We start from the raw sequence: 72,089 nt of genomic DNA on the forward strand, positions 1-72,089 counted from the left end.
ACTTGACAACCTGGCCTAGACATTGAACCGCCGACTGACATAGGTCCCGCCCTGACAACCTGGCCTAGGCGCCGACCTGGCCGCCTGACACAAGCGCCAGCCTGATGACCTCGAGGAGTTTACCACCGTACCCCGGTTCTGACGGGATGTGACGAGTCTTACCGTTTGGAGGCTTTTCACCAACCTAACCCGCGAGGACTCCAGTATATAAAGACCTCACCACCCAAAGGGGGGGAGGATGGAAAAAATGGAGGTAATCCCTGCTCTCTAGCTCTCTCGCTCTCTCGTTTCTCCAATATCATCTTCAAAACTCTCTACAATCAGAGTGCTAACTTAAGCGACAGAGAGTCCTCGTCGGAAAATACCCCCGGGTCCTTTGATTCAGTTCTCGCAGGTCCCTCAGCTCCCACTGCCTACAAAAGAAAGAAGATCACCTCATGCAGAGGGCAGTCGGGTTGCGCTGCACCAGGTCCACCATTCTCTAAGTTACAAGCCGCCTAGTAGGGAGCTCGCCACCAGGGAGTTCGCCACTAGACAGTTCTCCACCAGGGAGTTCGCCACCAAGTAGTTCTCTACCAAGGAGCTCGCTACCAGGCAGTTCGCCACCAGGGAGCTCACTTCCAGGCAGTTCGTCACCAGGCAGTTCGCCACCAGGTAGTTCGCCACCAGGGAGCTCGCCACCAGGCAGTTTTCCACCAGGGAGTTCGCCACCAAGTAGCTCATCACCAAGGCACGTCACCATCGGGTTAAATAACGAGGTACTTAGCCAAAAAAATTTATACATCACAAAAAATGGTAGGTGACCAGAAACGGTTACATCACAAGTGCTAAAATATGCATATATAATGAGCATTGAAGGTATAAATGAACAAATGCATTATGCTTTTTCAAAGTTTTTTATCCATTTAAAACAAAGTAAACATCTCCTCAATCTGAATTCCCTCTCAAAGGTTTTGATCATTGATCATAATTGATAAGCGTTACAAAGTTGTTAAACATGAGGCTACCATATCTATTTTTGTATTTATTTTTTATTATCTTTTTTGGAATACCTTTTTTTGAAAGGTTAAATGTTTTAAAATACCCATGTGCTTTAGTTAATTGACTAACTCTATTTTTATTGTTTACATATTGTATTAAAATACCTCTAAGTTTTTTGATAATTGACATCATCATTAAGTACTAACAGGAAAAAATAAAAAACAAAACATCGAATTTATATCTTATCACATTTTCAAAATAACAACTGTAAAAAATTTCAAGAAAATTAAGTAGCCCATAAAGGTAGCCGGAGATCGGAAAATGAAGTAAAGGGAAATAAGATTGCAGATGACAATCAGAAAAACCGTTCGGTGGTCACTATTCAGGTCAACAACGGAGACGGTTGTAAGTTGTAACAAGCGGCAATATCTATTCATCTGTTTCATCCACTCCTGTACGAATGATCGACTGTGATCCCAAACGTTATATTATATGGAGATGAAAGATTTGTACCCACCTATCCCAAATCCATAATCAAGTGGGGACACAGAATGTGAAGAATCTGAAGCTGCGTGGACCTGATTGGGGGGCCACCTACCTACCAGAAAATGAGAAAAGAAAAGTGAGGATACGGGAGGTTGAAAATTGGAAGAGAACATGGGCCGTTTGGGGGTAGTGGAGATATGCCATTTCCAATAAATGAATTTGAGTTTAGGTGATGTTTGGCATCAATGCCATTTTCTTAAGAAATAAAATGGTGTCATATAAGAGAAAACGGTGTTTCAGAAAAGACCCTCTTGTTGGGTAACATTTTTTTTTTCAGAAAAAAAAAAACGTTGCCTCAGATTATACCTTGGAAATTGGGAAAGTATGGCTTAGAACAACATTAATTTAAAGTTTTATGAGAAAGCAACGAATTAATACCAATGGTGCAATAATGTGGCATCAATGTGACATCATTTTGAACACTAATGCTGAAAATGGTTCTAAAGCACTGGTACTAAACAAAACCAATGCTATTTTCTTAAAAAACAACCTATATAATAGCACTGGTTCTTAACAAAAAGTAAGCACCACTTTCTGTGAAAATGATGCGATATAGCCAAACACCTACTTAATCGACATAAAGAGTATCATAGTTCTTATATTATGCTATTCTAAATTTTGTCATTTGTGGATGGAAGTGTAATCTCAAAACCTCTCATTCTTACTGAGGTGCAAAATTGTTCTTATATATTTTCTATATCTGAATTCTAAATCAAGGTCTGAGAGTTTTTCTCTATGATAGATGTGCATCCTACTAGGTTCAATTCATTTGCAAGAATTTGAAACAAGCTATAAAATGTGAACGGCTATGGCAGAGTTGGATGGGCTCCAATAAGCAGTATCTTGGTTTACTAGATAACCTCAAAATGGAGGGGGTCAGGATGATTCTGACTCTGACATATCCATATCCACATAAGCATTCCAACCATGCAATAATTGCTGTAGTTGTGGGGTGTTTGTTCTTTATATCATTTGATAGTATGCATAGTCTTATTCTTGGTATCGTGACTCTCGGTGGAATTCCTAGGAGACGTGTTAACTCGTCACTCTTCTTTCATGATTTCGTATGATCATCAAAGATGAGGTTTTGAAAACTGAATGAACCGTTTAGGGGACCGATTTTTAGGTCAAATGGTTTGACTGCTCATATCGAATAAATGGTTTGTTTTGACAAAAAAATAAAAAATGGTAAAAAATCATTGGATGATCTGAATGATTTGATCACCCGAATCAGCAGTTTGCTGAGCAAATTAATGGTTTTGGGCCAAAAGACGATTCTAACGATAAAACGGAACTGGTCAGGTGATCGATTCTCAACTTTTCCGGTCCAACTGTCTGGTCCAGTTTTGAAAACATTGATCAAAGAACAAGCTTGAATAATCATCATTGTCCGTGGAACCCATTTCGCTTTGGCACCTTGCTTAAATCGAACAAAGTACAATCCAAAAAGTCATTCAACTGTTTGGATATACTCTAAGAGCCTTATCACTGTCTCAAATACAAGGAAGATGATCATCAAAATTAAAAAAAAAATGGTATTTATAAATTTCTGAAAAACATATTAGTTATGTTCACATGTGATAGAAAGTTAACAGTATGGGAGGTTTTAGACAATTGTCGGAAACAATAGGGGTGCTTTAAGGCGGTGCTTGACATCGACGCCATTGCTCTAGAAAACAGTGACACATCAACACCACGTTGGTAAAATATGTGTTCTAGAAAACAATAATATGTTTGAAATCATTTCTCTAAACCATACGTTGGAAATCAAGAATGTATGGTTTGGGGAAACGCCGAATTTGACGTTTTCTCAATTTAAAACTTGTTATTGACAACGAGGACATGATGTGGTAGTGAGGTGAACTTGTTATAATGGGTACCGATGCTGAAAATATATATGGAACACTGGTACCAAACAAAAAGTGTTGATATTGGCCTAGGAAATGTTCTACTTGGCAGCAAAGTTTCCAAACAAATATGCAACATCGATGCCAAACATATATAAGACAATATGTAAACATTAAAGATAAAATTAATCAATCAATTAATTAAACTATAAGGATAGTTTAAGAAATTTGACCTTTTTGAAATACATCACATGCATTTTCTATGGGTAGAAATATGATTTGTACTAGAAAAAATAAATAAAAAAATGTTTAAATATGCTATGTGTACCAAATGTTAATAGATAAGGTATGTATTTTGTTCCACTGGCGTTTATTGAGGGGGGTTTATCTGAAAAACACTACTTTAAACGTTTTTTTTTTTATTTGGTTGGGCGTTTTGTGGATGTTTCAAGTAACAACCATAAAGCTACTTTCCACCGTCTACATTAATAAACGTTTTTGCAGTTTGGGTGTTTGGTGTGGCATTTCAAGAAACATTTGTATGAATGTTATAGTGTTGGTATATGCTCTTGATATTTGAGTGCCATGAGTCAATCTAACGGTCCAAACCAAAGTGGCAACTGAATTGGGCTAGATCCGATTCCCTAAATAACCGAAGATTCAAGCCTTCGACAAAGATGACAGCCATGTCCTTATCCAAAGCTGCACCATACACCGGAGTCTCCCGTGAATTAATTGACCAATCCATATGTACAAACCACTCGTTGTCGTGCCCATGCTGTCCTTCCCTTCGCAAATTGACCGCAATTGAGAAATTCGCCGGTGGAGACGAACACCGAACAAGTTGATCGTGAGTCGTCCCATTGGTCCAGCGATAGAACAGGAGTGGAGATTTGGTTTCTTGTTTGCATGACCTTATCAAAATTGTTCATGATTTTATGATTGACGCAATCTAATTCACCATCTTAACTCCTGGAGTAAGTGACAAACAAAAAAATATGGTTTGGGAATAAGACTCGATCCTTAGATTCTAGGGGTTTTCATAGTTTAGTCCACCCCTACGGTGGAACTGAGATTTTTAGGTGGCTTGAATCTTGTCCGTAGATTGATGCTAAATTTACAGGTAGGATGCGATTTATAAAGAAAAACTAATAGACTAGAAAAAAGATGCAATTCAGATTTTTGAAATGGATTGCAGTTCACTTATCCCCAGATTCTAGAAGAAGGCAATCCCTAGGTTGAATCTTGAATTGAATTGCTCTAGAACAAAGAGAGAGACTATAAATGAGAGGAGATAAGAATAGGGTAGAAGGCAGCATAGCAAAGGGAGAAGCCATCGAAGAGGAAGAAAGCAAAACAGATCTAAAAATAGGTTGCCGGCTTCAAATGACGACATTCTCTCTATGAGGGCAGACTTATTGGCGTCCACAACAAGGTTTTGCGAAGGAGCTCTCTTTGCTAGGGTGACGACAATGTTGTTAGGTTTAGTGATTTAGGTAGCATTTTTCTTTTAGAACGGTGACCCGCAATGCACCGGATCATAATCACGCCACACCAGCTGAGCAGCCACTTCCCGATGGCTCCATTCACATGAATCAAAGCGTCTTTGTTTTTCTTTGTGTTTATTTGATAAACACTATATCCAAGCAGTAATCTTGTAAGCAATAAATAGCAATAAGCAGAAATGTTACTGATATGGCAGCGGTTATTGAAAAAACACCTATAAAATCAAACACAGCCCTTAGGGCGAAGTTAGGATTTTTTTTTTTTTTTTTTTTTTTTCCGATAAACATGAATGTGGGGCCAAAAGCTAATAAATACGGATAGGCCAGAAGTTAACAAATATGGATAGGGTGCCACCCCTGTCTCCCCCTCTCACAAAATTATGAGAGGATGTTGGGGCCTGTAGAGGGCGTATGGCTGTACACTTTTTAGTTTGCACTATAGGTTTGTATCTAAGGCTGCATTAGGTTGTGGTGCAATATTATTTGTAGTTTGTACTATGGCAATTTACAAATGCATGGTAATGCAAATAAATAATGTAAATGCTGGGTTAATTTTGTTTTACTTTATTTTGTTTTAGGTCTTATTTTACTTCATTTATATTGAAATCAAACAAAATAAGGTAAAATTTAAAACACTAATGATAAAATTTGCACTCATGTCATTTGCACTATCATAGTTTTGTGTTAGTGCAAACAAATTTGTATTTCAACCAAGTTCAGCTTAAAGGGAAAACAAGTGTCTAATGGCCACTACAATTTTTGTTTGAAAAACGCATTGAAAGTTTTGGAAATTTGGTTTGTTAGATGAGTTCCGACGTATTGACCACAACACATTGCTGGCCACATGAACATATCTGCAAACCGAGTCTCCTGTATTTTATATTGCCATTCATGAAAGATGCCACTGATGTGCAGTTATTCTGATGTGGCCAGTATGTGTTGTTGGATAGAAGCACAATTTTGATATACATATTCTAAACACCTTTACGAGGTGGGCCTCACCGGATAGCCCATAAACATGTTTGGTTGATAAGCATGGAAAGTAAAAAATGGCTGTTTTACAATAAAAAAATGTAAGGTTTTTAAAACCAACCTGGACAACGAACTAGTCAGGGGTCTGATTCTTGGGTCAAATAGTCGGTCCGTTCTGATAAAAAAATTTTAAAAATAAAAAATAGTTAAAACTGTTTAATGGTTCAAATGGTTCAACCGCCTGGATCAGTGGTTTGTTGACCAAATCAATATTTTTTGACAAAAATCCAATTTTAGGAAAAAACAAATGACTGATTCCTGGTTTTTTCTGGTCCGACCATCCGTTCCAATCGGATTTTGAAAATCATGCAAAAATGTGGTCTTCTGCTTAAGTTTTTTAGTGGCTTATCCAAAGCAGCCATATGAAATAGCTCAATATGAACAGAAAATAGCAATAAATAAGCAATGTTAGGTGAAAATCTGGATCTGGAATGTCTAAATATGCTATTGTTCAACTAAAGTAAAATAAAAGGCTTTTTAGGTGAAACTTGTTTTAGTAGTTCCTTCAAAAGTGGATCAATGGAAGTAGCTAAATTAAAGCTCAACACACCCAAAGTGGATCAATTGGTGAACTGTCACTCAGATAAGAAATCAGGTCGATCTTGATTTGGAGAGTGTTTGATATTGTAGTCTTATAATGTATTGTGCGTTTGAATCCAATGGTCCAATTGTGGCTTCTTGCTTTGCAATTTTTTGGGTAGTTGTGTTCTTTTTTTTTTTCACACACCACAGGTCCACACTAATAATCCCGTTTTTCAAAGTTGGTAGTTGCAAGAATCAAATCAGTGTCTATACAGGACTGAACTGGCTATCATACCGACTCACCCCGCACTTGTACTTATATTCTTTGGTTTATACAATGGGGTGGCCCCCATTCCCCAAACCCTTGCCTACCCAGGCACCAACCCTAGTGGCAGTGGGAATGGAATTGATCTTGAGTCTGCCGAAGATCTCATCCGTTAAGCAACAATCACTTTGCAAGTTGGACACACACATGAAAAAGCTTACAAGCTATATATTTGGTAAAATACCCATTCATAAAAAAAATATAGGTTAAATTGCAGAAGCCTGTCTTGAAAAAAATGCTGAAGCCTCCGTGAAATACATTTGTTGCAGTCATACATGGAGAACATCTCATCGTCTCTACAAGGGAGATGTTCTCAATTCACGGGGTAGTGTATTGTAGGAGATCCCGACTCGTGAGGTTGGTGGTAAATTCAAAGCTAAAAACCCTCGCAAACGGGCTCTTAGTAGCTTCCTAGCTCAGTCAAGCACTTGAGCCTTAGTACTGACTACACCTCTTGGGTTTTAAACATTGATCGAAACCGGACATTTCCGGTCAGAAACGAGTTGCGATTTTTGTGTCCTTGAATGTGTCTGCGTCACTGTTTTTAGTCTCACGCGCTTTCTTCCTTACGATCGTTGCGCCTTTCACTGTTGCTGTCCGCTGAGCAGAGACTAGAGGAATTTCTTCAGGGTTTTGCGCCTTTGGTACTTCGATATCGATGGTATTTCTAGAGCTCTAGGGGCATTTGCCAAAAAGGGGTAAAGAAATGGTCGGAACTCGCTTGAAAACCGTCCTGGTAAGCTGAATTACCGTACTGTATTTCTTTTCTTTTCTTTTTTTCCTTTCTGATTTTGATTGTCCCAATTAAGAAATTTGACCTGACTAATGAAAAACGACCGACATTTCGGTTGAAAAGTTTCATGGCAAATCATGTTAAAGTTGCCCTTTTGTTCATTTTCAAGAGTTGTACTTTTGGGAATGGGAGATGGTCACATGGAGGGATTGGAGTTATGGTGAATGGAAATAACAGAGAATCAAGTATATACGATCTTGTGTTGCAGTGGGAACAGTGAAGTAGTGTTCATGCAATGGAGATGCCCACAGTGCCAGTTTCTTGCACAATGCTAGGATATAAGCTTTTTATATAGTATATATATTACAGTGTATGGACACCTATACTATATATGAAACACAAACACACCCACCTTAGTAACCAAGAGCTCATCTTGATGACATGTCTTGATTAGTAGTCCAAATACATAAGCATCTTGTCTCATTGACATGTCTTGATTATTCCTTGATGTTGTAAGTTATTCCTGATGAGATAGTAAATGTACATGTCTCCTCGGGCATCCCTTTCAGTTACAATTAGATGATTCTTCAATTAGGGAATGGATTCATTTGGTCCACTGAATTTATTGACATTTAATAATCATCCCCAGAACAAAAGAAAAAAAGAAAAAAAAAAAAGGAATTGTTAAAGGCAAACTTCATCTACTTTGTTCAGTCTATTATCATTCTTACTGAAATGATAAATTGATTTGAAAAAAGGAAGAACTTCTGTTTTGTTGGTTGTTTTGTACCACTTAAAATTGGAATGCTGATTCTTTTCCCTTTCTTTGTGTTTTCAGTCTATTTGGAGATTTAGCACCGAAGAATATCCAACACAGTGATCATTCTCTGAATTGGTAATTTTGCATTATTTTTAGTTTTGTAGATTCTTGAAATGCCATCCTATCTTTTCATCAGCATAATGCAATAATAATGCGAAATATTGAAATCTTTTGCCAGGCATTATGGATGGGATATATTATTCTGGTCATAGAGAAGCAAGAAAGTAGGATGAGATGATGTTCCATGCTTGTAAATTTTCATGTGAGAGACAGGACAATGGAAAGGGAGGTAAATTCCATGTGATGTTTGATTTTTCCCCCCGTATTGTCAACCTTCTAACTGTTTTTGTTTCCCTTTGCAGAACATATTTTCATTCAAGACCTCAAAAAGGGCACCATTTGTTCTGCGTATGGTTCTTTTTTTCTTTGTAATGGCGTTTGGAGTGTACATTTGCTATGTAAGCCTGAGACAGATAAAGCCAAACAATACCCCTCTGGTTGTAGGGAAGGCTGGGGCACATTGTGATATACATAGCATCCCACCTGAGGAAACCCCCTTTTTGCATTTTCCACAACCCAGAACTTATAGCAGGTTGTACAATGTCATTACTGTTTATGACTTTTTTGCCTTATTTGCAAGGTTTAATTCATGAGTGACTTTTGACAGGGCGGAATGTGCATGTACCCCTGTCCGATTCTTTGTTATTTTATCCATGCAGAGATCTGGAAGCGGGTGGTTTGAGACCTTGCTGAACAGTCACCCAAACATTAGTTCTAATGGGGAAATCTTCTCTTCAAAACAAAGGAGAAGTAATATTTTGTCCATCCTAACAACATTGGATACCGTCTATAACTTAGAATGGAATAGTAGTGCCGCTAAAAATGAATGTGTGGCTGCAGTTGGGTTCAAGTGGATGCTGAACCAGGTTTATTTTAATTTTCTATTATTTATTATCTTTCCCGTGTCTTTTCATGTACAATGTCTACTTTTATTTTCATGATATATACTATAAAGTTGCATTAATTATGAGAAAAGTGATACTGATTAAGCTTATGCCCTGTGATTATGGGGTGATGCAGAATATAATTTACTTTTAGTCTCTCTATGTTTTTGTTGCCCCAATTGGGTATTGGAGATTGCAAGAGCAAAGAACCTGTCCCTACTCCAAGGCCTCATGTTGATGCATTCACTAAACCTTGAGCATGTGGTGGAGGATGTCTCGTTGGTGGTGATTAGATGGATCAATGCTTTAGGGCCTTCAACCATTGACCATGGTAGGACCAGCTCAGATGGAGGTGGAAAGGGACTCTTAGTCTTATGTGGTTATAAGCTGCTCTAGAGATGAGGTGGAAGGCTCTTGGAATTTGTATATCAGAAAGGCTTCAGCTTTGATATCCTTGCTAAACATCTCATTTAGATGGATTTGGAAATCAGCAAAACTGGCTGATAATCTAGCATGAGATGGTGTTGGATGATTTAGGATGTATTGGGGGAACCACTCTCCAAGGTTAGCTGTTTATGGTACTTTTGTTGTATAAGCATGTAGCTATAATTTTGTTGTGTGTGTCCTACTGGATGGGGTTGTATTGGGTATGCCATATTCAAATGGATCCTAGTGATTTATACTTCCTTTCTTCTATTGCCATTGTCAAAGAACATATTTGATTTAGCTATAAACTATTACAAGTGGCTTTACAAGGAGGAATGGAGAAGACTGACTCTAAAAAGGGTAAGTTTTGGGAGGTTGGACACACAAGGAAAAGAGATGAGTTAGAGAACCCATTTAAGGAGAGGGGTGGTGGATGACTAATGAGATTGATGGGGGCAAATCCTAAGTTATGATGATTTCACTTTGTTATTTTACAAGAAGTGTTGGGACAAGCTGAAGCAAGACACGATGAACGGGATGGAAGAATTTCATAGGTGTACAATGTTGGAGAGAAGCTTAATCGTGATTTTCTTTACTCTAACTCCGAAAATTGAGGGGGTAGTGGAGTTGAAAGATTATAGGCCAATAAACTTGATCAGTAGTTTCTACAAAATACTAGGGAAAATATTCACATGTAAGTTGAAGGAGGTGCTGGCTGCTTTTATTTTTAACCCTTAGAATGCATTTATGCTAGGGAGAGAGATATTGAATGGAGTCCTAGTTGCAAATGAACTAATTGACTTTAGGTGCAGAGGGGGAAGGCTTGACATTTTATGCAAGATGGACGTGGACTTTTTTCGTGATTGTCATTGTCATTAGGTCTAATATGTATATCAAAGTGTAGAGCAACCAAAAGTTGTGCAATCAATGCCAATGGACTCTTAGGAGGTAGATCCACATTGTAGTCCATCTTCTTCACAACTAGGTATTGTTCCCTTACCTTTACGCTATCATTAATGGCCTTGATGTTCTTATTGCCCATTGTGAGGGTGTTAGATCTTCCACCATTAGGCACCCTATTGCTCGTTATGCCTCTCTTAATTCTTAGTTCCTTCATATCGTGCTTGCATTTTTGTTGTGTCTAGTGTTTCTATCCCTAAATCTCTTATAGAGGCCATAGAATCTTTGAATGGATTAAAGCTATGCTAGAAGAGATTAATGTCCTATATAAGAACAACATGTGGGAACTAGTTGATCTTCTTGAAGGGAAGGAGCCTATTGGGTATAAGTGTGTCTTCATAGTAAAGCACAAAGCGGATGGGTCTATTGGGAGATTTAAGGCTAAACTCTATAGCTAAATGCTTCATAAATATGTATGGTGTTGATTATACATAAACTTTTACACCTGTTGCAAAGATGAACTCCATACTGGTTTTATTGTCCTTGGCAAGCAATTTAGGATGACATCTTCATCAACTTGATGTGGAGAATGCCCTCTTGAATGGGGACTTGGAAGAAGTATATATGATTCAACCTTTAGGTTTTCATGAGAAGGGAAGTGGAGGGAAGGTTTGCCTATTGTCTTAGGAATTCTTTGTATGGGTTGAAGTAGTCACCAAGAGCTTGGTTTGGCTAGTTCAACAATGCTCTTCAACAAATGGGGTTTAAACAGTGCCAATTAGACCATACAATGTTTGTGAAGAGGGAAGGCAAGAAACTTGTATGTGGATAATACTGTTTTCACGAGTGACTAGGAGGCTGAGATATATAAGTTGAAACAGTTACTTGCTCATAGTTTGAGGTAAAAGATCTAGGTCCCTTCAAATATTTCCTTGGGATTAAGGTTGCTAGGCCCAAGAAAGGCTTCTTCATTTCCTAATGAAAGCATATCTTGGATCTCTTATAGGATGCAGGTAAACTTGGGTGCACACCAACTTACACTCCTATTAAACCTAATCACAAGCTAGGAGATGGTGTAGGAGATACAATTGTGAATGAAAGACAGTTCCAAAGACTTGTTGGGCTGTTGTTGTACCTCTTTATGACTTGGCCAGATATTGCATATGTTATTGGTGTCCTCAGTTAGCATGTGCATGCTTTAACACTTCATATGTTTTACTGATAAAAAAACTTCATATGTTTTAGCTGCTAAAAGGGTCTTGAGGTATTTAAAAAAGCACCCTGGAAGAGGCATATTGTATGCTAACAATGGGTGCTAGAAGGTTGAAACCTATATAGATGTAGTTTAGGTATACTCCCTAGATGATAGGAGGTCAACATTTGGGTATTGCACTTCTGTGGGAGGAAATTTAGTAACATGGAAAAGTAAGAAGCAATAAGTGGTGGCTCATTCAAGTGCAGAAGCTGAGTACTGTGTAATGGCACATGGGATGATTGAAACGCTATGGGTGAAGAACACTCTCCTTGAGTTGGGGCTTCCTATGACCAACCCAATGGCCTTATACCTAGATTCTAGAATCTGGGTAGGCTCTCCAGACGGTCTCTTTTCTTGCTCTTCTTTCTTCAGAGCATTTGCTTCCCCCAACCCCCTAGGTGGGGATTTCCTTGTGAATGAAATTTGGTGCAAGCCTATTTCCCAGAGGATTCAAGCCTTTTGTTGGGAAATATTCCTTGGTAAGGTAAACACTTGTGATATGCTGCAAAGAAGAAGGCCATACATTCGCCTTTCTCCTCATGTGTGCTGTGTAAGGAAAGTGGTGAGACCCTATCTCATTTAATGATATCATGTTCTTTTGTGCTTTGAATTTGGGAATTCTTTTGTACTCTCTTTGGCTGTAGGTGGGCTCCCCCTCAAGATGTGGCAAGACTCTTCAACCGTGACTTCTTGAGACAACAAAAGAAAAGAGGGGCGGTAATGTGGAAAGCAACAAAAGCAACAATTTGTTGGATAGTATGGGAGGAGAGGAATAACAGGATTTTCTTGGAAAGAAGCAAAATAGTAGAGGAAGTGATTGACAGCATTAAGGTGAAAGTAGCTCATTGGGTAAAATCCTTGGATAGCTTTCAAGTCTTCTCAGTCACAGACATTCTAAGAACCTGGTCTGAAATAGCACAGTCGTCGAGAGTAAGGGAGAAAGTAAGGCTGGAGCGGAAGCCACCAGAAGGCAATAAAGTGAAGCTGAATTTTGATGGGAGCTCCTTTGGAAATCTGAGCCTTCTAGGAATAGGAGTATTCAGAAATTCTGAAAGGAGGATATTGGGTATGTTCTCAGGACTGATTGGCACAAAAAACTCACTGAAGGCTGAACTTTTGGCATTACTACAAGGTTCAAAGCTAGCCAAACAGTAAGGATACAAACATGTTGAGGTGGAAGGGGACTCAAAAGTAGTAATTTCCTGGGCAGCAAACAACAGCCATACCCCGTGGACGTTTAAACATGTGATTAGGGAACAGGAGAAAATTGCAAAGGAGGTCGAGGCTGAATTTAAATGGGTCTGAAGGAGTGCAAATGGGCTAGCTGATTGTTTAGCAAAACAGGGGCATTGAGATTTGAGACAACAATTATTTTGGGCTGCACTGTAATGAGGGATTAAAGGGATCAACAGTCCCATCACCAAGTTGTATAAGCTGTTTACAATCTGAAATTTAAATAAAATACATGTTTATTGATAAAAAAAGCTGCCATTGCCATTGGTATCATGCAATAGTCACAACCTTGTTCCTCATGCTAAAACAAAGCATATTGAATTAGACGAGCACTTTATCAAAGAGAAGTTGGAGATGGGTGAAATTTGTACTCTTTACATTACTTTCACAAACTAGTTAGCTTACATAGTGACATCTTCACAAAAAGGAGTTTCTGTTCATCATGTTGAGCTTTGTAACAAGTTGGGAATGATTGATATTGTGTAACCCAACTTGAGGGGGTCTTTTGTAGAGTCCTTTATACTATCGATATACTGTTTTTATGCTGTTTTATGTTTGGTTTAGTGTTTGGGGGTAGCTCTATCTTTTCCCCTTTTATCAGGGCTTCCCTAATATAAATAATATGAGGGGTTGCTGCCCACTTGCCTTTTTTGGTGAACAACCCCAACGACCCCAAAATTTCTTAATATAAGAGCTAATGTCTTTCTCAAAATATTCCTTATTTTGATGCGGGTATCAAACTGGATGAGTACAAATCGAATTGCTTTACAAGCTTTAGTACTTCAATATGAGAACGCATAAGGTAAATTTAGGTATAATGGGAAAAATCATCAATAAACAAAATAAAGTATTTATAGCCACCCATGCAAGTAGGGATGATGATTACAGCCCGACCCAACTTGGAAATTTCAGGCTTGGGCCTTGGTTTTGTGTTCAAGCTCGACCTAGCCTGATACTTGAAGCCTGGCCCAAGCCCGGGTTGGACCACATATATGTAAAGATATGTATTTTTTATATAATGTATACACATGTATATATGTTATCTTATGTTATGTTATATATTTTCTACATAAATATTATAGTATGACACTTATGATATATTATATATAACATTTTATATTATATAATGTATAAAGTAAATTTATATGCATATTATATGCCATTTAATATGAAATATTATATATATGTAATATTTTATATATAGATGACATAGGCTTCGCTCAGCTTGGACCTAGGCTTATGTTTCAAGCTTGGAACTCGGGAGTCCATATCATAAGTGCAAAGCCTAGCTCGGCCTATGATCACCCCTCCATGCAAGGTAAATAGTAAGGCCCCCACACATCAGAGTGAACAATATTAAAGGGAAAAGTAGATCTTTTATTACTTGTGGGGTAAGAGTTTCTACAATGCTTTGAGAAATCATAAAACTCACAAGTAAAAAGAAATATGACCTAGGCAATAGTGACATAACATGACACAACTAATTGACTCGAACACATTTCATCCAAAGGTTGCTCTTTGAGGTGGTACTTGGCTTTGCTCAAGCATGCCTAGCAGGTGTATCTTATTCGCTTCGTGGCCATTCTCAATCAACTTTTGAGATTTCATGTCTTGAAAAACATAATAAGTATGCCAAAATGTTACGTTATGTGAAGGACAAAAGACAAGGTAAGGGAGTCTGAGGTCCTGATGTCTCCCTTGCCTAAGATAGGAGCAAATGAGCCATCGTAGCAAATTTGATGGCTGACTCACTTGCTAAACAGGGGGTCTCTTGGGATTTTTTTTTTTTTTTAAATTTTGGGCTACCTTGTAGTTATGTTCATCTCCTCGGGCTGCCTGTAACTCTTAATTTTCTAGATTAATAAAATGTTTATTCATTCATCAAAAAACAAGGGAAATTTTGTTTTGGCCAGATGGGAGTTGGTAGGGAGTAAATAAATGGGATATACTAAAAGCACTAGAATCTATTATCTAGGGGGCCCTATGATTACCTGAGATGGAAGCATGGTTTGCGGTGGAATGAATATATGAGTGTGCATAAGCAGAAGAAGAGCCGTTGCTTGGAGGAGTAAGAGCTGTAGCAGTAGACTCTAAGTGAATGATGATTTGGCCATATCTCTCACACTTTGCTCTAGTGGCTGCAAGCTGTTCCCTACATACTTCTCACCACTAGGCCCCTTTTCATTCTCTAAAGAGGTGGCTACATTAGCATTACTGCCTCTCCTACTCCTGTTCTTTTTGCCATTATTACTGTTCTTGAACCTTGCAGGTAAAAGCTTTGGATGCAACTTCCAATAGGTGTCCTTTGTGTGTTGGGATTTCTTATAATATTCACATACAACATCCTTCTTCTCATTAGTAACATTTGGCTTCATCTTGATATTGTCAAAGCAGTCAATTGGACCTTTTACAATCTGAACTTGTCTTCTGCTTTCTTCACTACTAATCAAAGCATATGCTTGAGATAGGGTCACCTCGTCTTTTGCTAGAATCTTAGTGTTGGTTGACATAAGGCTGCATGGAACTAACCATCCTATAACTTTGTAGTTTTCTTGCATCCACTTCTCATAAGTAGGGTCATGCTTCTTGGGTTTTTTCTTACTAACAATGATGTACCCCTATTTTCCTCTATTGCAGACATGAATTCTCACTAACTGAGACCTAGCCAAAAGTTGGTATCGTCTAGTTTCACAATAGTCATTGCATCTAATAATGTCTCTATAGAGTACAAACCCTCCTTGACCAAACCCAGAGTCTGTAGGTTGCTTTGTCTCCATCTCCATTTCTGTCTCCATTTTTGCCTCTGCCTCCGTTTTCCATCTCCATCTCCATCTCTGTCTCTGCCTCCACCTCCGTCTCCGTCTCCGTCTCCATCTGCGTCCTTGGCTGTCGTCATCCACGAAATCTTGCCATACATAACCTGTCTTGTATTTCCTGTCAATTGATTTGTCGATAACAGTAAGCGCCATTACAACTATCTGCACTGTAGAAATCATTCTTAGAAATGAACAGGCTGGTCTAATGCTCTGATTGTCTCCCACGATCACCCAAGCCCCAATGGTCCACTTGAGGTGGGTTCCTTCCCAAATCTCAAACAAAAAGTAGAGCAAAATCCCACCTACCAAAAGAAACCATCATCAATCTCAGAAAGAAAACTTGGAAAAGTTGTAGAATGTTCATTAGATCCCCTTTTAACCGTCAGATTTCTATTTTTTGTTTGAAAAGTTAAAATTCTCTATTCTCTGCTCTGGTTGGTGTTAGAACTTTGGAGGCTTAGATACACAAGCAATACGCCGCAATCCGTCTATCTCCGCCAGCTCTCTGACAGGTGGGTTGTAGCTATAAAGAAGCTACATGAACAACATGTCGCAACCACCGAAGCAGGTCAAGTCGTTTTAACGAATTATTCTGCGATTTTGCTTCCAGAAATGTGCAGTGACAAGCTCCCTGCTGAATTTCAAAACTTCACTGGAGAGAGAGAGCTACTGAAAACACCCCGGCACTGGAAAAGGTTTCAACGATAAATCAATACTGGTATCGGAAAGGGTATTACTGTCATTTTCTCAAAATATTACAGTCATGTAGCATGTGAGCACATTGTGATGGAACCCTAACGGCAGAGGAGTAATTAGTCAATTGTCAGAAAACTTGGGGGTACTTTAAGACAATATATAAACAGTAAGGGTAAATTATCAAATAAAAATACAGTAAGGGTAGAGTTAGTCAATTAGCTAAACCATAAGGGCAGTTTAAGAAAATTTTCCCTAAAATAAATGAAAACAAGAATATGGTACTACTAACCATAAAACACCAACCTGAAGTGAAAACAACTCCTCTATCACCTCAGTCTAGGGTTTCACAAAACCCTCAGCCTGGGAGAAGAAGAGAAATTGTGGCAGCTTGTTCCAGGAACTCCAGAATCCTCACCAACTTGAATCGATCTCAAAATTGATCAAAAAGCTTCCTTTCAAGCCCCAAACACCAACCTGAATCAGTCTCTAGAACCCTAGTTCGCTTTCTCCAGTTAGCTAGGGTTTTTAGGAAAATCTACAAGAGCCTGTCTTGGGCCTCAATCTGAATGTGTATTCCTCCTCCAATTAGGCTACATAAACCAACAGTCAATCATCAATCAATTCTCCATACACGCTGTGCATGGGCCTAAGAAGAAAGTGAGACATGCTCTGATACCAAGTTGAAAACCAAACCAGCAATAAATCTGATCCTGAATTAAAGAAAATGAGAAAAGAGAGAGAAAAGGGAAGAAGCTCCGAAGAAAGAAGAAAAGGAAGAGAAGAGAGCTATTCATTCTCTCTCAGTGCCCCAATTGTGTTTTATTAGAACCAATCATAACTTTAGGTGCAATTACAAGAGTGCTGGCATAGGGCAGCTGGTTCAATGACATAAAGAATAGACAGTGACACGCCAATAAAAAGGAGGCCCGTTAACCCAAAAATAAAGACTGATAAGGGAACAAATAAGGAGGAAAGGCCATTTGACTCACTATCTCTACAATCTCCTCTAACAGTAAATTGTTGGATTGTGTTTTTTGCTGTTTGAAAAGCATGTCTTGCAGTATGTGTCCCAGTCTCTATGCTTTTTGACAATTGTATCACTGAAGTTGATCTTGTAGAGTAAATTGAGGCTATATATTTGTATTATACTCAAATGTAGATGCTCTACAGTTTAATTTTGATCAAACACTAATTGTATAAATTGATGCCGTGTCTTATATTGATTTCATTGGATAAATGCATAAAATGTTCTATCTCTATGATATTCCTTCTGTCTAAATTATGGATTATATCTTTTTAGGCTGTTATGGATTATCACCAGCAAATTGCCAACTATTTCAAGTGGAAGGGGGTTTCTGTGATAATTCTATTCCGGAAAAATCTTTTGCGAAGACTTATCTCTGTACTGGCAAATGTTTTTGACAAAGATGCAAAGCAGCTGAATGGCACACACAAGTCTCATGTGCATACGAAGGAAGAGGTCTCTCTCTCTCTCATTCTAGTTTTTCTGATAATAAAACAATAATTTTATTAAACTAAAAAATGGTAATGTACATGAGATGGGAGTGTTGAGAAAACACTCAACTACAGTGTGAAACAAATGTCTCAGAGACATACATCGCAGATGCACATGCATATAAGTCTTGTTTAGTCCAATGCTGATCACTGAAGAATACTCTAGAGCTATCCTTGATGTCCAGATGAGTCATCATCCAATCCAACAAAAGTGATCTTCTATCAGCATTCAGAATTAATGTGCCTCTCTCTCTCTCTCTCTCTCTCTCTCTCTCTCCCCCTCCCTCCCTCACGATATGCACGTACGCATTTATCTTGGTCTGGACTGCATTACTTCCATGTGGTCCATGTTCAGAGAATTCTGCACCACCATTGGATGATTCACATTCAAAAGTTCTGCGGAAATCAGCCACATTAAATGATTGTAAACCATCAGATATGCACATTATTTTTTGGTGAATTAATAGAGCCGTCATCCACCTGACTGTCCATGTGAACCCCAGTCAAAAGTATAATTGTGTTATCTGTAAACTCTGATTGTTGCTTTGCCTTCTTTGTCGGCAGGATCCATGTAAGTGGTGAACCCTCAACTTCCTGAATGCCTTGGCATGATTATTCCTCAGTCCTCATCATATTTAACTTTACGTTGGATATTAATTCAGTTTTAAGAAAATAGGAGGAAGTTTCTTTGTTGTGAATTGAAATTCAAGTTTTGAAATTGTCTGGTTGGTATCTTTGTGATCCATTCAGCTTTTCTCTGTCATGGTTCACAACTTCACAATTTTAATATTTTTTAATTGGCAAGGTTACAACTTTTATTAAGTGAATAAAAGAATGGGCTATGTATAATATACAGTCAAACAGAAACCCTTGATTTGGACTGGCAGCCCCCAATCCCGTTTTGATTATTAATTACAGCTGTGTTTGGTTTGTAAGAATAGGGGTCTGGAATTGGAATCAGAATGGGCTATTCCGATTCCAACTGTTTGGTTGGGTGGAATCAGAATCCCATTCCCATTCCTGGTGGAATGGCATTCTCCCATTTGAGGGAATGGCCATTCCATCCCCCTCCCTTGGGAATGAAATCCCATTCCTGCTGATTCCAATTCCCATTCCCATTCCCATTCCTGTCTGAACCAAACAGACTATGGGAATTGACCATTCCATTTCTGATTCTGATTCCAATTCTGACTGTGAACCAAACAGACCCTACATTTTGCCCGTGGAAAATGTTCCCTTTTTGCCCCTTGTTTTTCTAATGTGTCAGTCTAACATTTGGCTGATCTAAAAACCCAATTGAGGGTCACATTCAGTTCCCAAATCAAGCACTGCAGTTCTTTAAGGGTTAATTACTTATATACCCTGAGGTTTGAAGAAACTACTTGTATATACCACATAGTTTCAAAAAATACTTATATACCCTATAGTTTCAAAAATTACTTATATATACCCTATAGTTCCAAAAGTTACTTATATGTACCTTGTTGACCTTTCAAACGTTAAACATAGCAGACAAAACGTGAAGGGTCAAGATGTCCTTAACTGTTAATTAAATTTTCAAAATATACCATTGATGAGCCTTTCCTCCTGAAATCGAGCACTCTTATTTTCCCTTTTAGAAATTCCTATAAATTTGGCAATCATCTCATTCTCTTAGGTTTCTCCCTTCTAAAAATTAATCAAAATTGATATCTTCCCACTTCTTCGTGGTGGTATTTTCAGAACAGTAGTGGGCACCCACTTAAACAAAACAAAGAAGGATTCAAGGACGGTGGTCGCTGAGGATGAGCAACAGAAAACGACAATGGGCCTTTCCTCCCGAAATCGAGCACTCTTCATTTGCCCCTTAAGGAATTCCTACAAATTTGCCAATCATCTCATTCTCTTAGGTTTCTCCCTTCTAAAAATTAATCAAAATTGATATCTCCCCATTTTCTCCACTTTTCTTCTTCCGTTTCCTTTTCTTTTTCATTTCCCCCATTTTCCATTGCTACTGCAGTAAAATCATAAACTGAGCATCATCAACTGTTGAAATAAGCTCCACTTCCACTGTAACTGAGCCACTGTCACCAACTGCATCTCCATTGTCACTATCAACCATCAAACACCTTGTCTTACTTATTTACTTCTTCTTCCCTCTTCATTACTGCCGCTGAGCGGGAGTCACCCTCTACACTATTTTATAGATGAAGCAGAGGATGTGCCTGGGTCTCTATAGTTTGAACCATTCATTGACAGTTGAAGCTCCGTCACTTGCTATAGACTAACAGTCTCACCTGGCTGACATCAGAGAAGGTAGAAATCTACCTTGATCTGTTACTGTGGCTGGTAATATTTAGCTGCAATCACTGGTGGTCATCTACTTGTGAGGTTTTCATCTCCGCTCCATTAAAGCCAGGTCTGAAACCAAACCTATTACAGCCCGCCACTGCTATGTTCTCATCTGGTTTCTCATCGAGCACTCCACACCTTTGTTCCCTCGTTCACAGCCAGTTCTCCAGATTAAAGCAGAGCCACAATCTCAGGTTTGGGTCTTCCCTGCTCCCCCATTGAAAGTAGAAAAACATCTTAATCTGATCTTTTGTGCCAACAAGAGACAAAAACATTGGGGTACTGAGGAGTGAGGAGAGAGTGCTCATAGGATAAGAGTCCCAAGGGATTTCTTTGCCTGATCACTGCAGTGGTCTCATGTGTCACTGATGAGAAATTGCTGTAGTGGTTTGTAACAGAAACACAACATCTTAGTTTGATAAACAATAGAAGGGTACATTTGGGATTTTGGAAAAAAATAACGGGCATGTGAAACAGTCCTGAATGTTTCCTTAACAGATTGCCTATTTGTGTTATGTGGGACCATCTTACAAGGTATATATAAGTACTTTTTGAAATTACAGGGTACATATAAGTAGTTTCTTCAAACCTCAGGGTATATAAGTAATTATCCCATTCTGTAATGGTGTCTGTAAATTTCCATAGCCCTTGTTGTTTGTTGTTTAACCAACCAGCTACTACCCTTGAGTCCCTTCTACCAAAAAGTGCCTGTAATTGAGTGACTTTTCCACTCTTGATCCTATTTCCATGGTACCATCTCCTTATTTGTCAGTTTACTTATCACTACTGCAGAGTCTTGTTCCAATTCTATATTTCTGAAGTTATTTGAAGGAGCCTAGGAGCTCCAGTGGGTGATAAAATAAGAGAAGGTAGACTAAGATGGTTTGGTCATATGTAGAGATAGACCATCTACAATACCCATAAGAAGTGATTTATTACATGTTGAGGGGGCTAGAAGTGCTCGGGTGACTTTTGGATCTTTTGGTCACCTCTCTTGTATCCTCTTCTTTTTTCTCTCTTAAAAATTTTATTTTATTATCAAAAAATAATTCAACAATGGATATTAGTTATGAGTAGAACAGAATGGCAAAATAAGATTCGTGTAGCTGATGCCACATTGTTGGGACAAAGCTTAGATGATGAACTTTGGGTGGCATCCTATTTATTAGGTAAACAGCTTTATCCATTGTATCTCCCTAGAAATGAAGGGGAACATCTTTGCTATACAACACTTGTGATTTAGCAAGCAATAATCCACTAAATTTAATCCAAATTTAATCACCTCAAGATCATGGATCTTAAGGTGAGAACCCACTAATACTTATAGGGTCCGACCCAACGGACCTGAACCGATTGGGCCGGTTCTGGTTCCAGGAACTGGAACAGACGGGTCAGTTCTGGGTCCTGATATAGGGTCCCGATTACTATCGGTTCGGAACCGGTTCCACCTAGTCCCGAACCGATTCAGACCCGACCTGATATAATGTATAATTCATTAAATAAATAAATTATATATATATATACACTATATATAGTATATAATATGTATTATATAATATTTAATATATATTAAACATAAATATTTATTTTTTATTTATTATAATCGGGTCTGTCGGGTCAGACCCGATTGTCCTGAGAACTGATCAGTTCAGTTCCGGGTCCAAAAATTACAGACCATATTGGGTCTGGTTCCGGGTCCTCAATATTTCATGTTAGGTTGGTTCCGGTTCCAGCTGATTCCGACCCAGACCAGACCCATTGACAGCCCTAGGCCTATTAACACACTATCAGGCCAATCAATAAATAAATAACAATACATAGCAGGCTCATGAAGAGTTCGTTCTCTCAACTCTCTCCCTCAATCTGGGCTGCCTATCTGTGTTGACATAAGGAAGACAAACATCTTGAGAAACTACACGTTTCCTGATAAAATGCTAGTCTGACTTAATTAAATGTGCTTGGTTCTGTAATGTTGTCCTCGATCATAGGCAATATTAATAGCAGCTTGATTATCACAATACAGCATTTTTTTTAAGGTAAAGCAAAGTCTATTAAAAGGAAAAGTGAAGGTTACAAGGAAGGTGACCAGCAATCACCCGAAGAGAAGAAATAATAAAACATCCCACCACCCAATCACAACTCAATGCCAAAATCTTAACCTAAGGCTGTCAATGGGTCGGGTCAGGGTTGGGTCCATGCAGAACCAGAGTCTACCCGACAAGAAATATTAAGGACCCAGAACTGAACTGGACCCGATACGGTCTGTAATTTTTGATCCAGAACCAAATTGATCGGTTCTCAGGACAACCGGCTCTGACCCAATGGCCCCGATTATAATAAACCTACTAAAAATATTATATATAATATTAATTTATTTAGTGTATATATATATATGACCCATCGGTTCTTGTTCCTGGAACCAGAACCTATCTCAACCTCAAAAACTCAAATGGACATTACAACTCTCCAAATCAACGAAAAGACCACAGCCTCCCACCCAAATTTACACTTGAACTTAAAAACCCCGTTACTTTGCTCTAACACTCATCTCCACTAATGATTTGAGCAGCAATCTCTTAACTTTTTTTTCTTCACTTTCCTGTTAGGTCCAACCCCAAATAAACCCCCTCTTAATGCATTGAATACTTTTGAAATTTGAAAAACTCAATGTTTTTTCTGATAACTAAAGTGTCTCACTGTGTTCGCACTCCTTTTCAATCTCTCAAGTCCTTAGATCTCTGCAAGGTGCCAACTGGTTGGTTGGTAAGGTCTCCTGCTGGTTGTAGCAGGGGGGGGGTTTATGGGTTGGTGGATCGACTACCCCCATTCTGTAGCCCCTTGGATAAAAGAAGTCCTTAGATCTCTCAATGGTTCTCTTTGATTTTGACACTGCATTCTTCTCAAGGGTCTGAACTGCATCCATCTCTCCACCCTCTTTGTCAATGCCCCCTGCACATCTAATTGACCTTTGTCTATCTTGTATATCTTCAACCCTTAAACTAAAACCACCTTGTCCAAGATCCAATTAATCACTCTCCTGATCCTTCTCCTCGAGCTCTTTAAACACCTTCCTTGCACACACTTCACCTCCCCCCTCCAAAGAAAAGACAACCCCAATGTTTTACTCACCTCCACTTCTTTGTTCACAACCTCATCGGTGTCAATCAAACTCTACTATGTGCATTTCATCTAAACTCACATAATCCATTTGGTTGTTTTTTCTTTCAACCAACCGAGGGGTGGCTCGTTGGTATGTTAGCTGGTTCGCTCCAGCATTGACGTGGAATCGATTCCCGCAACCACCCATTTGGGGAAAGGGGAGGGTTATTACTGGTGCAATGCACCAAGTACCCAAAAAAAGTCCTACATTTTTTCCTTCTTTCACAATTTTTACACCGACTACATCATCCCAACCAACTATTTCCCCTCTCTTACTTTCTCCATCCCCATTATTATCACTACCCTTCCTGAAACCTTTTTGTTTCAGACCACCATTCAACCTAACAACCCTGGTAGAATCCCCCCACTCACTCAAAAGATCCCTTGTCCAATCCAAACTCAACCCCTTGCCCCCTTTTCTGCCCACAGCTTCTGCCTGTCCACCCTCTAAACCACCTGTACTCTTGTTCAACACATTTTCCACCCTCCCTGCTGAACAACCATCCTCTTCTTACCTCTAACCCCATCCTCTCCTCACACTTATGAAACTCACCTTCTAAACCACATCAATGTTCCTGAACGAACAACTGTTAGCCCATCTTTGGCGTCCCCACCCCCTACTGTAGCCACCTTCCTCAGCCAAGACTTCACCATGCTCAACATCAGCTTCGATATTAATCTTAGCATTCTCTTTCACATACTGATCTTCAAGCCCTGATTTAACCACATCAATCCATTCTGTAGATTTAATGAAAGCAGCACTCAAACAATGATGAAACTTGACCTATGAAGCATGAAACTTCTCTGCAACACTAGTCAGTTGGATTTTCTCGTCTTTACCCCCTCTGCTCTCATCTTTCCTAGTGGCATCCTTATCTTGATCAATCTTCCCCTCATCTATTTGAGTTTCCTTACCTTGAACATCACTATTGCTTTTCAGACTCTTTGGAACACCTCTCTGATTCACTGCCTCCTTCCCTTTATACTTGGTAACAACCCACGCCCATTCCTCCTCTGTTCCTTGCTTGGAAATGAAAATGCCGCAGAAGCCCCCCTTCCAACTTCTCGATCACCTTCCTCACTCCTTTTTGTTTTTTCAACAAGTCCCTTCCCTAAAACCATTGGCAATACTATTATTAATACTTTCTGATGGTCCACCCTTGAGATTGGCCTGGCCCAAAAAACAATCTGGTTAACTCCTTGACAACTGTGTTATTTTTTGGCACTAGACCATGCCACAGCAGATTGTTTTTACTCCTCCAAGATGCCAAATTACCTGCAACAAGAGGGCAATAACATGAAGTTGACCTTCTATCATCCATGGAACTGGCTGGCCTCCATCTGCATTAGTAAGCCCATTAATCCTCATGTGGCCATAGTTAGAGAAAAGAATGACATGTCTAAGCTGTCCCTTAAGGTAGGCACTACTAGGCAGTAACCCTTTCTACTGCAGCTGAATGAACATCCTTGGTAGAATGAATATATTGACTAATGACACTAACAACATAGGAAATATCTGGTCACGTCATACATAGATACAATAGTTGGCCAACCAATTTTTGAAATCTCCCCTTGTCCTTTAGGTTTCCCACTTGCACCATAAAGCCTATGGTTTTAGATCAATAGGAGTATCCAAGGCTTAACATCAAGCTTTCCTGTCTCCTTAAGAAAATCAAGCATATCCTTTTGTCAAGAAAATCCCTAGGAAATATCTTTGCTCTCATAGGTCCTACTCAAAAACTGCTTCACCTCAGCAATGCTAGAGATGCTAGTCCCAGTTACAACGATATCATCGACATAAACAATAAGAGTAGGGAGAAGATTGTCAGACTTCTTAAGTAAAAAGGTGTGGTCAGATTGGGCTTGTTTAAACCTCAATTGAATAAGAGCAGTCTTGGACCTATTAAACCCAGCTCTAGGTTACTGCTTCAGGTAATCGGGCCATATAGGGATGCCATGAAGACCTGGTGGGCAGAATCAGGAGGATGGCTTGAAGGTTTGAGGTTTGCAATGACAGCCCCATCACATCATTGCGTCAATTTGCAGACAATGCCATTACTTTTACAAGAGGATGCCCATGAAGACCTTTCCCTAAGATGCATACTCAGCCACTTTGTAGATGCATGCGGGCTAAATATTAACTTACGAAAATGCGGGTCAATACCAAAGTACAGTTGTGGTGCTAGACATTGCTGAAATGGCCAGATAAGGTGCACTCCCATCAAAATTTTTGGCTCTTTCTTTAGGAGCTAATTACAGATCAAATGAGTTATGGGGCCCTGTAAAGGTGAAAATGGCCAAAAGTGTACACATTCAAGGAGAAAGGGTGGGATTACAACATTTTCAGATAATGAATGGAGCACTCCTTGGCCTGGAGAACCATTAAATGTGGGAGGTCAGGACATGATTGCGACTCCTTACTACTTAATCATCTTATAGGACAACCTTTTTTGATGAATAATTAGAGTTTTGATGAATATTTCCTTCCATAGGGCAACCTTATGGCAGGAAATATGCAGGTAAGACTTAAGAGACGGTTTCATTAGCATATCACCTATAAACTGGAGAAGGCTCTGAAGTCTATTTCTGGTATTATTTCTGGCCGGGGGATCACCCTTTAATTCTTGAGTTCCCAAGTCTTTTTAATATAGATTCATCCAAAATTGCAATACTAAAAGATTATTACGATCTAATTAGTTATTCAATGGTATGAGCTCCTTGCCTATATCGCATGTGTTAATGGCTGGGAGGCTAACACCTAGATATTGTTACATGAATGCCTAAGGTGATCTACCATCTGTGTGGGGAAGGGGGATTCAAGATGTTGAAAGGCTGACAATAATAGCCTTTTTTTAGTGGACTCCTACAACTCCTTGGTAGGCTTTGCAACTTATTCCTTTCCATTGTTGTGGAAGGCCCATGTCCCATCAATGATTATTGATCTCAATTCTGATGGATTTTTCACTCAGGAACCTGGGATCCTTGGGCACTGGTTGAGCCTTTAAGTACCAGAGAGGAGAGGTTCTCCTGGTGTGCTTAGGGTCAATTGGGGAGGGGGACTCTATAGGGTCAATATGGCGGAACTTCTTCAAGGACAAGGTTTATATAATCCCTAGATTTTAGATGATCTAGTAAAGGACTTTAATTAGATTGATGTATGACAGGTAGGATTCTATTGCTTTCAGATCCAGTTGTCAGTTTTGTAACTTGAAGGAAGACAACTTAGGTGATTAGAGATGTAGAGAAGAAAATAACTTTTGTTTCTAGTGACCAGTGAAGAGATAGATTGCTTAAAAGAAGAAATAAATGAGAGGAGTTAAAAATAGAAAAATACCTGGTGACAACCAGAATTTACTTATTGATCTAAAAAACCCAGAAGCCACCTAGGGGGCGTTCTTTTTCTGGATTTTGATTCCCATTGACCAAGAATCCCATGTTTTTTTTTTCTCAGATTTATGTGGGGACCAGGGAAAGTTTAAGTGATACCCATCTCCTAGGTGGGTAAGTAACTTTCCCACCTGGGGGGAAAATTGCCAACACTTGAATGGGACAAAACTGCCCCTTTTAATAATGGTTTTTTATGGCTAAAATGGTCATTGCCTTATTTACATGGGAAATAAAAGAACATGGGTAAATGTTCTTACCCGGGTAAGTCTTTCCTGGGAAACACTTACCCGGGCAAGTACATTTACCTGGGTAAGTAACTTACCGAAAAGCGAACAGAGCCTTAATGAAACTTTTATTCATCAAATGAACTTTTTTTAATTTGCAATTGTAATGGCTCTATTTGGAGACTCAACATAAGAGCTCAAATTTCCCTTTATAGACTTCAAACTGAACTAGGAACTGACCCAAAAAACTTCTAGATACTTTTAAACTAAAACCTGTAGATAACCCATAAAGACTCCAATTCCTGAAACAACTTGATAACCCATCACATATTCTAATAAAACTAAAAAAAACACAAAAAACAACTCCAGGAGTGACCTAAAAAAACAGAAAATTGAAATTCTGTCATAGACTGTTAACCTTTGTATAAAAAATAAAAAGCCTTCACTCCCAGAATAAATCAGATTTACAACTTACAAGATGTTGGTCTCATTGGATAGATAACTGAATAACATATCTGATGACACCAAAATCAGGTAAAATGGACAAGTTTTGACCCCTGAAGATAAGATAGAAAGAAAAATGGCACCAGTAGTTAGCAGAGAACCCCTTAGGGAGAGAACAGAAGAGAGGAGAGAATTGAATAAGAAAGAAAGAGGAAAAAGATTGTAATTGCAAAATAGCACGTGAGGGCCATTGGCCCTCCCTCATATGTACATGTAATGGAATAAGAAACTTAGTTACAAGACTGCTCCTACTAATAATGATAAAAAAAGTTATCTTATCCTTATAACTGTGAATTAGAAAAAGAAAAACACTGAATTAAACCCAATTTCAACTGATAACAGCCATAGTTCATATTTTAAAAACTCTCTATAAAGACACTTAAACTATTATGGCCCTATAAAATGATTTCCTCTATTACTATGACACTGACAAATTTGAAAATAACTCTTAAAAGATTCAAATTGACAAAATTCAAATAAGTATATGGGTGCAACTCGGAAAAACTTTTGCTGTTTGGAAGTGTCCTAGGGCATGACACATTACCATGGGTTTGGAGTAAAAGAGTAATACATTCAGTATTTATTTGACCAAGAAGACAATTAGGGGACTGAATGGATTGATGTGTCATGCCCAAAAACGGTCCAAACAGCCAAAGTTTCTCCAACTCAGGTATCCAAGTTGAAGATTTTACATTGCATCGATTTTGGCTTTCAGGACGGGTCCATTCAAAATTTAACAAAGCCTCAACCTAAGCCCACCCAAGTTGCAGCCATAACTAAATTAAAAACCACATAATTGCCATTGGTATAAGAATTTAAAGAAACTTGATATCCTCTTCCATGGTGTCTTTCTTTTTATCAATTCCTGCATTAGAGAGGAAACATAGTAGAGCCTTAGAGATTGGGACATTCAGTTACGGAGGCCTGATATCTAGCATGTAGAGTTTTAGTTGGATCTGTAAACGAGCTAACTCCCTATTCTTGCCTTTCTAGGGAGGGTTAGCAAGGCAATAATTGAATTGGGGTACCTCTCTCCTTGGGTAGCTTTATGTTTTGTAGCCTTCTGTTTTCCCCTTTCTTGTTCAGTTCTCTTTGAGGTATAGATTTGGATTCTCTTTAGCATCTTACTTGAGAATCTTTTCGCTGATCCATTTGTAGCTTTTATCCTCTTTCAATCATTGGTGGATCTTATCTTTTTCGTAAAAGAAATCAAGTTTAACTATTGTCTTCCTTGTAGGTTATCTTTGCCATTGAGGTTTTATTTTTATCTATATTTTTAATTTTTATTTATGCTGATGCACTCGTTCAATAACTTGTTTCAGGCTGAGATACTGGCACGATACAGGCCAACGATCAATGTCACTGGGTTGTTGCCTGACCTTAGTCATGCTGAACGCATCATGGCAGAGTCATTGCAATATTTCAATAGGACTCGGCATATAATCCTGTATTATGAAGATCTTATCAATAACCATAGGGTGAAAACTGTAAGTGCCAATAATTTTTTTTTCTTGCTTATTTGTTATCTGGTGATTACACTCATTCACTCACATCATTGTTAATAGGCCTTAGCTGATGTTCAAGAGTTTCTTAAAGTTCCAATTAGAAGATTAACGAGCCAGCAAGTTAAAATTCATACAAAACCCCCAGCAGAGCAAGTTGACAATTGGGAGGATGTTTACAAGATACTCAAAGACACTCAGTATGAGCATTTTCTCCACCACACAGATTACAATACCTAGTAGCACTGTAATTCTTTTCATCAGTTTATCATTGTATATTTATTACAATTTTGCGCATCTTCTATCATATAGCCCACATACTTGTATTGTATACTGTACTATTATTTTCTCAATATTTGATATCTTAGTTTAGATTTTATAAAATTAAGTTGAAAGGGCCAATACACTTTTAGATTGGAAAAACCTCCGTTTTTCCTCCATTTTATTTCATCATGTTGAAAGGGCCAATAGTTTCTGATGTTGTAATTGAACTCCTTTTTGTTGATGAAATCTTAAATGATGGATTTTGGGATCCAGAGTTTTCAATGTGCAATGCTCTTTTTCCTTTTTCCTTGTTCAGTTTGATAAATTCATAGATCGCAAGTAGATACATTAAGATGTGTATTAATGTTTAAGGACTTTTTACAAAATAAATGATTTGAGTTTTCTAAATTGTCAAGTTCCCTTATGTTTCCAAAATAAGGACCAAACAGGTAATCGGGATCAGGACAAAAATTAATATTTTCTTTTTTTCATACAAAAGTGGCCCTATATAAAAGACAAAAGCCTTTTAGAGAGAGTTTCCTTCTTTCGCTCTAAAAAATCGACCTGTTTAATATTTAAACCTGTTAAAATTTAAAAGGCCATAACTTTCAGTATTTATTGTTTTGGTGACCCTGTAAACCAATACACATTGTATGATACGGCATGATACATATCGATGGTTTGAACTTTGAACCATGTTTTTTTGTTTTTGTTTTTTATTTTTTCAAAATAATTTTATTTGACCCATAATCTGTGTTTTAGACCTTGGGTGTATCGCGATTTTGGAAACTGGGCATACCAGCAGTGGTACAAGGGTTTCTACACTGTAATGCTGTTTAAAGTTTTTTTTTTTTTTGGTAAATGCTGTTTAAAGCAAGTTTTTTTAAACTGAATCGGACAGGGAACCGTTCTGGGGTCCGGTTCCAGGGTCTAATGGTCCAAATGTTCAAACTGAACAGACGGTCCATTCTGACAAAAAAAAAAAAAAATAAAAAAGTAAAAAACAGTCAAAAACCATTGTCTGGCTTGGCAGGTTGACGGTTTGACCGCTTGGGTCAACAGTTTGCTGACCAAATCAATGGTTTTGGCAAAAAAACGGTTCTAGGCTAAAACAGAACTGGTCCTGATTTTTCTGGTCCAACCATCCGATCCTGTCTAGTTTACCTGGAAAGCATAAGCGCAAGCCAAAAAAGCCTTAATTCCTTAACCATATAATGAAATGACAACTGCAGAGACAAACAAGAAATCACAACAATGAACAGGGAGGAAACCACATTTAGGTAGTTTGGCATAGAAACCCTTAAGATTAGAGAACCGGAAATTCTATAATTTTCAAATTTCTAAGTTCTATTTGGGTTGGCCAAGTCCAACCCTATACTGTCTATGTTATAGTGCAAAAATATGGGGGAATGAATTAAAGGAATGTAATTGGTTTCGTATAGCTTTTGCCAAGTTTGGTGAGTGATTTCAACACATTCTGGGTGATTTTAAGCACCCTGTTGAGTGGTTCTAGCTTTTATTTTATAATAAAAAATATTATTAGAGAAAACAAAAAAGGAAACTATTTGGCTACAAAAAAAAAAAAGAACATACATATCAATGGTATCGGTTTTTAGGGTTACTGATTTGCAACTCAAGACGGTCGAAATTTATTCCCATCAAGTGCATCGGCTGATACACTCAAACTTGTTTGTAAAAGGTTGTGTTTCAAGAGACAAAGAGATCGCTTTGGATGAAACTCATGAAATTGACAAATTAGTTGGTTTGGAAAAGATCGTGAATATAGAAGCTGAAGAAAATTACTCAATTGCAGAAGTAAGCATGGTTTTTAAAAATGAACCGGTGACCGAACTGGTCAGGGGTCCGGTTACCGGTTTGAACAGTCCGACTGTTTGATCCAAACAGTCGGCTTGTTTTGCCAAAAAAATAAAAAATAAAAAAAAATTCAAAATTTGAAAAACGGTCAAAACCGTTCGAACGGTTAACCAACCGGTTCAACGGTTTTCTAACCAAAATCAACAATTTTGAAGAAAAAGTAATTTTGGAGAAAAACGGAACCGGTCAGGTGGCCTACTCCCGGTTATTCCGGTCTGATCTAGTTTTGAAAACCATGAAAGTAAGTTATGAATTATGATAACAAGGGATCATCTGGTTTGGTCGAAGTCGTGAAGAAAAAGAATGAGATTTTTGATGCAAGTCAAATTTTGAGAAGAATTCGATGTTAGAAGTTAGAACTGCAAAGAATCAATTCATAAGGATATAATGATACAAAAATATATACTTAGGGAGACCTTCCTCAGGAGAAGAAGCACCGAGGTGTCTTTGGTTTCAAACATGTATTTTTTTTTTTACTCTAATCGATTAAATAAGAAATTACTCCTAAGATGGTTTGTATAAAGAGGATCCTAATCCACAAACAGATTTGATTTTGTCCTTTTTAGGCTGTGTTTGGTTGCAGTGCAATTTTATTTGCATTAGTACAAATGCATTGGAGTGCATATGAAAAAATGTAAATTTTCATTTAATTTTGTTTTGGGTTTTACTCTATCATGCTTTATGTCTTAATTTACTTTATTTGCAATGTAATGAAACAAAATAAGTTAAAATTTGAAAAAAATGTCAAGTTTACAATCAAATCATTTGCACTGCCATAATTTTGGATGTATAATTATAAATTTATTTACATTGCAACCAAACACAGCATTAGGCTTGGTTTGAAAAGAATACAAATACAAATATGTAGTGCAAAGCCTTGTATTTTGGTTGCAGTGCAAATTAATCTGAACCAGCTAAAAATTTTGCACTCGATTCAATTTTGCATGTTTGCTTGAAAGTATTATTTTTGCACTTCCATCAATTCTCACCATTTGACATATTGGCAACTTAAAAAACCAATACGTATTGTACTATATTCGTATCGATACTGTGAACCATGCCAACAAACCAGGGCTTTATCGTGGGATCTGGGATTTAAAAGAGAGGGTTAATTGTTAATGCAGTTTTTGATACTCCTCTTGAGGTAAATGAGCTACTTTTCATGGTCAATTTTTGTTTTCTTATTTCCTCCAATCTATTAAATAAAAACTATGAAACTGAAAAAGATGGTACCATAAGAGTTTTGAGCAATCAAGTATCTTGTGAATTTTGTTGAACACCACCCGATTGGTCACCCTCTTTTATGATATCGGTTGATTTGCTGTAAAATTTTTCGGTATAATGTCTTTCCGATGCCATAATTGAACTTATAAGAAATTACCCTCTTAACAACAAGATGCTTTATTAAAAGAGGATTGTAGTCCACAAACAAGCTTGACTTTAACCTTTTTAGGTTGCATTTGGTGTAGTGCAAATTAATCTGAATCAGATGCAAAATTTGCACCTGATTCAGTTTTGCATCTGTTTATTTGTAACTTGCACTCCTACTTAACACAAAATTTATATATATATATATTTTTTTTGTCTCATTTGCACTCATTAGGAGTATAAATTACTAAATTTTGTATCTCAAAAGCTGATGCAAAATTTGCTCCACCTTCCTCTTACATCAAATCAATTATCTCTCATATAGGGCCTATTTGGGAGGGCTTCAGCATTGACTAAGCTGCATTGACTAAACCGCTTCTAAGAAGCTACCAAAACTAGTTTCATCGGATAGTTGATTTCTCAGCTCAATGTAAGTGTTTTTGGGCAATATAAAGTTGGTCATACCTCGCAATGCCCAGTAGCTGTTGCATGAAAACCCTCCCAAATAGGGGTGTCATTTGGACTGGATTTGGTCCAATCTGATCCAGTCCAATGTAAGTCCATTATAAATGGACCAGGTCCAATCCAGTCCAATGAATATTTTGGACCATTTTGGACTGATCCAATTCAATGTCTGGACCATCCAATCTGTTCAAATTTGTTTTGATTTAGATTGATTTCAACCCAAACCTCGTCCATTGACACCCATATTCTTATTTTATATCAATGGATCAGATGTTGGCTTAATCCAACCCAATCCAATATAAATTTATTACGAACAGACCTGGTCCAATCCAATATGTCTTGTTGGTCCGTCTAATCCATCCAAATTGATTTTGTACTGGACGGGGTTCAATCCAAAACTAGTCCATTGACACCCTTACTCCCAAATGATCATATAAATTGGGTTCTACCTTTACTTTTGACAACAATAACAACAACGATGATGATGATGATGATGAAAGGGATTTCTTGAAAACCAGTGGGCCACTTACAATTCCAGTAACTGAGATTGCTTCCAAAAACACATACCGATTTTGTGATGAGGGGATGGGCAGCAGGCTGCAGGCACAAGTGGTTTCAAAGATTCAAAGAACCGTCTATCAGTCAACCATCAACTTGTCCTTTAATTAGGGAAATTAAAGGGATTCTGGATCTCTGAACCTGGGCTTTGTTCGTTCTACTCATTTTCTTCTCTTCTGATGCACATTGTTCACATGCTTGCTTGTCTAGTGTTGAAGTATTCATCCACGAATATGGAATGACTGCCAATTAAGAACCACTCTGAACTTCTGAAGAAAGAGTCAAATATGAATTCGTGCTGTTTGGGTCCTCTCCAAAAATGCTCTCCAGAATCTCAGGGACTGAGGGGCATTTGCAGAGATTCAAAGTAATTAATTTGGTGCCTGACAATTGACATGAATGATGGGAGCGGCTGCGCTGAGTACTGATCATGAGTTCGCTTCATTTTTGGTCTTGGAGAAGAATCTGTATGATTCAAAGTGATTAAATTTTCAGGAGCATCTAAATGATTCCAACTTAATATTATATATTATGTGGTTAGGATGATGTTGATGAAGACAACAACGACGATGCCATTTGTCAGTATCATTGGATCCATTCATGCTTTGAATTGAATACACAGTACTCGGCCAAATGGTTGAAGAGCAACCTAGTTTTATCTTTTATGGAATCAATATCTACTTACACGAGTCGAGGCCTGCTTCTTTATTTATTCTCTTAAAAATTGTAGATTAAATAGTTCAATTTAAAGAATTAATATCTATTTTTCCTATCTGATCAGTGATCACCTCACCTCCTCAAAAGGAATATAATCAATATCTACTTAAAGCAGGCTTGCTTCTTTATTCCCTTGAAAGTGGTGGGTGATATCTAAGAAACCCTTCTTAAAATTTGCTTTTGTCATCATTTTTTTTATATTTTTCCTATTTATGAGTAAATTAATTAATTAATTAATTCTGAATTAGAATTTGCAATCCTAATAACATTGGTCTAATGCCTAAATATCCTAGATAGAACAAGTGTATTAAAGTGTTGATATATAGATGAAGCTTGAAACAGAGAGAACCTTTGACTCTAAAAGGGGGTGGCTACTTTAAATAAAATTCTGGAATAATTGGAATTTTGACCATCTAATTAATACCATCCTTAACGGTTAATACAACTTCCCAGGAACCATCCCAACCAATTAATCTAAGTATTCTTTGGGAGCAAGAAAGGCCTCCACCTGCTTTCTTTTTTTCTCTCTTTAATTTTTTGTTGCATAATATTTTATTTTATATTCTTGACCCGTCTCAAAACCTTAGTGCAACTCATTCAAGTCTCCTGAACCAAATATATATAGAATTAGAGAGGAATCCACAAAGCAAATTAAAGGTATCATTTACTTTGACTTCTTAGGGGAATTGTGCAGAGTGTGGACTGGCCATCTCCTCCTTAGATTTTATTTGCAAAACAACTAGTCCAATCCTCCTTTTTTTTTTATCGAAAATAATCTGAGTTTGTAAATTTGTTACCTAACAGCATTATCTGCACTCACTACCTGGAGGACATGTCTAACACCACCCATTAATTATATATTTATATATGTAGCCAATTGAAGATGGCTAATTATCTACAGTCTTGACTGTAGAGACTAATGATTAACACAACCATACATATGGGGTTGTCAAAGAGAAGATTAGATTTCACATTAAACTAATAACCCATAGAGGAGAGATAAATGAATCAATATTGTACTTTCAGTAGTTGTGTGGATATATATATTCTGCCTGATTTATTTCGTGAGGGACACTTCTGCAGGTTAGGTTTAGACTGTCCAATGAAGAAAGAAGGGAAACATCTGAGGCTTTATTTCAGTTCATATGATAATATAATGTGACTACCGTCTTTCAGCAGTCAGCTGGTTCCAATAATTTTAACTCCATACGTTTCAACTTTCAAGCCATGAAAGAGATGATATTACATTAGAGATTGGACTTAATGCATGTTGATGCTGTGAGACTAGCTTTATATATATATATATATAAATTTTCATCCATTCTTGAATAAAATAACTCTTGAAATGATGTTTATATGTGATGATCACACTCACCGCCATGAGAGAATTCTTGGTCACCTTATGCTTTCAGGTGACAGGATGCATGGTATGTGTAATCCACTTTCTCTTTTAATTAAATTGCATCCTTTATCATTTTGCATGCTTTTTTGGGTGTCAAGGAATGAACTACAAAATCTTTTCTTCTTACATAAAGGCTATATATTCTATAATTGAAGCATGAAATTCTGATCATACAAAGGCAAAACCATGTCCTGAAACCAGATTAGTTAGTCATAAATTGTAACTTAGGTGCATGCCAGCCAGAAATTAATGGGTCTTGGATTCCAAGTGTTTTGCCATATAATTTTTTCTTGATGGAAAGATTGAGACCCGATAATATTCTGGACTGTGACCAAAGTAAGGAAATTAAAGAGTCGTTTTCTTATGGGACTGGCATAGACATAGACACTAAACATGTGGCTTATCTAGAAGGTCTGCCATTAGATATACTGTCTCAGTTGGCTTTATATATATACACACACATTTAGCCCTATATTCTATATGCATGCATTATGCACAAAAGAAAAGGCTAGCTCCACTTGACCCTTTAATTTCCATGCGTATAGGTAATATAAAAATGAAAAATTGACACGAACCCATAACAGTAGTTTGTGCTGAATTTGATAACAGCTGAAGTGATTGATTGCTTTGTTTATATATAAGTGTGAATAAGTTATTAAGGAGGTTGTGAGTTCCTACTTCCATGAATGTTCATCAGACCTCAAAAAATATGTGCAATATTGCTGCTGGGTGGTAGGGCTGCTGCATGATTGGTGACAATGTACGTACAAGTGTGTCTTGGTTGTGGCAAAACTTGCTTGAGTTTACATTGTTGAATTGAGATAGGGCTAACAGGGATTGATATACATAGTCGAGGCTGAAAGTAGATGATGTTACACTGATGTGGGAACCACTAACAAATTAAATCCCTTCCAATAAAGGAAATGCTGACTCACAAGATAATGTGCAACAGAATTTGTTTACACGTAGTTAGAGTAATCAATTTAATATTTATCCTCACTATATATAATGGTGCCAAATTAAGCCTCTTCATCAACTTTAACACTCTAATTGATATATAATTTAATAAGAAAACCATATTTAAACTTACCATTTTTTTCCTTTTCTTCCGATTCGTATCACCATCCACTCACGAAAGTTGAAACATAGTAGATTGTACGATTCATTCTGTTAATTCTCCTTCTAATACTATTTATAAAGATATCCTACTACTCAAATCATCAGCCAAGTAATTAAGATCTGCAGTTTATCAGCAGAGTTAAGATATATAGAGGGGTCGTTTGACAGCAACTCAAGTGGTTGATGAACTAAATTACTCATAACTTTGTCTTTTAGTGAATTAATTAGTTATCAAGAAGTAGATTGGGTGCTCCATCATGGCTGAAGATCAAACTTAGATGATTACTGTACTTTTGAATTTATAATTTAATTATTTTATCCATTAAAGGCCTGTTTGTTACTGCTGAAACCTTAACTCTGAATTGATGCCTTCCAGGATCTGGTGACTTCAGCGAGTGTGTTCGGTTGCCGTAAGGCTGAACGTTCTGGAATCATATGAAATGGTCTATCATTCAATTAAATTATAAATTTAATTCCTGCTTTACCATTTTTTATAACCAAATGATAATGAATTTTAGATATGATTCATTTAAATAAGACTATTATTAAAATACTGTAAACATAATAAAATAAGAAAACTTCTATTTAATTTTTATATTTTAATCATTTATATATTTTCATTCATATATTGTTTATTATTTTAATTATCTTTCATGAATTTAATAATTAATGATGAAATTAATTATTTAACAGGTAACAATTGTTTTAATAGTTAAAGTAATTATTTTGTAATAATTACAACAATTATTTTAATCATTATTTATTATTTAATTAATTATTAATTATGAAATAATTAATTATTAATATAAATACAGTTGAATTAATTAATTTATTAAACACTTTTTAGAGTTTTAAATATTTTACTTGTCTTTTAATTATTTATAGTTTTTTAATCACTTTAGCTATTGAAATAATCATTTTATAATTATTTAATTAATCATTAATTAGTTTATTAATTAAATAGTTAGATCTACAAACATTCTCCTCGTCAAGGTTAAAATGGTTAACTTTCATTTTCATAACTCGACATTTAGGTTTCATAACAACATTCTTTCATGAACTCCAATGCACCTCTAAATGCAATTATTAATTATATTTTCAGATGTCAAATTTTAGTACAAACAAACAAGTAATCCCTAAAGAGACAAAGCAATGCCCCTTCGTTCAATTCAGCCACTTCAATTGTTGATTGAACAACCTTTCAGCCTCACAGTCACATGGGTTATGGCCTATGGTGTCTCATGGCTTAGTTTTCTTGACGCTCCTTAAGAAGTGATGGGGATGTCTTCATCAATTTTTCATTGTTAACAAAAGCAATTTCGCAAAAATGAATTGATTTGTTAAAATTGCTGATACACGATAGCCTAGATTATAACATAAGTTGCATGCCATGGATAAAGTTCAAAACTAAGACAAAAAATATGCAATTTTTTTTTTCAAGAAACATTTAAGTTTGATCATGTTAAATTCAAAATTAATAAAATAATGAGTTTCAAACTCACTAATTAAAAAATAAGAGAAAATTATTATTTATATGCCTTATTTTTAGGTTTATTGCATCATTCAATATACAAATTGAGAAAATTTTTCATAATTTCAAAATGATTTTTTTTTAATTTCATATTTTACATACGTTTAAGCATTTTTTTTTTGTTTCTATAAGAAACGCCATTACTACACGTTGGTCCAAACTATATGGGGCCTTGGAAAGGGTGTAGTTCTAATCTTTGGCATAAAAAATGCACAAAGTAGCAACTCTCCAACTGGAACCTTCGGCAATATTTTTTTGTTTGTATAACTAACTATTTTATATTTTTGATTGTTTAATTATTTAATGAAAATATAATGCTAAATTATTTTCTATGTTTTATATCCATAAGTATTGCTAGTGTAGACCAAGCATGCCTCATATGGATTCTTCGATCCCCATTAATATACATTCCCTAGTTTATTCATTGAGTTACTGAAACTAGAACTAACCTTGTGTTTGTTGTTAAGTTTAGATAAAAGATAAAAATATTTTGAAGACGTATAAAGAGATTAATGGTAAATTTAATTATGAGAATTTATTTTGTTAACTTGTACAAACAATGCTATTAGAAGTGATGTATATATATGATCTGTATAAAATGAAGTTATTAAATCAAATGGATATGCAAAATATTACTTTACCTACATATAGAGGGTGTTTATGCATATGTACTTGGATTCTTAAATATTAAATTACTTGTAATTTAAGCTAAAACATAAAATATTGTTGGTTTTAGGAAAAAAGAAAAAATATTATATCATGTAATTTAGTAACATACTTAGAAATTTAGGGGATAAGAGGCATAATTGAAAACACAATTGTTGGTCATGAATCGGAGATAAGTAATAATTTGATGAACTGTAGGGATAATTGGGTGTTGACATATGTCGAAATGGAATCTTGGATATATATATATATATATATATATATATATATATATATATTTTTTTTTTTTTATGGTTGATCATCATAGATTTGAGGTGAAATTTGGAGGTTGATTGTATCTTAGCATCTTTGAGGCGCATAATTGAAAACACAATTGTTGGTCATGAATCAGAGATAAGTAATTATTTGATGAACTGTAGGGATAATTGGGTGTTGACATATGTCGAAATGGAATCTTGGATTTTTTTTTATGGTTGATCATCATAGACTTGAGGTGAAATTTGGAGGTTGATTGTATCTTAGCATCTTTGAGGCAATGGATGTATCCTATTTAATTTTGTGAAGTCAAGATTCAAAAATTGCATAAATTGGGATTGTTGAAAAGAAAGTTTGTATGATGAACATGAAATTCAATGTGTAACTAAGTTTTAAGTTTCTTAAGTCTAGGAATTGTATTTGATTGGATTATTAAAGTTTATGTAGTGTCAGATGTTGATTTTAATATTCTCGTTAATAAAGATTAAGTTTACTGGTGTAGTTTAGTTGGGTGTTGAATATATAGATTGTGACAAAAAGAGGGAATTTTGGTCTTTATTTGTTCTGGTTATGTTTTCAAGTTTAGAGTCTTAAAAGAAAATATAAGTTTGGGTGAAAGGACTGAACAAAAATTGGGTGCTGACACTTGGGAAGACAGAATGAAGAAGAGGTAGAAGACCCAATGAATGTATTTTTATGGATTCTTGGGAAGACGCAACATTCATGGAGAACATGTTAGAGAGGTCCCTGAGAGCCTAGAAGAAGAGGAGTTAATTCAAAAAACAAAAAAAAAAGGTTATGTATTCATGGTAGAAAGAAGAGGATGAGGAAGACAGGAATGACTGCATTGATGAGATTGACCTTAGCTTCAAACTAAAGATGAGATTCTTATTGAGAATTGTTGTCGACGACATTGCTTACTTTCAAAAGGAAGGTGGAACTCGAATCCCTTCAAGTAGAGACCTATCTTGTTGGCCTTAGAGTCTTCCTCTTTGTAAAATCCTTTCGGTTTAGGAAGAAGGGCCAGCTTGGAGTTATAGGTACCTTCAATCCAAGAGTGGATGGTTGATGCAACAAGGCTATTCATAGATGATGGAGATGGCAACCCAAGAAAATAAAGAACGGAGGAAGGGTTCCTCTTGCTGCCGTTGATGCAATGGTGGTCCTGGATGAGTTTAAAGCAAGGTTTTTTAAAACCGGACTGGATAGGGAACTGTTCTGGGTCCGATTTTTAGGTTGAACAGTCTGTCTGATCTGAACAGATGGCCTGCTCTGACAAAAAAAATTTAAAAAATAAAAACCCAAAAAATGGCCAAAAACCGTTCTCAGGTTGAATGGTTCAAAGGTTTGACCACCTGGGTCAATGGTTTACTACTAAATCAGCGGTTTTTATACAAATAACGGCTTTAGGATAAAACGGAACTAATCAAGTGACTGGTTCTCGTTTTTTCTGGTCTAACCATCCGGTTCAATCCGATTTTGAAAACATTGGGTGGTGAACTATGGGGCTCCTACGACCATGGTTCCAAGTTTGACCTGCGTCGTTTTTCTTAACCCAATCGAGGCTTCTTCTAGGATTTTCCCTAGCTCCTCAGTTGTTTTTGCTTCTAGAGTATATCTTGTGAGTGTTTTGGTTCATCCTTTTTGTTCAACAACTTGTTCTTGTGGTTATGAGGTTTAGATTGAGATTGATGACTCTTAGGAGGAGGCTTCTATACCTAGTGCTGAGTTTTCTAATCAAGAAACTTAACGATTTGGATCAATGTTGTTGAACGGGAACTCTCGTCTTTGATATAATGAACAAAGTTAATTGCTACAAATAAGGATTTTCTTTTATTAATGATGAAAATAAAATAAAAATAAAAAATTGCCCAAAACATGAAATTGTTTTCTTATCCAAGTGGTAGATTAATGGTTTAACCTTTTAAATTAAATGGGTCAGTCCACGATGTCATAATTAAATAATGAAACTTCAAAAAGATAGAAACACACACGCACAAAAAAAAAAAGGAAATTATGGAGAGTTTAGAGACTTTGTAGAAAACATTTGGGACATCTCTAATATTACGTACTCATCATATTAAACCGAAATATGTGATAAATAAGAATAACTTATATTAAAGATAAAAGTGAAATATAAAATTTAAAACCAACCTGGAAACAAAATCATTTTCCTATCCAATTGTTGCGCTAGTGCTTTAACTTTTTGGGTTAAATGGGTTAGTCCATGATATCTTAATTAAACAAAAACTTTAAAAATATCAAAATTACAAAAAAAATATAGAAAATAATTAGACACATATCTAATATTGTATATTCATAATCTTAAACAAAGTGTGATAAATAAGAATTGTTTTTTTAATGATGAATCATGAAACTAGAATACAAAATATAAAACCAAATAATCCACTAGTACATCATGCTTCAATTACTTGTCTTTTCTATTTTCTTTTGATTCATGGTCCTACACAACAAGGGGTTGCCCACTTTGACTGCTTGTCTTTGTTACATGGATTCTAATAAGGAGATTGGCTGGGCTGTTTCTTCTTTTTCTGAGCTAAGCCTTCCTTGTCTTGCTTTTATGGACCTTTTTGGGTGGTAACTTTGTTTTTTGCTGGGCTTATCCCTTGTATTTACCCATTTTTTCTTTTAATAAACATTTATCTTTTCTCTATAAAAAAATAGGGATGGCAACGGGGCAGGTTTGGGGAGGGTTTTGTAAATTTTAGACCCTATCTGCCTCCCTAAACCTCCTAACCCATACCCACCCAAAACCCGTAGTGGGTTGGATTTTGAGAATCCAAACCCTACCCTCACATGAAAACACAAAACCCTCCCTGACTTCAAGGGTAGGAAGGGTTGGAGTTGGAAACCATATCTAATTTCCTATTATTTCTTGTCATATATAAGCAATAAATGAGTAAAATAACACAAATAAACAACAAAATTTTCATTTATTTGATTAAGACATGTAGAAAACACATGAACTATCAATTATCTTTCACATAAAATTCAAAATATTATTAAATTCAACACTTGGTATATAAAGTTTCTATACTTTCAAGCAAATATGCAGGTCGGGGAGGATTGGGTTTAGCCTAATACTGCATCCATATGGGTTGTAGAATCCTAAAACCCATTCCCTCCCCAAAACCCGTCCTTCAAACAAAAAAACCTACCCATCGGGTAAGATGGGTATCAATTTTCTAGTGTATTTGCTTCATGATTCGATCAATTTTCTAGTGTATAACCAAGAGAAACATCTCTTTACAACATCAAAACGATCTGAGTTATCCAAAACAACTGGTGAAATATATCTTCTGCTAAAAAAATATCTTGAGGATGAAACCAAACAACTAGAATGGGAGGTCAATTTCCCAAGCATATTAAATTCCAATCTTTCCACTTAATAGCTGAAAGTAGCTGATGTGTCCTACTCCTAATGCAAGATGAGTTCTCTTCTCTGCACGTGGACGAATAACACGATCCATTCATCAGTTAGTCCATTAGTGAAAAGTGGCCTTATCCGTCTAAGCTCATTGCCCTTGCGTATTTAAGTTTTCCCAGCTGAAAACAATTGTCAAATTTTTTCAGTTCTTCGCTTTCAATAGAACAAGACAAGAAAAAGGCTCCCTTTTGGGATGCGGCTGAGATCCTTCTTGGCAAAACTTTCGAAGTGAATAAGAGCTCACAATTGGCTGGGGGACTACATGAATGGCTTTGGTCCTTTCACCTCAGCTACCATGCACCTACCATGTCTAAAAGCAATGCAATGTGAAAGTGAACCCAACCTTTATATCTTTTCAATTTACCTTTTTTTTTTTTTTTTTTTTTTCTAAAACACCAGATTCAAATTCTGCAATAAGAAACAAGCTGAACAACTTTGACAAGCTTTCATTTTATGGATTGATAACGTTTTGTTTACAAGAATTAGCAAATTAATGAATATGACATCAATTTGCTTGTATATATACTACATTATATGAGATGTGCTAATTATAGTTGAACTGTAGAAGGCCTAAGAATTTTGTATTAATCTATGAATGATACCCACTTAATTTTTCTATTTTATTTTTTCAATTATTTTTCTAAAAATTAAAGAAAATGTATGCTATAGTATATTTTATGAATTATTACACTCAGTTTTGCTTAAAACCCTAGTGTTTGAAGATGTTAAGAGTCATTTAATGCTTTGGATGGGCCCGAGAGGTTCAGAGAGAATTTATTGTTATTGGGATTTGGGGCATGCAAGGCGGGGCTATATCCCCTGTAAATTTTATAATATTTTTGGTAACGATTAATAAAATTTTAAGGTATATATATATATATTGGGTATAGAGATAACAATATAAACTGTCTAAGTAAGTTGTACCAGCTAGCTAGTGTGAAGAATAACAAAAAAAGAATTAATATACAACCAATTAACATGAGTTTTTGCTTCAATTCACCAGCAAACAAAGATAGTTTAGACTAGAAAACACAAACCAACATTGTAGATAAAGTGAAGAGGACATATCATAGCAACCCATTGAATTAATGCTGGTCAAAGTTATCAGCAAGTAGTCTTTCTTTGGCCTTTTTTAGATGAAAGCTAGGCCTTTCACTCATAGTATCTTGAGTCACTGATGAGTACGTGAAAAGCAAAAAAGCAAATTTTTTTTTTCACCACGGTATACGGTTCTTATTGATTAGCTTGGCATATGTAAAGCTTTGTTTCAGTGACATCGAGTTTGAATAAAATCATTGTGCCCCTGCAATTCCTGACCCTTCTTTTGTTCACCGTTGTCCATTCGATATGTCCTCAACTCAAATCAAAATATGAGAATTCGCCTACGTGCATTCATGGTCTCAGTCATGGAATTGCAACACGTAACGGTGATGGAGCTCTCTCTCTCTCTGTCTTGAACTAAGCTTTCCGAGTAAAGGCGAGGCCATTTTCATTATCTTTCCTTTGTTTTATTTCTAGTATGATTGCTTAGTAGTTTATTAGCCAACGATCACAGAAAAAAAAAGGCTGTAAAGCAGAGCTTTTAGTGGCTATTTGATTGAACATAAAGATTCATGTTTTGGGGTTGTAGGAATGAATCTTTGACTACAGCTTTTTGACCTAATGACATCAGAAAGTTCAATTATAGAGGCTTTTTTATGAAAGAAATGGAGTTTTTTTTTTTTTTTTTTCTTTTAAAGTTTTTTCCCCTTTGGGCAGGATGAGAGATTGGAAAGCTAACTAATGTAAGAGATGTGTCTCTTTGCTTAAAGGGTCTGACATTAGGGCAATCCATGATCGTTCTTTCTCTAAATTAAGAGAGATCCTGCCAAGAAACTCAAAAGATGAAGTGGGTGGGGAGGAATGTGGATGGAAAAGGAGGAGCCTTTTGTTTTTGGATGGTTTACATGAGTGTAATATTATATGGAATGGGACTAAGAAGTAGGGCCGATGGAATTCAAAGCTTGCCCCAAAAAGAAGAAGATGAAAAGACTTCATGTCTGTCCAATTTAGGACTCATCATTGGTGGAATGAATCATCAGAGATTAACAAAAGACAACTGCACTTCACTGTCTCAATAATCTTGTTGCTTACAGAGAGTAATTAAAATTTTAATATATTGCTAGCTGCTTGCATTGGTCCATGAAACATATTAATCAGTAGATCTAGAAAAAATATAGTTCTTTTCTCTAGCTATTAGTAAAAGCTCTTAGTGCACGAGTGCAGCCTGGCTTTTAAAAAGAAAATATATATGTCTGTGCTTCACGTAGTACGTATGTAATTGTTTATGGATCCAAATGTATTCATATATATATGTAGCAGTAGCACTAAACATATTTTTGTAAAAAGAAAGCAAATTAAGCAAGACAAGAGAAGTGATTACATGGATAACAGAAGAGAATAGAGAACAATAACCCACAAAACACACAGAGAGATGAATAATTTAGTAATAAAGAGAAAAGAGGGCAATGCTTTGTAATGGGTGGAGTGTGTTTTATGTCAGACGACTCCCAGGAGATTTGGTTCTGGGTACTGAGCTGCAATTGTGCAAATAAGACAGAACCAGCTGCGTGTTCAACTGTTCATCAGAAAAAAAAAAGTAGATGGACAATTATTCAATAATAATGGTTCATTTTAGAGCAATTAATATAATGCTTTCTTTTTAACTTTCATTCTGCTATACTTGGTAAAGGCCCACGGTTAGTTGGCTGCTTAAGTCAGGTTTGAAGCTCGCCGTTTAACTGGAACTGAGCTGACTACAAACCTTCACCTTCTGGTTTGTGTCAGTTCTGGGTTACTGAAGCTTGTTTCTGCGTGTTTATGTATATCTCAGTATCTGGGCGTTTTCACGTACATCGATAGTCAATGTTGGCTGTGGCATCGAATATCCTTTGGAATATATGTATGTAAGCGAGTCAATGTCTGCTGATGTCTTTACGAATACATGCATGAGCATTGTATGTCATACTAGAGATCATACTAGAGAGAGAGAGAGAGAGAGCTTTAATTTTATTTGAAGCAAGGTAGTCAGTAGTCACTTCCACCCACCCACTTGAGCTAACATGTCGACAAAGTAAATAAAAAGGAGGAAAACAACAATAAAACCGGAAAGAGTCACTGATGACTGGAAGAAAAATCAGGGACCTTTTAGAGATATCAAGCACCACCAGATCTCCACTGGAATATAATCGATCACAAATACCCTTATTGTCATTGAAAAACAAAAGAAAGCAAATAAAATGAAAATCATCACAAAAAATAAAAAATAAAAAAGATATTAACAGAAAGAAAGAGATCATCACCTTTCTTTCCAATCCCCCTTTGAATAAACTGCCTCACAAGTTCCAACACATCAACCCCAATTGGGACCCCATTATCAACCCACTCCCTCATGCATTCCACCCGGCCCATAGTCCTATTCCATTATATTTCACTTTAATTTGTACGTTAGGACACTCAACAAAAACTCTAAGGGCACCCAACTCACCATGTTCCCTCTGGCCCCTTTTCCTATAATTGCATACCTCAGCTAGCTATATATATATATATATATATATATACCCTTCTCCCCCTCCCCTTCATGATCAGGACTCCAATATATATATACTTGGCTCTTTCATTTGGTGGGGGGATTTGCCTGTCTTACGTGGCTCGATGATGATTGGGAGGATGATTAGACACCCATTTTGTTCTTGGTGCATGCTCCACTTGAGCACATGTCCCGGGGTGGGGGTGGGGGGGTTCTTTCTCAATTCTCATTGTGGGGCATAGTTGTTGTAGAGGACATTTTGGTCATTTTCAAAAAGATTATATCGTCGTCATCAAACACATTAGAAGAATAAGATCAAGGGAATTTGGTCATTTGGCAAGTTAAGTAGGTGCAAATTTGTGGCTGAAATAAATCTCAACGTGCCTCTCCTAGTGTTGTGGGTTTGAGTTTGATCCCATCTTACGACGTACCCGGCCACTAGCCAGCCATATGCCACATATGTCACCTAGACCAGCCGCAAGTTGTGGTATAAAGAAAAGTAAGCATATATGGAAGGACCCCACAAAAGTAGTAATTATTAAAAGAGGCACTGCACTATGCATTTTAATAAGGATTACCAGGTTTTTAACTTTCTTAAAAATGTGGTCCTTATAGTATTAGATTCTAACTTGTCACTGGCTGCCTGTGTTGCTATTTTGCAATTATATATAAATGCCCTAATGAATGTTATATAAGAGATGGAACAGAAGAAACACAGACACAGGGAAGCCTTATATATTATGGGTATTAATTGTTGAAAGAAACCCAACTTTTCATGAGAAGAAAAAAAAAGGTCTCTGTGTGCTCCAACACTTGATATGTTCTTCCTTTTTCTTTCATATTTTGCTCATTTGTTGGTTTTAGGTTGTTCTGGTCTGGGGTGTTGATCTTTTTACTGTTTATTTTTGGACATATATAATTTGGGCTTAATTGTATTAGCACCGACACCATAACCAGATCACAGAACAATTTCTAATTATTTAAAGGCCTTATCTGATAACAATTAATGCATAATTAAAGGTGTTCTTTTGTTATTATATATGCATAGTCGTCTGTGGTTCTCTTCTCAATAAAAGACCGACATCCATACAAGCCTCCTTTATGAATTCTTCCTGAGAGAAATAAAGGCCATAATTGAAGCTTATGTTTTGTATAGTGGAAGGGGCCTCCCTTCTGAGAATATCACTGTTTGTGAGGCCTTCTTGGATATATAAAACAAATTAAATCTACCCAGAACTAGAAGCATGACATACTCCAAATATTATTTATGATGCCTTCAGCAGGTCAGCTCCAATTAATATCAGCCATAGCTTGAGACTTTCAGAGAGGCCACAAAATGATCGATGTTCCTAACAGTCTAGTCAGTACCATGCTTTTGGAAGACCAGATTAGTCATGGCTTACCTCAACAAAAGAATCTACAGAGAACAGACTGTGTAGTGATGATCATGATCATTCAAATCAATATATGAAATTCAATTTTGTGGCATTGTCTCGTCCAAGATCATAATGCTTTATTATTCAATAATCCAATTCTTCCAGTCCCATTACTTACATATTCTCGACCATTGCTTAATTGGGTTCAAATCAATATCTCAATTGGCTTTGAATTACATTGATTTTAATCAATCTTGGGTCATCAATCGACTGAAAACAAAATTTTGAATCCATGATTTTGGACTTGCCAAAGACACAATGATGAATTTATCCACTATAAAGCAATAATATTGTTATAATGGCATAGTCATAGACCATAACGTGAAGCCAATCTCCATCAAGTGAAAGGTTATGTCATAAATATTGAAATATAATTCTTCAAATAAGATACATAACATCCAATATTGATGCGTGACCAGATATTAAAATTTACATCTCATTATTTGGAAATATACTTTTTCTTTTGTGTTGGTACTGAGAACTATTGCATCTTTGAGCTGTAAATGTTTGCACAAAAGTTCTAGAGTATTGCACTCCTTATGCCTAAAAATACTACGCACCCTTGGTGAGGTACAACATTTGCAGCTCAATTAAGTGAATAAAACTCTGGCAAACACACATTGAAACGCAATGACCCAATTGGTCTCATTCCTAAACAACATACAGTAATTAAGCTTAAGACTGAAATTAGCATAAACCCTTTTATTATGGTGTGTATAGGGGCTCATAATTTTGTTTTTAGCTGGTTGACTTACAGGGCATGAGCGCTTTAGAAAGAGCCAATTCTTAAAGGATTTTCTATATTATCCTCTTTTGTCTCTCTTTTTTTTTTTTACTTTTCTTTTAATAAAATCTTTCTCATTTACTCATGAAGAAAAAATCTTAAAGGGTTTACCACTCGGCCATGTGTTTGTCAAATTATCTTATAGCAGTTGATTTAGAATTTCAAAAGTAGAAACAGGAGAAGAATTGTTAATGGCATGTTGATACGGTATATATATCAGAATAATCCTACTGATGCTGACTTTTTTTATCATATCTAGCCAAGAGGCAAATATCGGAATTGTTGGCAATGAATTGGATAATTAAAATAAAATCAATATATCCAAACACCCTTAGGGTAATTTGACAGATTTGATAATTCTATGGCTTCTAAATTATTTGAAATTTAAGTGATGAGCAGATTCCTTCGAATCCATCTTTGCTTTAAGAAAGCATTTTGTGTAGCTTGGAGGAATATGATGACGATTAAGCATGGAATCTCGTGATTGAATCAGAACTCCGGCCACAAGATGATACTGGGAGAATGTCATATTTGGAATAATCATATATATTATATTCCATTTGCAACAAAGAGCGACACATCCAGAACTAAATAGTTCCATAATACTGGGAAGGAATCCTAGATGCCATATATGGACATGACCATACATATGTACACTATTCATGCATACATTTGCCATTGATTAGAAGCAAATTGGGTTTATTTACTAGACAGAAGGATGCCATGGACATTACTATACATACATATACCCTCATTCATGCAAACTTTCGCCATTAATTAGAAGCAATAAATGGGGTCTATGGTCTAATTACTAGACAGAAGGATGCCATGGACATGACTATACATGCATATACCCTCATTCATACATACATTTTCCATCAGAAACAAATGAGGTCTAATAATTACTAGAGAGAATGATGCCATGGACATAACCATACATACATGCATATACACTCATTCATTCAAACATTTGCCATCAGAAGCAAATGGGGCCTAATCACCAGACAGAAAGACATGCCTTTTCATATATATATGTACACACATATAGACTGAGATTCATATCCATCCATACAAATACAGATAGAATGTAAAAATTTGCTAGTTTATTATTAAATAGTTGGATGCAAGTAGCAGTCCGCACAAGCTTGATTAAGTAGGAATGGAATACTTATCCATACCCAATATATAATCTTATTAGCAAAAATAAGAAACTTAAGTATCCAACTTTTTTAAGTGATTAATGATCCACAGATCACAAAATTAATTAACATATGTCACTGCTTTTAATTATAACTACGATAATTTCCACCAAGCAAATTAAAGGAACACAACCACACAAAATAGCCAAGGAAATTAATGAGCCTTGTTTCTAATTTGTTTATGGTGATAATCCCCCTCTACCCATTTACTTTTGCTAAGACAGAGCATCATCTTTGATGATTGAGACAGAGATCATCTTTGAATTAATGATTTTTAGTACATAACCAGACTCTTAACATTTGAATTGGTAAAAGAAGTGACACACAGAAAAAGAGAGAGGGAGCCCACTAAGCAAACCAAAGGATGGCATTATGGATATCACTGTCTGAGGCACCATCTTTTGAGGGTTCGACCCAATACATAGAAGGCATGTTTGCATGGTCCCTACAGGCCGCACGACCGTCGTCACGGCCTCAACCCGACGGAGGTCGGGGACTAGGCGACGACGCAACTTGGCCTTGCGCGGCCACGGTTTGCCTCACAACAATGAACACACCATGCTGCGTGCCACATCAACAGAGCCATTTTGGGATTGGCGAGCACTAGCTTTAATTTGCATTCGGATAAGAGCTGCTCTACATTATCTTATGAATGATGATGATCAAGGCATACATACCAACCTTTTCTTACAGGCCAAAGGAAGTAAGCAAGGGAGGTGGGTGATCAGATATCAGAGTGGGCTTTCCTGTGAACGGCAGTCCTCAGATATGCATCGGCTCGCCGCATCAGTGAACAACCAACTGTAGTTCCACAGAGCTGTGGCTCCATGCCTCCATCCATGGCATCAGCAGGCGCACCAAGCTCTCATTCGTTTTGGTACCTCTCAAATCGCTTACCACTATGGTAAGCTAGTGGACCCACCTCAAGCACATAAATCATCTCCTATTGCTGCCACATGTGATCCATTCACTCACTCATCTCTGTGATGTGGACCCCTCCTTAATGGATAAATATGTGATATAGAATATTCAAAAGATTCAAAGCCCTGGCCCTGGAATGGTCTTGGCTCCACAGATCCATCACCTCATCAGGCATCATCAGCTAGAGAGAGAGAGAGAGAGAGAATGTGTCACAGGCAGGCATACGCAACACTCACGCAAAGGCAGGCTGGAATTATTTGATAGGGGGTCCCCTACTCCCCTTCAGCTTCAAGTCTATAAATAGGGAGGAGAGTAATACATTTTTCCCTAGGAGAAACACAGAGACATCTTGGGTGTTCCTTCCTCCTATCTCTCTCTGTCTCTCTTCCTTCCAAATTCTATCTCCTTTGAAGGCCAAAGAGTGTCCTTTGTCAAACTGAAATTTTGGGTCACCATAACTATAAGGAAATGGGGTGCTGTAGCAACTTCATCCATAGATGCAAACCTTACGTAGCAATGATCTCCCTCCAATTTGGCTACGCCGGGATGAATATCATAACCAAGGTTTCTCTCAACAGAGGCATGAGCCACTACGTCCTGGTGGTCTACCGCCACGCCTTTGCCACTGCAGTCATCGCCCCCTTTGCTCTCGTTCTCGAGAGGTATGCAAATCTCTTAGATGCTAAGCCAGCTGCTGACCAGTCCAGCCAACTTCTCTTCTCTTCAAACTTCAACTCTGTTTAACAGAGTTTTCTGATGATAAATTTCCTGTTCGATAATTTCAGGAAAGTGCGACCCAAGATGACATTACCGGTTTTCCTTCAAATTTTTGTTCTTGGGCTTCTTGGGTTAGTTTCTTCTCATCATGCCCTGTTGCATGGATATGATATTACCAGCTTCATTCTCCTGTGTTCTGAAATAGAGCAGTATAGTCATGGCCAAGATACTAGTAAGAAAGAGAAAATCTGACTGATTAGTTATTGGGTTTCGCAGGCCGGTCATCGATCAAAACTTCTATTACGCAGGGCTGAAGTACACCTCCCCGACCTTCTCATGTGCCATGAGCAACATGTTACCGGCGATGACCTTTGTCATGGCGGTTCTCTGCAGGTAAATGCTTGCGCATTGATCATTAAAATTATCAATTATTAGCAGGATTGAAGGCTGATTCTGTGATGTGGGTGGTGGCTATAATGACCAACAGAATGGAGAAGATTGATATAAAGAAGGTGAGGTGCCAAGCAAAGGTGGTGGGAACTATAGTGACAGTGGCCGGGGCCATGTTGATGACCTTGTACAAGGGACCCATCATGGAGATGGTGTGGACGAAGCATATGCATCCTCACAACTCCAATGCCACAGACGCCACTGGAACATCTGACAAAGACTGGGTCAAGGGCTCCATCCTCCTCATCATTGCTACTCTTGCTTGGGCTTCTTTCTTCATCCTTCAGGTAAGTGAAAACAACAAAATAATACCCATCTCTCTCTCTCTCTCTCTCTCTCTCTCTCTCTCTCTCTCTCTCCTACTTATTCTACTTATTTTGGACTCTGATCTTTAGGAAATTGAAGTTTATTTCTCTCTGTGGGCATCGTTTTGCAGGCAATAACACTTAGAAGATACTCAGCTCAGCTCTCTCTCACTGCCTTGGTAGTCTTCCTGGGCACTTTACAGTCTATCGCAGTTACCTTTGTGGTGGAACACTCAACCTCTGTTTGGACCATTGGCTGGGACATGAACCTCCTTGCCGCTGCCTATGCTGTTAGTCTCTCTCTCCTCTGATCTCTCTCTCTCTCTCTCTCTCTCTTTCTCAGCTAGTGAAGTTCCGAAAGAAAATTACTAATATTATACTTCTCATATACAGGGGATTATCTCTTCAAGCATTGCATACTACGTCCAAGGGCTAGTGATGCAAAAAAGAGGACCTGTCTTTGTGACTGCATTCAGCCCATTGATGATGATCATTGTGGCCATCATGGGGTCTTTCATCCTTTTTGAAAATATCTATTTGGGAGGGTAATTTCCTCTAAACTCAAAATCCTACTAACATACTAATACTAATACTAATAACTTTCTTTCTTACCATTTTCATAATTCTCATTTAAATTAAAAAAAAAAGCCCATCATGGTATCTTCCTTTTTATTTATTTTTTGTTATTGAACTTGAAGAAAAAAAAATTCCCACTATTTTTGGGGAATGCCATAATGGGTATCAATCTCACTACCCACTCATTATCACACAGCCTCATAGAAAGAAACAAAATTCCACTTTTATTCTTATTATTCGCACTAGTACCTTCGTGAAATATCACTATCATAATAAAAACAAATGAATAAAATGGACTGGAAATATATAAAAAAAGAATGAAATAGTGAGTACCTAAAAAAAAGGTAAAATTTACAATTTATTTTCCCTTCCCTTTAAGCTCCAAGTTTTTTTTTTTCTTAATCCTTTTACCATTTTTATTCCCCACCAAAGCACTAGCTGATCCGATCTTCACTTCTGGGTGCAGCATACTTGGAGCTATCTTGATAGTAGCAGGTCTCTACTCTGTTCTGTGGGGCAAATACAAAGAATACAAAGAGAAGCAAGCTGCTGAGACAATCCCTGAGGCCGTGAAAGGTGGTGAGAACAACAGTTTAACGATGATCGAAGAGATTGAAGCCAACGACATCGAGATGCAGAAGACAGGAGCCAAGCTCTCTTCCACTGCAGTTAGCAATCCCCTTCCAGAACCCTCCATGAAGGCGAATGGAGAGCCAAAGGTGTAACCAGTTGAGAGCTGAGACTTGGACAGAATAAAAAGAAAAAATTGAAAAACAGAAAACAAATGAAATGTAGCCAAAGAGAGAGGACCCATCTGTGTTTCCCCACTTCTCTTAGCTTTCATTTCTCAACTTTTTTTGCTTTACCTTTTGAGTTTTTTTTTTTTTTTTTTTTGTTATGGGCCTTGTTGTTTCTTTCCTGTAAGCTAATATTCTGAAAGAAATTGGAAGAAAAAGGAATGAAGAGATTGGCAGAATCTGCTTTTGATTATATGTGAGCAATGTTGTTAGAGTCCCACTGAATAATTCTTGGAATTTTTTTTTTCTTTATATACATGGATGAATTGCTGACGTCTGAGACAGATCCCACTAAGAGGGATAGTGGTTGACTTTTCTGGGGCTAGTTGAAGTCCTCTTTGGCTGTGCTTCCGAATCTCTGTTTGCACCCATTTTGCATCTGATACCCTTCATGCATTCTCCGGCGGTCATCTATTCTAATTGTCACCAGTAGACTCTTGTGAGAACTTGGGAACTAGATGATGATGATGATGATGATACTGGGTCAACTACCATGCTAGCGTGTGGGACCCATGCATGTGTATGAAGCTGACGTGCCCATTATGGTTGATGGTGATGAAGAATGTACTTGTTTGTGATACGTATTTATATATATTTTTTTGTAGCCCCATATGGAGCTGGTATCTGTAAGGAGATTTTTCCTTTTTCTTCTAATTTTGTTTGGATAAGATTGAAGAATTCCATTTGCTTCGATATTCCCTGCATTGAAATAACTTCGGAGTTATTTCACAACTGTTGGCTGAACTGAACTGATGAATTGCTTATTGCTTTGTCTTGTGTCTCTTGGTAGTTAAAATAATTATATATATAATAAAATATTTAAGAATAAGGTAGTCACTAGGCCTTTCTATTCATCAATTAAATGATGTTGCCCCTGTTTAATTGCTTATTCACTTCAATAGAAGGCAATTTTTTAACCTAATAATTCAGTAGGCTTCCAGCTGAACCCTTAAATTTTATTAAATTGGAAGAAAAAAATAAAGCAATTCAGTTCAGCCAATTCGGCCTCTCATATCTTTGGATGGCGCCTTTTGGTGTAAGGGGTAATTCTGAGAAAGTCCCTTTTGAGACAATGTACCCCTGAAGTCACAATAAATCAGATGAGAAAATGGGTTGAAAGTTGAAGAAAATGGCTTGAAGGCCATAGCTTTTGAACCAGACATTAAAACAACATTTTTTTGGTATTTGTTGCCATGCATTACTAATAACCCTCCCTTTTCCCCAAATCGGTGGTTGCAGGAATTGATTTTGCATCAATGTTGGAGCCAACCAGCTAACATATACTAGCAAACCATCCCTCGGTATGAATACAATACAATATGTACAATACAAATACATACAAAATGATACAAATATAAGATTTTGCACTCTGCATATTTATATTTGTACTCCCTCCAAACTGAACCTTAGGCAGTGGTTGATTGCAGTACAATTTTATTTGAATTATTACAAATGCAAGGGAATACAAATGAAGAGAATGCAAATTTTGGCTTAATTTTATTCTGAGTTTTACTTTATTTTACTTCATTTGTATTATAATTAAACAACATAAATTAAAATTTATACAAAATTAAATCAAAATTTGCATCCAAATCATTTGCACCGCTATAATTTTGCATTAGTACAAATAAATTTGCACTGCAACTAAACACAGCCTTAAAAACAAATAAAAACAAAAGCACTCATCTTATAAAACACCCCCTAAAACCAATTTAGCTGCCACTTCTGAGATGGAACTGGCATCGGACAATATTGCTGATTTTAATTGAATGGAAAACATCTAATAACAGTTCTGCACTGTATTACATGCTTTTTTTTGGTCCTCCATTTGGGGAACAGGCAAGAAATGGTGTTTCTCTAACCGTGGATCTAGGTCTTACACGTATGGCAGTATGTCATGAAACGGATGGATCAATTGGACCCAATTTATTCACGTTGCCAATTGAGATACATGGGCCCACCAGACATGGACCTCACATTCCAAATGTGAACCCAATTATATATGGATTATATTCTTCTTGGTAAAGCTTGATGATAAAAATGGATCCAATCTGGAAAAAAACCCATTTCATAATCAAGATCATAACAATGTTGAAGGAGAACCGAACTCTTATGATTTGGGCACATCATTCTTTATGTAGTGAGAATAAAACCCTAATTATTTGTCAAAGTATTAATTTTTATTATAATAAATTAGCTAGTGATCATCCATAGAAGGAATACTCTAATATTTTTTTGAGAAAATTAACTTATTTTAAGAAGAGCCCATAAGAATATTTGTCTTCCACAAATCTTACAAATTTGAACAATTTATCAAAAAGGGGATGTGCCCCAATCAATCCCCAACAAAGTTTTTGTAGGACCGGACCAATATGATGATTATAATCACTTACCTCCCCATAAGCACATGGGTTAAGAATCTGATTGGGTCACCATCTGTCTGTGAAGCCGACATTATAGTTGATAGAACTCAATACAGAATTTCTCATCTGTGCACACTGATGGAACTGATACCGAATCAAGTAATGGTTGTACAAGAATCACCGAAAGACTTCCATTTTCGAGTTAGACATCATCTTTAAAAAAAAAAAAAAAAAAAAAAAAAAAAAAGATTCCATAGTTCCATCTCCAACACATATTAAAGTGGCCAAGTTGTTCTGTTAAGTAGTTAGGGAGAATACCATCTTTCTTCTTTCCTCGCCCCACTTCTCCGCTATCTGGATTTTTGTATCCATCACCTTTATCTGCTTACATAAATCTCCATATTCCCTTCCTTCTGCAATTGATTGATGTGTTGCTTGATTCCCATTTCCAAGGTTCGAGTCTCCTTCCATCAGCTAGTGACTTGAGCGCAAAAATGTGTTAATTAAGAGTTTAAATTACAGTAAGTGAGATTGCAATCTGATGTGATGAATTCTTATAAAGCTTTGTGTTAATTGTGAAAGCCCACCTAGAAGAACTTAATAAAGTAGAGATCTATTGTGGATTGGGTGAGTTGCTATTCACCCAAAATATCTTAGGAAAAGGAAAAAAAAATGATCGAGTTTCATGTGGTTCTTTTACAATTGTGGCAAGATCATCCAGCTCTAGTGCGCTTGCTCTAAGGATACGTCCAAATTAACTAGCCCAAAATGTGACTCCAATCAAGCTGTTCTACACCTGGAAAAAGAATGATGGTTGTGATCAAACATTGCCACCTTTAAACTACTTTACTTGCAGCTTTTGCAACAAAAAAGATGACAGAACCAAATCTTCAAAAGAAGATAATATAATAGTGCAATAATAATAATAATACTAATAATAATTTAATTTGCTCAGCCTAATCTACGTAAAACATTATTTCTTGCCATATCTAGAAGTTTGTGACAGTGATAGAGTGCCAGAATCTATGCCCCTGCAACATTTAATTATGTCATTATATCCACAATGCAAGTAAAGGGATGCTAAATCTGAATAAATATATAGTATTGTTAGAAAACTAGTGGACATGTTAATCAATATAGAAAGCAGTTTAAGTTTGGTTTTCTGCCCCTACAAATTCTCAAAGAAGAAAGTAAGAAAGTAAAAAAGAAAGAAAGAAAATGGGTTTTTCACAGAGAACAAGATCAATATAATCTACTCGATCAAACACCAAATCGAGTTATATATTGGATGGCTTAACCATTAAAGTCATTAGATTCTTTTGTATATATAACAAAAATAATGCTCATTGCAATGGTGTCTAGAATATGCAGCACTATACATTAAGATGAGGGCCCCTCGGTACTACAAGTATTAGGAGATTGGTAGTACAAGACTATCTTATTATAATTCCTTACTTTTCTCTAAGTATTAATAGATTGATAGTACACAACACTATAGTTTTTTACTCTGTTTGATGTAAACATTCATTATATAAATGAAGGTTGTTGCCCTTCTTTAATCCTTTACTTTTCTCTAAGTGAAGAGTTGCATCATCATGATTCATGCATGTAAATATATAGCATATCTTCTGAGCCATTCAAATCTATGGGTAGTTAAAAGTAAGGTTTTTAAAATTGAACCGGACAACAAACCAATTAGGGGTCCGGTTTTGGGGTTGAATGGTCCGAATTGAACCGAATAGATGGCCCGTTCTGAAAAAAAAAATAATCAGTTCAAATACCCGGGTCAGCAGTTTACTGATAATATCAACAGTTTTTGGGAAAATAACAATTATGGGGTAAAATGGAACCGATCACTGGTCACCTGACCGGTTCCCAGTTTTTCCAATCCAACTGTCCAATCCGATCCGATCCGATTTTGAAAACCATGGTTAAAAGGACGCTGGTGACATTCAAATATGATATATAACTAGCTTTTAGCTCTTTATCTACCTGACCTCAACTACTACTGTTAGAGTTGCTTACCATCTTACAAAGATTTTACTTTGGAATTAGCATAAGATTTAATTTTGCCAATGTTGTCTCTTATTACCATGTAGTTTTTTGTTCATCATTTATCAATTTCCCCTTCGACTATATATTGCTAGAAGAAATGAAGTTGATTAATTCTTTGTTAAATAGCTATTATATATAATCAAGTAAAGAGTTCATTATATATGCATCGGTTTAGGTCTGGACCATGTATGACACTGGTGGTTCGAGATTGTGACTCATTCGAATGACCAGAACTGTATTATAATTAGAGGTGGCCACGAGCTGAGTTTTTCACGACTTATTCGAGCTCGGTTCATGAAAAGTTTGGTTTGGTTTGGTTTCAGTCAAGCTCGAGCCCAATTTATAGGCTCAATTAATAAACGAGACAAACTCAAATATATATACTTAAATATATATATATATATATATATATATTATAGAAAATAATATATATAATAAAAATATTATAATTCTTAATTTTTTAAATATCAAATAAAAATATTTTTTATTTATAATTTTTATTTTTATAAAACATTTTTTTCTCAAATCAAGCTTGAGCCGAGCCGAGCTCGAGCTCAAGGTTCTAGCTCAAGCTCGAGCCTTGTAATTCTTTGGCAAGCCAAGCCCAAGCCTGATACTATTTGACTCGGCTCAGCTCAAATCCACCCCTAATTATAATCAAATATCTGAAAATTGGAAAAAAAAAATTAATTTGATACTTTGGTCGGTGTTAAAGCTTTCTTTGCTTCCATAGTAATTAAATGGATAGAAAAATTTTCAGGCCGAAATATGGTTTTGTCCACTTTATGATGACAACTTTGTTTTATACACCTTTAATTTAAAACAAATTAGAAGTGTTGGAAAACAGGATTCATTGTAAAGGGAGCCGAAATATTCAGATTAAAAAAAATATATATTGTCCATTTAAAGAAAATACTGCCTAAAGGGAAGGGATGGATCTAGCTACAAGCTGCTTCCTTGGTATAAGTTTCAAGATTCATTTGGTTTTTAACTTTTTACTGATTAGCATGTAATCGAGTTGAGACCAGTTCGAGTATTGGGCTGCTCGAGTTCGGAATTCAATTTGAGCTTGATTGAGTTTTGAGTTTATTATTTAAATTCAATTCAACTTGAGCCGATTATAAATAAATTAACATTAAAAATAAATATATTATTATGAAGTTTGACTATAACTTTATTTATTTATATTATAAATAAAATATATAAAAATAATATTTTATTATAAATTTGATTAATCATGTAATCGCTGGAATTGGGTATTGCAAAGCTTGAACTCGACTCGATTCGACTAACCAATTAAATCGAGTTGAGTTCAACTCAATTCAATTATCTTCGAGTCGAATTCGAGCATTTAGTGAGTTAAACTCTGGTAATTAACTCACGAATTGGCTTGGTCCACTTACACCCCTAATCTTGATTATTTATAGGGTACCCATTAACAAGGGTCCAGAGTCGGTGCTGATTTCTGTTGGGCCTAAATACATGAACCCGAGTTGGAACAACTTATGATTGACCCAAACTGTAATGGATCCAGACCCTACTAATCAGGACCACTGGACCAGGTGCATCCAGTACCAAAGTAAAAAGGTTTCCATTGCCACTCATAACTAGATGCAACTACAATGAATCACCTAACTCTAACTGAGATGAGATTAAGGTCCATGATAGCAAATCCAAATGCAAACATTCTAAAGTTTTTGGTACTTTTATATGTTCCAACCATGTTTTGGAGTGCTTTATGGCCTAAATGGGCTTCTGAAAATGCCACCTTTTGAAATGGGCCTTTTTAAAAAAGCATTTTTAGTGTTTAGCTGGTCACCAGCTTTTGCACATTTTTCAAATGACCTTTTTTATACAAAACCAAACGAATTTTAACTGGCTTTTAGCTTCCCCAATGTGAAAAGCCACAAAAAAATCCGTTGAAAATGCACTTCCAAACACAGCCTAAAATTTATAATTAAAAAGGGGGATCAGATCCCCCCTATTATACGCCCCACTGATATGCACTGTCCCAAGTACCCCTTCCCTGGCTGGGTCTAACTGCCTTAATTAAACTTTGTAGATATTGCTTCTCTTACATCTTGTATAAAGATAAAGCCAGATTATTTGTTTAAGAAGAAAGTACTTTCTCATTTAGCTATTCTAGAATGTCAGATTAATCCCCCAAGCCAACACACCCCGCACTAACACCATCCCTCTCTTGCAATTGCAATCTAGTATACTTCTAGTTAGCTAGGTGGTCTCTAGGTCTAACCCCACCTCCACTTATGTTACCAAAAACAATAACAAATAGTGAAGTACTGGAATGGGGGGTTGGCCTATGGGAGGTACACAAGTACCTTCAGAGGGGCACCATGAGATGTCCTCTCTGGATCAAAAATCAATTAGATTATGATAATTAATTAATGTTCCTGTACCATGCCAAATAAGCAAATGGATGTAGTTGATGTCAGTATCGGGATCCTACAGGCTTCTAGAACCAAAGGCCCACCACAAATTTATGAAAGGAAAAATATCCAAGTCATAGCTTGTGACATGGAATGCTAGAGCACTATTCATTGGAATTTGATTATTTTGTCACTTTCTCTAAGGCTGTATTTGGTTTGAAGGAAAAAGCAGAAAAAGAAAGGGAAAGATAAAAAACCTTTTCAAATCTTGTATAGACTTTCTTACATTTCTCTTCCTTTCCCTGCTTTTCCTTCAAACCAAACATAATCTAACTACATGACTTAATTCAACATAAGATTTTGACTATATGTTAATATTTATTTCAATGAACAGACTCTTTCTACTAAGTGGCCGGCCCTTGGTAGTGATTAATGCTTCAGCCCCAGCTGAGTCATAAGTTATGAACACCAAGCTGTAATACCAAAGATTCAAAACCACCTTTCAGCAGTCAGCATGCAACTTCATCTTTAGAGAAATGAATAATAAATCTAGATTAATTAGAAAAATTAGAAAACCCCATTTGGCCATTTCATCAAATTGATTAAAAAAAAAGAAGGAAATTCAACTTTTATCAATAGGGGATAACTAGCTAGTGGGGAACAATGCTAAGATGTTTGTCAAATTCAACTAATGGCTGAATCATGACTCATTTGAAGCACAGAAGCTGGGATGACATAATACAGGACACTTGAATAACAAAGCTAATCTGCATGGAAACCACTAGCATAGGAAAGTTACTATTATCATAATATATAATGCAACAACATCGATTCTCCACATATCTTGTATCTTTCTAATCTGACTCTGTGCTGTGCTTTGTGCCAAGTCAGTCCTGGGCCCTTTTGTCTTATTGCCAGGAGACAATCAACAAATATAAATAAACATTTTTGCACCTACCCACTGCTCTTTTCTACCCAATTAACTATTTCATTGATTTAGATATTGCTAGTTCTCTGTACTTGAGATTTGTATTCTTCTTTTATTCTATTCCATTCCATTAAACTAATCCTTACAGAATAATCATATTAATCAGATCTGTTCCAATAAATTAAATCCATCTCTCTTTCTCTCTAATGTCACCAATAAGACAACTTTCTTGCAATTTGTGTTGTGGTTTCATTATACGAAGCGTGACATATACATCTTTAATACTTTGTTATTATATGCCTTAATAGACAAGTAGGAGTGAGACATTTCATACATATATATACGTCATGTAGTTGGTTGCATAGGGATAAAGCGTTGTGGATGCTAAATGTGTCGGATTAGCAATATACCCTAAAAACCCAAATAATATAAAAGAAAACAAAAGGAATCAAAGTACCCAATGATACATTGAGATAATGGGTCTGACCAAGCACACTAACTCAACCAACATTCCCTCTTGCATTGCATCCCAACTTCTTCTCTGTGGACAATACAAGCACAATAGATTTAAAAACAATAACAACATTGAAAATGTAAAGCTAATCGTCCTTTGGAAAGATATATCATACTGCACTCCCAATTCCCAAACTTCTCTTTATTTCATTAATTGAATTGTAATGTAAGGTGACATTATTAATGCCAAAATGGGGTTTGACATCTGAAAAACTTAACTTTTAATGTTGGATCTCGTTTGTGTTGATGTCTGAATTATATATCTAGCTAAAAAGTATTAATAGGTTTGATTTGATAAGAGATGGTCCATGTGCGAAGTATTTCGGGATATGTTTCATAATAACTGGATGCCCTCCTTTTTGTTTATATCATAGATGCTTGGAAAAGCAAAAACGTAGATTTTCTATCTTCAGATACCAAAACTGTAAAATGCCACCTAAGGCCTTCCCTAAGTAGATAGGGTTTATATCATATAGATACAGAAGAAATGAAAAACGTGTTCTTAATTAAATCTCATCGTTTGCCAATAATTCGATTTTTCTTTGGTGCATTTTAATTAAATGCGTGAAAACATGTATTTGTATAAAATACACAATTCATGGTTAGACTCATAAGATATACATTCATAAAGATTTTTTTTTTTTATATATATATATTTTGTTGGCTATCATCTCTATTTCTTTAATCTAACGCTAAATATAATAGCAGATTAAAACTTAGTCCATATAGAGAGTAAATAGATGAGTTGTGTATTACATCGAGGTTGAACGAAGATATTGGAAAACTGTCATGACATATTTCTTTAGAATGCTGTTATCACTTTCTTTTTTTTTTGTAAATCTGTCATCACATATTAAAAGTTTAAAACTTGGGTTTGACTATGATACCGGAAGGATATGATGCTGGGAAAACTTACAATCGATTAGTATCATAAAAGGGGTGACCAACCAGGTGGTACTAATAAAAATTCACAGTTGTGTCATAAATTTTCTCTATATATGCTCTCATCATAATCAGTTTATCATTACCTAAGCCTTGTTCAACTATATGGGGTCAGCTACATGATTCCTATTTCCTCATTCCATTCTGGTATCAGAGCTAACTTAATTGCTTCATGACAATTTGTTACCTTATTATGGTTGGTCATCATGGGCTGGGCCCAGGCTGGACCTGATTCAGGGCCTATGTCTTTAATATATAAAATATTTTATACATTATATATAGTATATAATATATGTTATAAGTGTCATATTATAACATTTGTATATAAAATATAATATAACAAAAAAAATGACATATATACATATGTATATATTATGTATGAAATACATATATTTAATTAGATGCGGGCTGAGCTGAGCTCAGGCCCAGCCTTGAAATTTGCAGGCATGGACATGAATACAAAACCTTAGCCCAAGCCTGAAAGACAGAATGCCCGTTTGGGAGGGCTTTCGTGTTGTAGGGCTTTTGTGTTGTGGTTATTGGCTTTGTAAGATGGGGCTCACTCAAAAAATCCTATAAAGCTGAGTGATAAAAATACAGAGAGCCAAGTTTGATCATCATACAGCCATTTAAAGAGCTATCCCTATAAACCTCTTCCAATAGCTTTATCAAAGCAGATGAACAAAGCAGCTACACATAATGCTATGCCTTTCCAAGCTAGCATTCCAATGCTACAAAGGTGAGCACAAGAAAATTACAAGGGTGAGAATTGAGACTCGTGATACTCCACATTTTGGACTGCATCAGCTCGGGCTCATACAAAATTTCACAAAACCTCAATCCCAACCCACCGAAGTCGCACTCATAACTCATTCTTGTGGCAGAATTCAAAGTCATAACTGTCAGTATGGCTTGATAGATTCTCAACTAGTTGGAGTTTATTTCTCCAGTTAGACCGGAAAATAGAACCATAGAAAAGGCTACTCCAGTAAATTCAGTTGGAGATACTTTATTAAATCAACAGGAAATAGTTGTAAAAATTACATTCCTTAAAAATTGATTAGTCTTTGGGGCAAGGTTCAAAGTTACCCTCTGAACCAGTGGCTGACCCGATATAATTCCCATAAGGGCATATCAAAAAGTCACCAACACGATACAGGCCGATACGTATCGATACTTTAAACCTTGCTTTGGGGTGAAATAAATCAAGCCATTAAATTATATTTTTATCAATAATTTGTTTTGAGACCACTCTAATAGGGAATTCAACAAGAAAAGTTATAGAATCTAAAATATGCAGAATTAGCCCCTTCAATGCTTCCCCAATCCCACTTCAGATCCAACTAGAGATGATCATTTATGATCTGGTCCGGTCCGGTCCGGACCCACATCAAACCCACACACAATGTGAATATCTTACATACTTTTGGTAATATTGTAGTAACTTATATACATGGTACAACATTTTATTAAATATATATCTATATAAATGTAGCATACTGATATGTATGGTATGTATATATGGCATTCTATATTATTATATACACAATAACTTTCTAAATATGTTTTTCTTTAACTATGAACATAAAGTTAAATTAATATTTTAATTTTAATTCATATGGGCCAGCTTGGATGTTCAGCCCAACTTGGACCAAGAGTGTGCCCAGGCATATAAGGCCCCGGGGTGTGGGCCAGGCTGGGCCCAAGCAGGCCTTAATACTGTTAATATCCTATAAAAACCCGGCACGGCCCAACCCATAATCATCCATAGATCCAATCCTCTAGGCCCAGAAAGAGCTTGCCTGACTGAGACAACATTGGGTAGGGCATTCTCGCCCTATAACCCTCGTACAGACAGAGCTAGAAATTCAATTAACGTGCACTTTTGCGTCTGTAGATCGATTTATAACCCTATCTATGGGCTATATTTAGAAAAAACTAAAAGATGTAACATTGCCACTGGATATATAATTGGTAGGTTCTGTTAGGTTCTTAGGTTTAAGCCTAATAGAGTTGATTTAAGTTATTAGGTTATTAGGCTTAAGCCTTTTAACCCATTCTACTTGGGTTGCAGCATGATGTCGTGCGTAACTCTGAAACTTGTTCCAACCCTCTACCAAGTGAGATTATATTGGTAGAGGGTTGAAACGTGTTTTGTTGGGATCCTAACAAGTGAGATTATATTAAGTTATTAGGTTATTAGTGAGATGTGTGGTGTGAGATTATATTGGTAGAGGGTTGAAACGTGTTTTGTTGGGATCCTAACTCTGAAATGTTACCCAGGCCCTGGCCTATGGCCTTAAATAATATATATATTAACCTAATTAATACATTCTTCACAATGAAAGATAATTAATGAGAAACAATAGAAGCCTCCTGGGAATTTTTCTCAAAAACGTTTTTTTTCTTTGTTTATTATTATTATTTTTTGGTACATCTCAAGATCTTGAGCTTTAGCACATATCAACTCTTCATGTGTGTTAGGTACCACTCTATCCCCACATCATCTAACCCTTGACATTCCAACATATAATACTAGAAGAGACCTGTGCAAAGCATGGATTGGTGTTAAAAGAGATAACCATGTTCTATAGAGGAGTGATTACATTTAGGGATTTTTGGACAGCAATCCCCCTCAGAAATCTAATTTGCAGTCCCCTCCTAATGTGCTAGTAGTCCCCCCCCCCCCCTAAACCACATCCTGCCCGTGAATTTGGCATCAATCCACCGGCAGGATTCAGTCCACCCCTAGTCTACTAGTAGCTCCACTAGAGGTGGACTGAACAGTAAAAACCCCTTACATTTAATCCTCTAACAAAAAGAAAATTGAGCTGGTTGTGGTTGAGTTTAAATAGCCCCGTGTTTGATTTTTTATTATTTTAAAAAAATTAGAAAAACTCAAAATTCTAAGGAATTGAGAAGTATGAGAGAGAGAATAAGCTGACATGGACAATTACGTGATCTTTTGGCTTACGGTACACTTAATTGGATTCGGATGAGGTATGCACAAAGTTGAAAGCACATTCAATGAACACTTTGAAAATTTTTTGACACTTGTCCCTTAAAATACCCTCACCCCACCTTTGAAAAAGATTAATACCCACTTCTAACAGTTGTCAGAATATTTATCAAGTGCTCATTTAACATGCTTATTTTGATGTACCTATTAAATCCGGTCCCCATTTAATTACCCAAAAAAATTAAAAAAAAAAACAAGAAGAAAGCTTAAAACTTGTTTGCAACTTTTCATGTATGGTAATTGACAAAAGAACAATGGAATAGAAAAGAGAAGAAATTAAAAGAGCAAGCCAAAAGCTAAAGTTGGAGTTGAAATGTCCAAAAACAAACTATACTTATTAACCACAATAAACATATTTAATTCAAAAACCAAAAGGACAAGGTGGTTCGAATCTTCTCCTTGTACAAATTCAATCATAAGAAAAATGAATTTGATGGGTGCCCAGAGCTGAAAAGCCAAAACTAGGATAATCCAACCATAGCATATATCACTTTGGAGCACTACTTTTGGAATTACGTGGATATCACCTTCAGCTGACTTGCTGACTTGCAGAGGCCATCCACATCAACCCAACTTTTGGAGAAACATTAATTCTTCCACAGTAGCTTACTAGTGTTCAACAGATGATGATCAGACCATTACTTTCCCTCCACTATCTATCTATATCCTTAGTGTGGCCACAACTACTCCCTTTCGTCATAATCAATATGGAGTCCTATGCACCATGTATTACTTGTCAAATCACTACAGGTTTCCCCTTCTACTCTTGAAATTATACAGCCCAATTTGAATGAGATTGTGTGAGTGTTGCCTCAACAACCATATTTGTTTTCTTTTTGTGAAGAAATCAGAAATGTATGTAGTAGAACTTTCAGCTCAAGTTGGATAGTCAATTTATATATAATGGCTGCCAGCTGATTCATTGAGGTTTCAGGGTCCATATATAGCTTCTTTCTTTTAGTTATTTATTATGCTTGAATTCATTGAATTCCATTAGATCTCTTTTCATTTTTATATATATCCAGTTGATGGGTGGTTTAATGAAGAAACAATTAAAACAGTTGATGGGTGGTTTATATATAACCCAAACTGATCCAGAGTCTTCTGATGATGAACCTGGCCTGTGTAAATTTGCATTGGATTCATCAATTATTGTACCCATACATACATATTTTGTCTAGTCATCATCTAATGCATGCATGGATCGGAAACTATGTATGAATCAAGTGAGATAAATCTAAAATAGAACTACATTGAATGATTTGCATTTGGTAAAGGACATTGAACCTAAACGATCCAAAAGCTTGTGAAGAGAGTGTAAATACAAATCCAAGAACTAGTGAGGAGGTGCAATTAAGGGTGTCGATCGAATACCTACCTTTGTTGCCCATCTGAGAAATTTCTGGTCTGATATACCCCACAATGACGCCCTTTCGGATCCGTGACCTGCCAAGCATTTGGGTCCATGCATGCATCCGTACATTAAGATTGAGCCAAGCATCCTTAGACCATGCGCGTGTAGACTTTCATCACTGCTTCCCCAGCAGGACAATGCAAAGGTTGTAATCATCAGTATTGAGCTTCAGTTCTCGTCGTCTCGTTTTAGTGCAATATACATTAGTAGCCCACAGCAAGAGACGCCCACAAGAAACATTTTATTGCTAGGTGCTAGAGCATTGAAGGCATAAAGTATTATGGGGAATGTATGTAGCCCTAATTGTGTTTCTACATTCTATTACTTCTACCAATCTCAAGTGCCCAATTTTGTAAGCGCATCATCCCTCCATATAGCAAAAGATGTTGTTAGTAGAGGTGTTATTTGGGCCAGATTAGTCCAAACCCAACCCAACCCAACCCAAAATATTCAAATTGGGTAGGGTTGTAGATTGGTTAGGGTTAGGGTTAAAAAATATGAACCCGATTTAGCTTTGGGTTGAGGTCTTAGTCAACCCAACCCAAGTCAAACCCAGCAAGTCTATTCATGTTTTCATATATAAATATTAAATAAACATGTATCGTGTATCTATATCTATGCATCAACAATTTAAAGCTTGAAGGAACGGGTATGGCTAGTAATCCTCTTGCTTTTTATTTTATTTTCTTTTTTTAATTTCCATTTTATTTTTGCTTTAATATCCTCAAATGAGGCGGATGTTAAGCTCTTTTATTTATTTATTTTCTTCTAAAGAATAATATATATATATATATATATATATATATATATATATATATATATATATATATATAGACATGTATAGTCAGTTATAGATAACTGTGCTACAATGGATAAAGGTTATCTATCTAGAGTTACAATAGAATTGGACTCCCACTCTTTGATGGGTCAGTGCTTTGTTGAGTAGAACCTCCAATTCTCCCGTTTAAGCACAAAGGTGGTGACAAAGTAAGTTCGAAATAAAAAAGTGAGAACCAAGAACCATCAATTTGCTGCAACTTTCTCTCAAATGAAGTGATAGTCAAGAACTATGTGATTGGTGCAAGCATCGTACATTGTGCTGGTTGAAAGAAATGTTGCACTAAGGTTATCACACCAAAGAATAGGAGGGTTAGAGAGGAAAACCAAGTTCCTCGAGTAGCGTATATATGTGCATGGCTGCAACAATTAGATTTAGTACTAGGCCAAGCCATTTTGTTTTCCTACTTGCAACTCCAAGTGATAATGTTGGCCCAAAATAGTTATAATAACCATTTTGAGACCATTGATCATCAAGGCAACCAGCCCAACTGGCATCAAATAAAGCATTAAGAGTGAGAATTTTCATGGGAGAATGAGAATTCCATGAAAAATGATTCCCGTCTCGTAACATATTATACGTTTCATAGCCACCCAATGTTTTGTGGTTGATTGCTTCATAAATTGACAAACTTTATCGAATGTAGTGGAAATATCCAACTAGAGAGATATACAATTTAATCACATTATCTAAGGCTATGGTTGGTTTGAAGGAAAAAGTAGGGAAAGGAAGGAAAACCTTTACAAATCTTGTATAGGTTTTCCTACATTTCCCTTCCTTTCCCTACATTTTCCTTGAAAACAAACATAACCAAAGTGGTTCACTAGAGTTGGAGCCAAGTTTGGACAAAGAAGCCATATGGACTCTATGTATGATGAGATCATGAATATATTAATGTTGGGATAAGTGGAGACCACTACTTGTATGATGGGCTTCCATGCCTAAAAAATATATAGTGAATGCATCCCAAGTCCTTTAAAGCAAAATACTATTTGATAGTATGAATAAAAAAGTCAATATATGTTGAGTCAGAGTCCATAATGAGAATGTCATCCACATAAATCGATATCGCATAAAAGAGATGTTGTCATTGTGTTGAAAGAATAATGATGTATCTATCTTGAATTCAGCAAAGCCCATAAGATGAAGAAGACATTCTCTTAGTCTGTTGAACCAAGCCGTAGTACTTGCTTTAAAGTACTGTAGAATGAACACTTTAATTTGCGCATGAAACGAGGATGTTGATGATCAACAAAACTGGAGGGCTGTTCGCAATCAAGCAATGTCTGTCGATGTATCATTGGCAATGAGAGCTTTGTACTCATCTACCATGGCTAAGCACGATTTGGGGTCCTTCTGGGCATCAGTATAGCAAGAGCTAGGGTTCAGTTTCCTAAAGTAGACTGATCGACAGTCATTGCATGCTGTAATTTGGGTTTGTGAATCCCAAATTGTGCTCCAGTACATGTAGTGTATTGGGTGATGCAGTCAAAGTTGATCTCTTTGGGTTGTTAGGAAGACCATAGTTATAATTACAATCAAAATGCCTCCCACAACTGAATACTATGTATTGCTAAGGAGTGTGGTTTTTATTCTCTGTTGTTGAGTTCAATTGGCAATTAATACTTGCTAAAATAGCAAAAGATGAAAGGAGAGAATGGCACTCAAAGCAATATTTCTCATAGGACAATGGTAAGTTTTGGATATCAACCATAATGAGATCATCAATATGTATGGTTATAGAAAGCACAAAAGCATCATATTCAGGCTGAAAGCCTCCTAATAGGTACAATCTCTTTTTGGTAGTTTACTACTTGGAAATACCACTTCTTTCTGGTTCTATTTCTTATGAGATAACAAAATGGTTCCTAGCTTGTATATCTATAAATATTTAATTTTGGGTATTATTGGATGTGAGAATTCTTAGTTATGGCTTTTGCGGGTTCTACATGGTTTGTATCTCCTTTTTGGTATTATGTATCTTATGTTTCAATTATTGGAGTATATCGATTCTTTGACAACTGTTTTAATTTTTTTAACCACTAGTAGGGAATTCATGCGGTGCACGGGAAAACCCAATGTCTGATTTGCTGATAAAAATGATCAAAAGGATATATTGAATGTCGGCTCCTGGTAAATTTCTAAAAGTATATATACTAAATTATTGATTTTTTAAATATATTAAATAATTTATTTTCTTTTTTAAATATATTATTTACAAAATTACACTAATTTATCTTTTATTTTTCAATATAAGTTAATTAATAGTTTCTTTTTCTAAAACTTTCCAATATTATACTAATTTATATTAATAAAAAAATAATTTGTGTAATTATTGTTTCAAATTAACGTTTTCCTTTACCAATACTAATTTATTTTTAATAATTTAAAATGAAAATCACACAATTTTTAAATAATTTTCCAAAATCTATCAAATGTAATAAAAATTCCCAAAATATTCCAATAATTTTCAATAATTATTTACTACATTTTAAAGAAATTTTCCAAAATTATATTAATATATTTTTTTATTTTCTTCTCCAAAATTTTCCAAAATTATGATATTTTGTTTGCCAATTTGAAAACTCCACAACTCTTTCCTGGAGCTATAATTGTTGAATTTATTTTTTAATTTTTTAATTTTTAATTAAATTTAAATGACATGTATAAAGAAATTATTGGTTGAAATTTTTGTATATTCATTGATTTCTAGTAAATTTTCTGGAAAATAACACAATTTAATTGCTAGTGTAATAAAATTAATTTTAAGAAATTGTAACTATAGTAAAACATTTATTATAATGATTACTCTACTTAATTACTACACCAAAATTCCAATAATAATTATTTTAAAAAAATAATTAATTTAACTACAATAATAGTTATTATTGGAATTACAGTTATTTTAAAATTACTGTAATTACAGTATTTTGAAAATAACAAATTTAACTATAATAATTAATGTAACTTAATAATTATTATTACACTAATAAAATTACATTAATAAATTTCTGAAAATGTAATAAGATGGAAATATATTTTATTAACAGAGGTATAAATGGAAGAATAAAATTAGGGTCCTTTGATAACACTGAGTAGGGCTGTTCATAAGAAGGCCCAACCCGATCAAACCGACCAACCCAGACCGACCCAACCCAAGTCGGTCGGGTTTTCATCAGCACTGGTCAGTTTCAAGCTATACAAATTCATAAACCGTGAACCGAACCAACTTAGTTCTTACTTAACTAAAATCTGAAATATCTGAAAATATATATTTCAATATATTTGTATATATATATATATATATATATATTTCTAAAATACATATTTCAGTTTTAAATATATTTCTAGAAAACTAGGTGACCATGGGGGGCATGGATGAACTTAGAGACGAAACCGACCCAAACCAACCCAACCCGACTCAAACTGACCAAGTCGGTTTTGCTTAACACTGGATCAGTTTCGGTTTCGATTTCCATCTCAGGTAACCCGACCAGGTCGGGTCGGTTGGAAAAACCTCAGTACACCGACCCAACCCGACCCATGAACAGCCCTAACATTGAGCCATTCCTATTTTTATTAATGGGTAAGATTACTAATGTATTAATAACTTTTAATCAAAAATTATTTTAATAATCATGGTCAATAAGGCAGATCCTCGGAAACGTTGACCTACTAAATAATCAGAACTTGATAGCTTGGTTGACGAGTAAAGCAATCAAGTGGCAAGCTGAGGCATATCTGCAAACACTGAACCTACAGTTTATACCTATTCCAGTTATTGTTATTTGGTTAAATTTTTGTCTCTTAGTTAGAGAAGAAAACAGTTTGGGCCGACTGGGATTGGGCTTTTGTCAAATTTGAATTAGCCCATGCGCATAGGCCCATAGGCCCAAAATTTGATAGCCCATTAACAGCTTTAGTTTCAACATTAGTAAGGCTACCAATGGGCATTGACTGGCCAATGTGCATAGACCCATCAAAGCATCTACCCAATGGTTGGCTG

The 72,089-nt window shown here is 36.2% G+C and overlaps 2 protein-coding genes across 2 annotated transcripts; both read left to right on the forward strand.

Annotated features, from left to right (window-relative positions):
* Positions 1-6,771: 6,771 nt before the first annotated feature.
* LOC148845460 (uncharacterized) lies at positions 6,772-29,739 on the forward strand. The gene is made up of 8 exons (XM_088955113.1): positions 6,772-7,494; positions 8,330-8,386; positions 8,490-8,600; positions 8,674-8,903; positions 8,979-9,237; positions 17,882-18,061; positions 29,024-29,188; positions 29,267-29,739. The coding sequence occupies exons 3-8, from the start codon at positions 8,556-8,558 to the stop codon at positions 29,441-29,443; spliced, it is 1,056 nt and encodes a 351-aa protein (XP_088811239.1). The 5' UTR covers positions 6,772-7,494; positions 8,330-8,386; positions 8,490-8,555; the 3' UTR covers positions 29,444-29,739.
* A 20,788-nt stretch (positions 29,740-50,527) lies between these two features.
* On the forward strand, positions 50,528-53,817 carry LOC148845461 (WAT1-related protein At5g07050-like). Its single transcript, XM_088954372.1, has 7 exons — positions 50,528-51,441; positions 51,565-51,627; positions 51,773-51,889; positions 51,984-52,233; positions 52,383-52,541; positions 52,645-52,796; positions 53,294-53,817. Exons 1-7 carry the CDS (start codon positions 51,248-51,250, stop codon positions 53,550-53,552), a joined length of 1,194 nt encoding a protein of 397 aa, XP_088810498.1. The 5' UTR covers positions 50,528-51,247; the 3' UTR covers positions 53,553-53,817.
* The last annotated feature ends 18,272 nt before the right edge of the window (positions 53,818-72,089 follow it).

The sequence above is a fragment of the Nelumbo lutea genome, chromosome 7 (assembly GCF_056320005.1).
Source record: "Nelumbo lutea isolate HS-2025 chromosome 7, American lotus-T2T, whole genome shotgun sequence".
Lineage (NCBI taxonomy): Eukaryota > Viridiplantae > Streptophyta > Magnoliopsida > Proteales > Nelumbonaceae > Nelumbo > Nelumbo lutea.

Coding starts and splice junctions, on each gene's coding strand:
- LOC148845460 (XM_088955113.1), top strand. CDS start 8,556: ATGCTTGTAAATTTTCATGTGAGAGACAGGACAATGGAAAGGGAG. Junction 8,601..8,673: donor ACAGGACAATGGAAAGGGAG/GTAAATTCCATG, acceptor TTCCCTTTGCAG/AACATATTTTCATTCAAGAC. Junction 29,189..29,266: donor ATAACCATAGGGTGAAAACT/GTAAGTGCCAAT, acceptor CATTGTTAATAG/GCCTTAGCTGATGTTCAAGA.
- LOC148845461 (XM_088954372.1), top strand. CDS start 51,248: ATGGGGTGCTGTAGCAACTTCATCCATAGATGCAAACCTTACGTAGCA. Junction 51,442..51,564: donor TTTGCTCTCGTTCTCGAGAG/GTATGCAAATCT, acceptor CGATAATTTCAG/GAAAGTGCGACCCAAGATGA. Junction 52,234..52,382: donor CTTCTTTCTTCATCCTTCAG/GTAAGTGAAAAC, acceptor ATCGTTTTGCAG/GCAATAACACTTAGAAGATA.